Consider the following 72,089-nt stretch of genomic DNA (forward strand, 5'->3'; position numbering starts at 1 on the left):
TGCCACACCAGACTGGTCAATAAGAAACTGAATGGGAGCCTTAGACTCACTTAACGATTTTATATTAGCCCAGAATTTCCTCGGTTTCTCTGCCAGATCTTTTGTTAAGGTGTGCGGTAGTAGCTCTTGTATGCTTCCCACAGATCTTTTCACAGACGCCCAAATCTCTACTAACCTTCGCTTGTCGTCATTTGTGCGTTTCCTTTTGAACCGAGCGTGCAAGAGCCTCTCCTTCCTCAGTATCCTCCAAATTTCGTTATTAAACGATGGTGGGTCTTTTCCATTCTTTATCCACTTACCAGGCACATAAGTCTCCAGACCTTGATTTACCATCCGCTTAAACTTTGCCCATAATTCCTCTACATCCATCTTACTGGAACTAAGTGATGCCAATTCACTGTCTAAGTGAGATGCTAATAACTGATTATCTGCTCTATCTAGCAGAAACACTTACCTAGCCTTCCTGATCGATTTATTAACTTTTGTAATCATAGTTGCTATAATGACGTCATGAACGCTAATCCCCGTTTCTATACTGACATTGTCGATAAGGTCCAGCCTATTTGTAGCTACAACGTCTAAGGTGCTTCCATTGTGTGTGGGCTGCCGAGCTAGCTGCTCAAGACATTTGTCCGAAAACGTGTTCAAAAGTATTTCGCATGACTGTCTGTCTTTACCCCCTGCAGTGAATCCAAAGACATTCGAGTCTACACTCGGTAGGTTAAAGTCACCTCCTAATTGTATAGCATGATCTTGATATTTACGCGCTATCGAACTTAGACTTTGTTTGAATGGCCCTACAACTGTCACAGAAGAATTGGGTGGGCAGTGAAAACATCAACAATTAATTTGCTTTCACCTACACATGTTATACTCGACCAGGTAACTCTAATGTCACACTCAGCTTCGTCGTCACTAGAGACAAAATTTGTGTCAACTACAATGAACAGTCCCCCTCCTATGGCATCTCATCTGTGTTTCCAATAAACGTTCCACGACTCGCTAAATATCACATTTCCACATTGGGCTTCAGCCAGCTCTTGGTCCCAAGAATAATTTGAGCGCGAGAAATTTCCTAGTGGGCAGTAAATTCGTGAACTTTGTTGCGAATACTTCGACAGTTTACTCACAAAATTTTTACAGTCGAAGTGCCTTTATTATGAACGCTGTTTGACTTCCCTTGCTGCATATCGACTGGCAAGTGTTCATCAGAGCACCTCAGACTGCTGCCTAACCTAACCTAAAAAAAAAAAAAACTCATGTGCATTCGACAAGTACTCTGCTTCCTTTGTGCAGCGTGTCCCTGACCAATCAAGGGGAGTCCTAAAAGTCCCCACCAATTACGCAGGTCTAGAAGTCTGCAGCCAAGACTGTCTGGAGGCGACGAAGCCTTTGGCTGAGGCTCTCCTCTCAGCTCCAAACCAAAGGATCCGATCAACTCCAGGAACAATGCTGCAAATTGCGAGCTCCGCTTGCACCCTGTGCACGGAGCCAGCAGTCTTCACCTCCTCCGCCAGCCACCAGTAGGAATTGAGGATTGCCTCAGAACCCAGGCGACAGACGCCATTGGTGCCAACGTAAGCCACAACATGCAGGCGACTGTATCCTGCACGCTCGATAGCCACCGGCAAGCCAGCATGCCAGACATACTGAATGCACATTGGCTTTCTTTCCAGCCATGAACGCTATCTGCCTAAAACGCTCCATAATGCACATGACATTGGAACTCCCAATAACTAGTAAACCCGTCCCCCCCCCCCCCCCCCCCGTGTGCCTGCTCCGACCCTGCTGAAGGAAGGGCCACCTGTCCACTCACAGTGTGAATGGGCGAGGCCAGGTGGCCAGTCTACACATTGGCCCTAAGGTTCGAACGATGGAAATGCATTAGCAACTGTCACTCACCCTGCTGTGGGGGTGGATCCACTGCGTCGGGTGCACTAGGAGGTACCTTGATAGCAGAGCCCATCGGCAAAACAAGTGACACCTGAGGAGCCCCCTGTGATGTGCCAGATTCTCTGCCACCGCTACACCCCGAGGCAGCAGCCTGGAGATGACTGATGACCTAGCCAAAAGCACATTCAGCTATTCATATACTGTGGCCAGCACCTCCTTCATCCACACACAGCGTGCACACATCCTAGCAAGACTAACTGAAGAAGTAAACTATAAAAGGAGACAGAATTATAGATATGCAACTTGCTACCCTCCTGATGTGTCACTATTCTAGATCACAAGGTACTTTTATCTTTGCTCATAATAGCATTTTTTTTTAAATTTAATTATTGATACTTTACTTTACTTTACTTTTCCGTGTCCAGATCAAATTTCATTTTTCCAATAATTAGCCACCGCTACGGTTTTGTCGTTGGCTTGTAGCAGGTCACTAAAACTGCAGGGCTCCGGCAGTAGTCGGCACATGAGCAGATGTGCCTCATCTTGTACCTCTCTGCATCCGCAAAGAACGTCGTCATCGTTAGTCAGCAGTCCCCACTTGCACAGATTAGTTTTGCATCTGGGTACACCAGCCCTCAGCCTATTTAGTGTTCTCCACACTGTATAAGGAAGTTTGTTTCCAGGTGCCATTTGCTCTTTTGGTATTATCTGCAGTGCGGTTTGTTCATTCTACCATTTACGGACTCTATTATCTTCCTGTGAACCGTCAAGGATCTTGGTTCTTGCAATAAAGCTATTTCTAGACTTAAGCCTCCAAGCCTGAGTGACGTGCCCATTCAGTGGGTGTCGAGAATCTGTTTCCTTCTTTGTTCTCTCAGCGTCTGCTGCCACCTGCTTTCTGATCTTGGATGGGGCAAGTCCAGCAAGTAGGTACAAATTACCCGTTGGTGTGGGTCTGAGACAGCCTGTAACAATTCGCATTGTCTCATTTACTCTTACATTTACCTGTTTAGCATGTGCTGATGCTTCCCATACTGGTACTGCATTGTCTGCTGCAGAAACACACAGAGCAAGTGCTGATGTTCTCAGTACTGATGGTTGAGCTCCTCAATCATAGTTTGTCAGCCTGCGGATGATGTTATTCCTGGAGCAGACTTTAGCCTTGGTGTTTTGGCAATGCTGCTTGAAGGAAATCGTTCTGTCAAGTACAACCCCAAGGTATTTAGGTGTTGGACAGTGCTTTAGCTTCTTACCTTGCCATGTAATGTCGAGCTCAACTCCAGCATCTCTATTGCACAGATGGAAAGCACATACTTGGGTTTTGTCAGGGTTTGGCTTGAGGTGATTGGCGTCATAGTATTGAGCCAGTTCTTCAAGCGCTCTAGATGTTGCATCAAAATTGGACCCCTGGACCACCACAGCTGTGTCATCAGCATATACGAACAGTCTTGCATTTTGAGGTATAGGTTGGTCATTAGTGTACACATTATAAAGGATGGGATAAAGTACACTTCCTTGTGGTAAGCCATTCTTCTGCAGTCGCCATCTACTGTTCTTACCCTTTAGGGAGACATAAAATCTTCGATTCTGCAGAAGACTACCAATAACCATCGTCAACCTACAGTCCCCTGTGAGGTGATATAATTTGCGCAATAGCTTTCTGTGGTTTACCGTGTCGTATGCAGCAGTAAGATCTATGAAAGCTGCTCCAGTTATTAATTTTTTTTCAAACCCATCTTCTATATGTTGTGTCAGATTAAGTATTTGCCCACAGCAAGATCTTCCTGGTCTGAAACCGACTTGTTCCTTTATGAGCTTTCCATCTATAGTTTCTGCCACCCGGTTGAGAATCATCCGCTCCAGTATCTTATAGAGATGGCATAGAAGTGACACTGGTCTGTAACTTTTGGGGTCCTTTATCTCCTTGCCAGGTTTTAGTAAAGCCACCATTACTGATGTGTGCATGTTAATGGTGCGCAGTCATAACTCAGCAGAACAGCAATGCACGAGTGGAATCGGTAACAGCTGCTAACGGTATGACGTATTTTAAGACTGGTAATGCTGGTTTCACACTAACTCTATCGTTGCTCATTGGCTGTCGTTTGTGGCCTCAGGTCTACAACGATGCATTTTCGACCGATGGTTATCTGGAAAATTCTGTCCTGTTCGACACCCACTATTCTGCTCTCACCTTATTATCAGGTTGTTCTTCCCCACCACTAATAATGACTTCGATATCCACAGTATGATAGACATAATCCCGATCCACTTTCTCTTTGTGTTGAATAATATATTTTCGTTTCTTTCTTTTTACGCTTGTAAACTACATGTAAACTGAATGGGTTATAGATCCTGACAAAGATAAATTAACGAGTTGATTTGTGGCAAGCATAATGTTTTGGAACATCTGTATAAAACCAAAGAAGAAATACGTTCTTCAGTTTATTAATTCCTGTATCTTCACCTGTTTGTTTCGAAAAGTGGTAGGGTATGGACATATGCTCGGATCAGTCGTACCAGTATTGTTAAAAAAAATGTGTATCTCAACCGTACATTAAAAGTGTTATAAAAAGTTATTAGAGAGGTAAAATTAATTCGGACATTTGGGACGTCCATCCCTCTCTGTTCATCATTTCGCCCGCTGTTGAGATCCTGTATCTACATCTACGTGGTTACTCCGCTATTCACAATAAAGTGCCTAGCAGAGGGTTCAATGGACCACCTTCAAGCTGTCACTCTATCATTCCACTCTCGAACAGCGCGCGGGAAAAGTGAGCACTCAAATTTTTCTGTGCGAGACCTGATTTCTCTTATTTTATCATGATGATCATTTCTTTCTATGTAGGTGGGTGCCTACAGAATTTTTTCGTCGCAATCGGAAGAGAAAACTCGTGATTGAAATTTCATGAGGAGATCTCGTCGCAACGAAAAACGCCTTTGTTTTAATGAGTGCCACTCCAATTCATGTATCATGTCTGTGGAGGTTCGGAGCAGACAAGAGAATTGCGCGAGCAGCGGAGGAGTGATCCCGCATCGGCACTGTTACAATGGAATTAATGTGAAGCAGTACGTAATGCAAATTATGAATATTTTCCTCAGTTGTATTGATAGTGAAGGTCTGTTGATATTGGTATCAGTTAAAGTCGCCCAGGATTGTGTACAGATTTCTTTCCACTGTTTTTTCCAGTCACGTTTTTCTATTATTCAAGCAATTATTAGACAGTTTCCACCATTATCACCCCCCCCCCACACTTATATATCACTATTCATCTTCCATCACACCTCCCAGCCGGCCGCGGTGGCCTTGCGGTTCTGGCGCTGCAGTCCGGAACCGCGGGACTGCTACGGTCGCAGGTTCGAATCCTGCCTCGGGCATGGGTGTGTGTGATGTCCTTAGGTTAGTTAGGTTTAAGTAGTTCTAAGTTCTAGGGGACTTATGACCTAAGATGTTGAGTCCCATAGTGCTCAGAGCCATTTGAACCATTTGAGCCACACCTCCCAGTTCCCCCTAATTCAAACACTGTTGATGAAAGGTAACAGAATGTTTGCGAGATTTATAGATTAGTAAATGAACACATATGACTTAAGTATCTTGAAAGACCCACTTTCTGTGTAATGTTTTTTTTGTTACAAACTTGGAACCAGTATGATCATTATCTGAATCTCGTATGCCCAGTTAATGTTAAGCATTTTGCGTGCCAGTCTCCACCTCAGGGATCAACCGTGGCGTTGTAAAAACGTCAGCTGGTCAGGAATATCGTGATAAGAGAGTCGTGCTGTTAAAAATATGCACGATGCAGGGATCGACAGGCCGATCACACAGCTGCAGAGTACACGCGATTCATAACCGTCGCAATTCCCGTGACGGCGCTCGAACAGCCTCTGAGACCTATCAGTTGTCACAAATACTATTCTTCTTCCTACACGTCAACGCTCTTGTACCATGGTTTTTTTCTCACTTCTCTCTTGGCAGAAACTTTTTCCGTGGCTGGTCTTGCTTTCGCACGAATGTTACTTTAACCGATAACGTTGTCAGTCACAATAAAGGTCGATTCACACCTGTCGGAAAGGAACGGGGCGGAATGGAATGTCAAAACATTCCAAAACACATTTTAAATGTCGGCAGTCACACAGGTCGTGGGATCGGACGTCAGCGTCAAGGTTTGTAATTGGAGGGGTGCGGGCGGTGGTGTCGGTTGCTGAAACTGGAAGTAAACCTGTTTCTTATGGACTCGTGTATATTATGGAAGTGGATTTTGTGCTTTTGTATCTTCTCAGTCTTTACCTTTTTTTTATTGTGAGCTTCGTTTTCATGATAGATTGAAAATTTTCCATGCTGACACACATATGTTTTCCCTGAGTGTTCTTCCACAAAAGAAGCCCGATGACTAAAATCAAAAAAAGGTTATGGTTTTACAATACCTGAACAAAGATAAAACCTACACTGAGGATAAATAAGAACATAAACTGATGAAACAATTTTTAGCAAACGACATTTTTAACAGCTAATACTGAGTCCTATTAATGGGGCAAAATGTACACTGCGCAACAGAATTTCAGAATCACTTTTTCGGAACCCCATAATTACCACCCATTGCGACACTCAAATTTGCAATTTGACTCAAAGATGCGTACAGCCTTCTTCTGCAGTGGTGCAAAAGCGTGGCGCCCTGCGACGTCATCCTCGGGCTCGACATTGCTTCAAACAGCAAGGAGTCGACACTTGCCAAAAAAGGGCCATAGCTAAGAAATTCATGTGACGTGTAAGGTGGGCTAATGATGTCACATTGGCACCAAATTTCACCAAAATATTTGGCCAATGCCACCGTGGACGTATCATACGATGTGAACGTTATCACACCCCCTCTTACCCCTATTACCTACATTTGATCCCCTCGTTTGACATCTCTGCGATAGAGGTCAGAACCACAACGTCCAACGTTCAAATCACGTGGTTTTCTTATGACTGGCCAGTGAAAGCATTCTAGATACACGGCCGCTCAGAATTGGCATGAAAACGCAAAATGTGATGGCATAAAAGGGCGTCAATAAACCACCCCTTTTCTTGGAGCGTCGATTCGCACACATTTAACGGTTAAAAACGACAGTTCGCAGTGCAATGAGTAACAGGACGACGTTCTTGACAACTTTTGATACTGCTGAAATTCCAGAAGTTTTCAGCCTTTCTCTAAGGACACTATGGGGTTTCATCTCCACTGAATGTGATCACACCTCTTTGGAGTGCTGCCTGACCACAATTTTTGCTGCAATATACAGGAAGGAACAACCAGGGACTGTTCCCAAAGATTCGACGAAATCTGAACGTGATCCGAAACAGTAAAAGGTGCTTAGGTGCTTATACAATTTCAGCCCACCTGTTTTACCCCCTCTTGGCTTCTATTTTGAGTCCCGCTATGACGTGATAATTGGGACGCGCGACATTGACACATTCGTGAATAAAGCGGCAACTGTTCTCTCTAAGGTCCACCAGTTCGGCAACACCATTGGTGGCAGCTGCCCACCTTTACTGAGAGTTTTAAAAATATACTGCGTGAAGAGTTTGACAGAGCACTGAGAGACCTGAGTCGAAACAAGGCCCCGGGAGTAGACAAAGTTCCATTCGAACTACTGACACCCTTGGGAGAGCCAGTCCTGACAAAACTCTACCATATGGTCAGCAAGATGTATGAGACAGGCGAAATCCCCTCGGACTTCAAGAAGAATATAATAATTCCAATCCCAAAGAAAGCAGGTGTTGACATATGTGAAAATTACCGAACTATCAGTTTGATAAGTAACAGCTGCAAAATACTAACGCGAATTCTTTACAGACGAAAGTAAAACAGGTAGAAGCCGACCTCGGGGAAGATCAGTTTGGATTCCGTAGAAATGTTGGAACACGTGAGGCAATACTGACCCTACTACTTATATTAGAAGAAAGATTAAGGAAAGGCAAACCTACGTTTCTAGCATTTGTAGACTTAGAGAAAGCTTTTGACAATGTTGATTGGAATACTCTCTTAAAAATTCTGAAGGTGTCAGGGGTAAAATACAGGGAGCGATAGGCTATTTACAATTTGTACAGAAACCAGATGGCAGTTATAAGAGTCGAGGGACATGAAAGGGAAGCAGTGGTTGGGAAGGGAGTGAGACAGGGTTGTAGCCTCTCCCCGATGCTATTCAATCTGTATATTGAGCAAGGAGTAAAGGAAACAAAAGAAAAGTTCGGAGTAGGTATTAAAATCCATGGAGAAGAAATAAAAACTTTGAGGTTCGCCGATGACATTGTAATTATGTCAGAGACAGCAAAGGACTTGGAAGAGCAGTTGAACGGAATGGACAGAGTCTTGAAAGGAGGATATAAGATGAAAATCAACAAAAGCAAAACGACAATCATGGAATGTAGTCGAATTAAGTCGGGTGATGCTGAGGGAATTAGATTAGGAAATGAGACGTTTAAAGTAGTAAAGGAGTTTTGCTATTTGGGGAGCAAAATAACTGCTGATTGTCGAAGTAGAGAGGATATAAAATGTAGACTGGCAATGGCAAGGAAAGCATTTCTGAAGAAGAGAAATTTGTTAACATCGAGTATAGATTTAAGTGTCAGGAAGTCGTTTCTGAAAGTATTTGTATGGATTGTAGCCATGTATGGAAGTGAAACATGGACGATAAATAGTTTGGACAATAAGAGAATAGAAGCTTTCGAAATGTGGTGCTACAGAAGAATGCTGAAGATTAGATGGGTAAATCATATAACTAATGAGGAGGTATTGAACAGAATTGGGGAGAAGAGGAGTTTGTGGCACAACTTGACTAGAAGAAGGGATCGGTTGGTAGGACATGTTCTGAGGCATCAAGGGATCACCAATTTAGTACTGGAGGGCATCGTGGAGGGTAAAAATCGTAGAGGGAGACCAAGAGATGAATACACTAAGCAGATTCAGAAGGATGTAGACTGCAGTAGGTACTGGGAGATGAAGAAGCTTGCACAGGATAGAGTAGCATGGAGAGCTGCATCAAACCAGTCTCAGGACTGAAGACCACAACAACAACAACAACAACAACAACAACAACCTGCACAGACAGAACCCGTGACATAAGTACCAGGCACCTGCAGGCAGCCTATGCCGCTGCTCTTTCGCCGTTACACTGCTGCTCTTGCGACTGATTCTAGGCCATCAGCAGTAGGAGAGTATCAAAGGGATTACTGGTATACAAGCGTCTAGGACGTCGTCACAGGTTCTGCCCGTACGTTTTTAAAATTCTCAGTAAAGAAGGACGCGTGCTACCGAGGGTTTAGTCCAACTGGGGGGTTTCAGAGGGACCATTTGCTGTTTTATTCACACCTGTGTCAATTCCGCACCTCCCCATGATCGCTATGTTTTGAACACTCCCTAATGGTTCCAACCTGTACTTGAGAGCAGATATTAAAGTCGCATTGCACCCCAAAAGGTTGCGATCACGTTCGATGGGGATGTTCTTAGAGAAGGTTTGAAACGCCTGAGGGTGTCAGCAGTATCAAAAGTTGTCAAGAACGTCTTCTTGTTGCTCATCGCACTGCTGACATTTTCGACTGAGAAATGTGTGGGAAACAACGCCCAAGGGAAGGGGGTGGTTTCATTGACGCCCTTCCAGCGGTGTATCTGGAATGTTTTGCGCGGCCATTCGTGAGAAAACAGCGTGATCTCAACACTACGCACGACGGTTCTGACCTCCATCGCATAGGCATCAAAGAAAGGGGTTATATGTGGGTGTGATGCCCTTCGATCGTGTGACACGTCCACTGTGGCACTGGCCACAAATTAAGGTGAGATCATTAACCTATCTTCCAGCTCACATGGATTTAAAGAGTTGTGGTCTTTCTTTCACAAGTGTCGGTAGCTTGCTGTATGAAGCGACACCGACCAGAGGGCGACGTCGCAGGGTGCCACGGTTTGGCACCATCAGGGAGGAAGGCTGTAGGCACCTTCGAGCCAAATTTCAAACTTGAGCGTTGCAGCGGGTGGGAATTATGGGGATTCGAAATGGTAATCCTTTAATTTTGTCGTGCAGTGTAGTTGATTATTTGGTACCTAGAAAGAAAAAATACGATGGGTAAGGTAAAAACTTTCTATGCTCTGTGTTCTAGGTATTTGCTGACGTGTTTCTGTGTATGTATTTCTCTAGCAAGTAAATATCAGTGTTTTAAAATGTTTAGACTACTGGTTCACTTTTAATATGGCTTCACTTCTTGCCAGGTTTGCATACAAATTTTTTCGAGAGCACCTGTTAAGAATGTTCTTTGATAAATTTTTATGATTGCTTGTTGCTCCATTCTGATAATATATTCCGATTTTTTATATTGCAGATAGTATTTCTTAAGTTCAGTACTGGCGTTGCCTGAAATTCTGTCTAGTGAGAATACGATGTTTCAGTGTCCGTGTTGCTGAAGAACTATGCAATGCTCCTTTGGACATTAATGCATGTCCGGAGGAATAAGCACTGTGGCGACTACACCCGTTATGAAATACATGAAATATATTCACAGTTATGAATACCAACAACCATCATCTGTCTAAGGGAATGACAAAAATGAAAATTTGAGCCCTACCGGAACTCGAACCAGATAGTGTCGGAAGTTCCATGCGGCTTTTCGCTGTAGTATACAGAGAAGTTGCAGCATTAAAAGATTGCAGCGAAATGCAGGAAGATCTGCAGCAGAGAGGCACTTGGTGCAGGGAGTGGCAACTGACCCTTAACATACACAAATGTAATGTGTTGCGAATACATAGAAAGAAGGATCCTTTATTGTATGATTGTATGATAGCGGAACAAACACTGGTAGCAGTTACTTCTGTAAAATATCTGCGAGTATGCGTACGGAACGATTTGAAGTGGAATGATCATATAAAATTAATTGTTGGTAAGGCGGGTGCCAGGTTGAGATTCATTGGGAGTATCCTTAGAAAATGTAGTCCATCAACAAAGGAGGTGGCTTACAAAACACCGTTTCGACCTATACTTGAGTATTGCTCATCAGTGTGGGATCTGTACCAGGTCGGCTTGACAGAGGAGATAAAGAAGATCCAAAGAAGAGCGGCGCGTTTCGTCACAGGGTTATTTGGTAAGCGTGATAGCGTTACGGAGATGTTTAGCAAACTCAAGTGGCAGACTCCGCAAGAGAGGCGCTCTGCATCGCGGTGTAGCTTGCTGACCAGGTTTCGAGAGGGTGCGTTTCTGGATGAGGTATCGAATATATTGCTTCCCCCTACTTATACCTCCCGAGGAAATCACGAATGTAAAATTAGAGAGGTTTGAGCGCGCACGGAGGCTTTCCGGCAGTCGTTCTTCCCGCGAACCATACGCGACTGGAACAGGAAAGGGAGGTAATGACAGTGGCACGTAAAGTGCCCTCCGCCACACACCGTTGGGTAGCTTGCGGAGTATAAATGTAGATGGAGATTTTCCGTTTTACAGAAAAACAGTCAGCTTAACTGCTTTGGAGATCCATGCAGACTCATGGACAGACCCAAACTTCCATATGACGATATTCCTGCGTCATAACCTGTACTCGTCCACATATTATGTAATTTCTGTACATGGGAGGACATTTTAATTGAAAGTCGCCTCCTAGTATCGGTGGATAAATACGATATTGCGGTGCCTGCGTTGTTAAGAAGAACGATGCAATAATTATATTGTGAGTACAGACTGTGCTGCAGGAATGACGACATATGGAAGGGTCTGGGCGTGAGTCGTGCACTGATAGCCATAGTGGTTACGGCGACCACTGGCGTAAAGCGTGAAATCTTGGTTCAAGTTCCGGTGCGGCACAAATTTACATTGCCGCCATTCCCTTCTGCAGCTGATGGATGTTCGTATTTGCAACTGCGAATAGATATACAGGATGGTCCATTGATCGTGACCGGGCCAAATATCTCACGAAATAAGCGTCAAACGAAAAAACTACAAAGAACGAAACTCGTCTAGCTTGAAAGGGGAAACCAGATGGCACTATGGTTGGCCCGCTAGATGGCGCTACCATAGGTCAAACGGATATCAACTGCGTTTTTTAAAAAGGAACCCCCATTTTTTATTACATATTCGTGTAGTACGTAAAGAAATATGAATGTTTTAGTTGGACCATTTTTTTCGCTTTGTGATAGATGGCGCTGTAATAGTCACAAACATATGGCTCACAATTTTAGACGAACAGTTGGTAACAGGTAGGTTTTTTAAATTAAAATACAGAACATAGGTACGTTTGAACATTTTATTTCGGTTGTTCCAATGTGATACATGTATCTTTGTGAATTTATCATTTCTGAGAACGCATGCTGTTACAGCGTGATTACCTGTAAATACCACATTAATACAATAAATGTTCAAAATGATGTCCGTCAACCTCAATGCATTTGGCAATACGTGTAACGACATTACTCCCAAAAGCGAGTAGTTCGCCTTACGCACATGCATTGGCAATGCGCTGACGCATGTTGTCAGACGTTGTCGGTGGATTACGATAGCAAATATTCTTCAAATTCCCCACAGAAAGAAATCCGGGGACATCAGATCCGGTGAGCGTACGGGCCATGCTTCGACGACCAATCCACCTGTCATGAAATATGCTATTCAATACCGCTTCAACCGCACGCGAACTATGTGCCGGAAATCCATCTTGTTGGAGCTACATCGCCATTCTGTCATGCAGTGAAACATCTTGTAGTAACATCGGTAGAACATTACGTAGGAAATCAGCATACATTGCACCATTTAGATTGCCATCGATAAAATGGGGGCCAATTATCCTTCCTCCCATAATGACGCACCATACATTAACCCGGCAAGGTCGCTGATGTTCCACTTGTAGCAGCCGTCGTGGATTTTCCGTTGCCCAGTAGTGCATATTATGCCGTTTTACGTCACCGCTGTTGGTGAATGACGCTTCGTCGCTAAATGGACGTATGCAAAAAATCTGTCATCGTCCCGTAATTTCTCTTGTGCCCGGTGGCAGAACTGTACACGACGTTCAAAGTCGTCACCATGCAATTCCTGGTGCATAGAAGTATGGTACGGGCGCAATCGATGTTGATGTAGCATTCTCAACACCGACGTTTTTGAGATTCCCGATTCTCGCGCAATTTGTCTGCTACTGATGTGCGGATTAGCCACGACAGTAGCTAAAACACTTGGGCATCATCATTTGTTGCAGGTCGTGGTTGACGTTTCACATGTGGCTGAACACTTCCTGTTTTCTTAAATAACGTAACTATCCGGTCCGGACACTTGGATGATGTCGTCTGGGATACCGAGCAGCATACATCAACAGGATATCGACCTTTGGTAAACGGTCCATTTCAACACGGGTAATCTATCACGAAGCAAATATCGTCCGCACTGGCGGAATGTTACATGATACCACTTACTTATACGTTTGTGACTATTACAGCGCCATCTATCACGAAGCGAAAAAAGTGGTCCAACTAAAACATTAATATTTCTTTACGTACTACACGAATATGTAATAAAAAATGGGGGTTCCTATTTAAAAAAAAATCGCAGTTGATATCCGTTTGACCGATGGCAGCGCCATCTAGCGGGCCAACTATAGCGCCATCTGGTTTCCCCCTTCAAGCTAGACAAGTTTCGTTCTTTGTAGTTTTTTCGTTTGACGCTTATTTCGTGAGATATTTGGCCCGGTCAGGATCAATCGACCACCCTGTACAGTGAGAATACACCACGATTTCGTGGTGGTGTTGGCTTACGTTATGTTCCATTCCAATCACGTCTGATGCGAATCGGCCTTAAATGTTTAAAAGGTCTAATGCAGTAAAACCTTTGGAAAAAGTTTGTGAATATTATTGTAAGCTTTATATTTGCATCTTTTCTAGTCGAGGGCACTTTACAATTACAATGGGTCAGGTAGAGTTTTACAATTGCCGTTAGGAGAGCTTAAAATTTTTCGACATTTTCATATTCGGTGCGAGGTGTAATTTGTCAGTGTCTATTTGTCATCACTGAGGGGCGGAGCGTACATGATGCGCACTTTGTTGGTGTTCCCCGGACCCGGCCGCCAGCCGGAGACGAGCACGACGGCGTCCCCCTTGCCGACGATGCCCTGGCTGAGGCCGAACGAGAGGGCGTACTGGATGCGCAGGTCGGTGTCGCGCGGCCAGTCCTCGAGCGGCGGCGCCATGTACAGCAGCGGCAGGACGGCGCGCAGCACGTGCAGGCGGCGCGCCACGCCCGAGTTGCGCGTGACCGCGATGAGCGCGCACTGCGGCCGGAAGCGCGCGATGCAGCGCGCCGACCACCCCGTCACGGTGAGCACGACGATGGCGGTGGCGCGGCTGAGCAGGGCAGCCACGACGGCGGCCGCCGCGGCGGCCGTGGCGGGGTCTGCGGGCGGCGACGAGGCGGCGGCGCGCAGCAGGTCGTGCGTCAGCTGGCGCTCCCACAGCGCCGCCTCGGCCGCGCGGCACAGCGCCGCCACCTCGCGCAGGCTCTCCGCCGTCGCCTCCTCCAGCAGCAGCACGCAGTCCGCCCCGTCCTGCACGGCCGCCTCCACTTCGGCCCCCGTGCGCGCCGCGCACACCGCCGGCTTGCCCGCGATGTTGCACTTGGCGGCGATTAGCTTCTGCGCCAGCAGCGCCTTGTCCGGCGACAGTTCCACGTGTGCCGCGCCGCACCCTATCGCGATGCCGTCCGCTTCGCTGAGAATTTCGTCGACGTTCTCTACCGCCTCCTCGCTCTCCACTTTGGCCACGATGAGTATCTCGTAGCCTTTCTCTCCGAGCTCCGCCCGCAGTTTCCGAACGGTCTCCGCATTGCGTACGGAGCCCGCAAATATTATGTCGACGCCCTGTTCGACGCCGAACTGCAGGTTGCGGCGGTCCCTTTCCGTTACGGCGGGTAAGTCGAGGGTCACGCCGGGCAGATTTACACTCTTGAAACTTGCCAATGCGCCGCCCTTCTTTACTTCGCATATTACACTTTTCCTCTTCACCTGATAAATTATGAAACAAAAGCCATTCGTAAGTGAAGGAAGGCTAGTAATGTCGGTTTTAAACGAGCGACTTTCTCGCCGCAAAAGACTATTGGTGGTGGTTGCGTGTAGGACGGCCAACGTGTGTTCGTGGTTTTAAGGGACACGACCAAAATGAGGTTTACCCATCTTAGTCGAGGGCTGTGTCGAAGGCTGTTTTTGTGTGTGAGGTTGGTGACGGAGGGCTACCCCTCTGATAGCTCCCGCTGCACGAGGAGCTAGGTAATCGGGAAAAAGAAAGGGGTACTCTTCGGTGAACACTTCGTGAGTACGAATCGTAGCTCTTAGGGGGGTTTCAGGTTGAGTTAGGACTTCGTTATGTTTAACTGGTGAAATACTTAAGAACTTTAGCTTATCTGAAGCGTGTGAAGCGAGCTATGTTTTTTTAATGATTTTTAATCTTATATTTTGTTGAAATTGCTTTTGTCTTTGTGTGTCGATTTTCTGCCACGTGTTTGGTAATCAATGACCCTTCTGGTTCACCACGGCACCGCAATAGGCTTTATTTTAACAGTTTGCTTCATTAATGAGCTACAATTTCTGCAAGAATATCTGTTCTTTCGTGCGCTTTCTACAAAGCAGCACAACAGTTTGAGTCAGAATGCACCACATGCTCTAGTTCGGCCGTTTGCAAGCAGCAGACGCAGTTAGTAGGTTAAATAATTATCGCACAGCCTTGTGTATTGGTTAAACCTCTGTCCAGAATAGAGCATGGGTAGAGTCTTAATGCAAATCTCACTTAGATATTGTTATGAGATGATAGTATAATTGTCTCCCACCCCCCTCTTCTGTGTTTCTTCTTGCTGTAGTTAAATTCTGCTCTGTTTCATTCTCACGTAATTCTTACTTAAATATTTCGAGTCAGGCACCAGTTATCTGTAGTTAGGATGTGCTACCAAATATTTAGTTACAATAAATAATTTACGTGAAAGATAAATTATTTGGTGTCGATCTTACCCACTTACTCTGATTTCCATTCCTGAATTAATCAATTTGCTTCATACGCGACGTGGAGTGCTATTTATCTGGCTGCTTAAAGAAATTTGCGTACTTGTAATTAAATTATTAAAGTAATTAAACTAATAATTTTCCAGCTCCGTTTTTCTAAATAGTTAGGAATGGCTTTGGCTGGTGGCGACCCTGAATTGCTGAATTTTTATCATTATTTGTCTGAGAGAAGCAGCTAGAAATGCGAGATAACGTATATGGCTCGATGAGCAACGTCATAAACATAGTAATACGTTACAAGGTTTAAGGAAGATATGATCGCAACAAATATCAGTTGCACACCACACGACAAGGCTTCAAATTAAGACTTCTCGTTATCCTCTGGCCACTCCTCCTACTTAAAGCGTCTATTCGGCTAGTTTACATGTAGACTTCTCTGCGCTCTGAATAATTCTTCGGCGAATGTCTGCAGTAACTTCTGGTGCACAAACTGAAGGAATTCTTTGTCGTTTTACATTTTGTACAGATCTGTAGATGAACCAATTTTTATACAGGCTGTGTATTGTTCCCTTTGCTGGTTGTCCTCTTATCTGGTTGCTTGAATCCGAAAATTTCTCGAGTTTCCTTAATAGAACCTGTTTTCAAGTATGTTTCCACACTTTCAATGTTTTCTTCTGTCGAGAATCATTTTGCAGACCACAAAGAGAAACGTCCAACTTCACTGATGAAATAAACTCAAATGCTAACTATCGATTATTGCATAAAACTGTCAATTGTTGTAGCTATTTACTTTATTCCAGAAGTCGAAATATTGCATTTGCATTCAAAAGGGAGGCGGGGTACTTTTAACTGTGCCACCCTCTATAAAGATATTGACATCTTTTGCTTACTTTTACTATGTCATGTCATACGGTATCAAATTATGGGTAACACCGCAGACCAAAAAAGACATTAGAATGGAAAAGTGTTTAATAAGACTCATTTGTGGTGTAAATTCAGAAATGAGTATTACACTCAAGCATTTTAAATAAGTTTATTGTATGGTGTTATGTTTTCATATGAGACTCCCATAATTTTTAGTCCATGGAAGGAGAAATAAATCTAACTCAATCAAAACAATTTATTTGTTCATCGCATGTAATACACAAATATAATCATAATACAACTTAACAAATTTGTACATGTATATTTTGTAGGTCCTGCAAGTACTTATTTATAGATGCAGCAGGACTTTGCAATTTTATATTTTCCTGTACAAGTTTAAAATACTCTTTTCATTTATAACCAAAATTGATTTCAATGATAAGCTCTGAAGTAATTAGTCCCAAGATGCTGTTACTGTTTCTTTGGACATTGTTAACAAGATGAGAAACTCTTCGAAGCGTTGTGAAATGTTGTGGTGTTGTGTGTCAGTTGAGAAATAAATGACGTAACGAGCGTCTCTATAATCCTCTTTCGCGAGTACTTGACCTACTTCCGTGCATTGTTTGTACCATAGTTGCTGACTGGTACGAGGTCATGCACATCCGTGTTGTAGTATTGTCCGAGAATTAGTAAATAGTCCCCCCTCAGATGCATAAGCTATGTAATTCTTTCCACACTCCTCACATTCACTTGAGCACAATAACCTTCTTTCCTTAGAAGCATGAACAGAAAACAGACAAGTCGACAACAGTATCGATTATTGTACGAAAACGTTCGATATCTGGCGGTCATGAAGCTTCAACTGTCGTCAATGCTTAGCGGGATTAATATTTATGAAAGTGATCTCTGAAGAATTATACGGGAGGAACAGGTGATTAAATAGGGATGCGGGATATTACTATAATACAGGAGATCCCCGGGAAATATGGGAGAGGTGGTCACCGCAGGTGTATGTCACGTGGCTGCTTGTAAAGCAACCGTCAATCATGTATCGAACGGGTCAGGAACGTTAATGATCAACTGATTGTGTCGAGTGTAGAGCTTCAGACTTTAACATGCACAGAAGCAAGAGATTGTGGCGTCGTCTGTCAGTGGCGACATCGGAAGTCAACCTAATCTCGCCACCATCTCTTTTTCCAGTAATGGATTTTGTGTTTTTGCGTCTTCGCAGTCATCGTTTTCTTGTTTGCGCAACACATTGTAGATGTTGTACTAGGACCTAGTATTTTTGTTACTGGTGTTTTCCCACAAGAGAGATCAAATATCTGAAAGGAGAAAGTTCTACAATACCTGAATAACTGTACATAAATAGCATTGTTTTTCAATGAAAATAGCTTCAGTGGTGAAAATGTGAGATCTGTTGAACGAGAAAAATGATTTACACTATCACTCGGCACTTACAAAGAAACAAGATACAAAGCATAAGTAAAATGTCGTAATTCCCTGCCTTCAAAATACTAATTCATGAGTATGTAGGTTATACAAAGACGTGTCCTCTGAATTTGTAATATGAAAATTCTTAAAATTTTTTGGATGAAACAAATGTTATTAACATGTTACATATTTATTCTGCTTGTCTACGTATTTGCAGCCCTCTGCCGCTAGAGGGCTCTGAATTGTAGAGTGTAACATGATGGTGCGTAATGTAACTATGTCAGTGTATGACAAAGAGCATGCTGTAATCGAGTTTCGAATTCTAAGAGTTCGTACACACGTAGAGCACCCTCTCCTTCAGCATGACAACGCCAGACCACAGACGAGCAATTCGACGTCTGCAGCAATCAGACGCCTCGAGTCCACTATCATTGATCATCCTCCATACAGTACTGACTTGGCCCCATCCGATTTCCGTCTGTTTCCAAAACTTAAGAACACCAATTTGTGTGAAACAGAGAACGGGGAAATAAAGGGGATTGATGGTTTTGAATTTGTGACTTTGAGCCCCACAACATACTGTGATAATGAAATGGTAAAATTTAAAAATTCTTGGTGGACCAGGACTGGAACTTTAATTTACTGCTTCTCATGAGCACTTTTCTAGCCACTTCCGCTATATGGGCACAACCCCTGGTTGACTCAAATTACCAACTTATTGCATACTGTAATGGAGCATCCCTCGTCCATTAATCACCAACTAGTAATCTATTGATTCCTGTAGCATATCATATGATATTAATGGATTCACACTGAAACAAACATCAAGGAACCATCACATTCATATAGAAATGCATATACTTGGGTGGGTCTGTTCTGTTGGACATGTCCAACAGAACAAACACCACTCAAATATATATATTAAAGAACACCTATGAGGACTTCATTTTAATAGTGATGAAGTGGTGCAAGCAGAGGTGAGGTTAGGGCTTCTTCAACAAAGTTAGGCATTCTACAGTGATGATATCAACAAACTGGTATCTTGGGAGGAATGTGTTTGTGGCCAGGATGACTATGTTCAAAAATAAATATGTAGACATGAAGGATAAAGATGCAGAATGTTAATCACTTGTGTTTTATTTGAAAATCTTTACGATTTTTAACACAAAATATTAAGAGGCATTACTTTTCAGAACATCCTTGAATTTTGTCAAGAAAAGAAATGTCGAGTATTGAAATGCTTGGACGACACTTTTCCTTCTCTTTCAGTTCTCAGCCAATTACAATAAGACATTTGTCAAGAACATCTACTATAAATTTTACTTTGGTTATTAATAAAAAATTATGACAATGCTAAACCTTTAATTCTATTACTACATTCGACTTTTTTTTGTAAATTGTGGCCTCTTTTCACTTGCATGTTTCAGTACCAAACTGCACAGCAGACAGTCTAATAACACGCGAAATTTTGCCGCCAATATGCAAACATAGTTGTGATAGGGGCGAAACAATAGACATGAGTAGTCGATTGAGATAAGAAAGCCGCTCATGTAAAATACGATATCATATCAACATTGAGGCCATGAATAGACCTAGACATTTTAAACGTACAAATACGACAAAAAATATTTTACATAAGAGGCAGTAGATTGGGGGGAATAGTGGGCTTTATTGCAGGTAGAAAGGTCTGAAGCTGTGCCAGTTCAATATGGAAAAAATTCTTATAAATAATACACATTAAAAGTACAATACAAAAAGCAAATTAACCTAACAAAGCCATGTAATAAATTTCAGTACTGAATCAAAAAAACCTTAAGGATCACATCACAGAACAAAATGATCTAATTCTTCTATATATAGGTTCTAAGTTTCAATGGTTTTGTCCCTTCTGAAGTGAACGCGACCTGTGACCACATGTTTGTCAGTAGAAAAGTAACTTTTCACATCAGTCTAAGCTGTCGTTCACTGTGACACTATCCACATCAGGGTTTTTGGCTAAGACTCGCTCATATTTTCGTTTTCTAATAACTACCAGTGCTTAAAAGACTCATCCTAAAATTTTGTTATGGTTGGTATTAAAGAAAAAAGTCATTGTATGACATAAAATTCATCTGCCCACTTTCCTTTTGTAATTTGTTATATTTTTTCAGTTTTCACAGCTGAAAAAGAAACTAGAATCCCGTAAAACACTTTAAAATTTTTACTAACACATCATAATTTAACAAGTAATGTTATCCAAAGATATAAGGAAGCTCTAAGAGCTTTGGTAATTTCTACACAGTTTGAAATTCTAGAAGGAACTGTTGTCAGTTCTTTGTCAGTTCAAGATATATATTCACTCACATACAGGTAATCGCCCTTTAATGGTTTAGAAACTAAAAACAAAATTGTAACAAGTTACTTGTTTCAAATTACATTATGTAGACTTTAGATTGAAAAATCCAAGTAACAGATAAGAAGCTTGGAACACATGTGTTTATTTTATCCCAACATGTCATATTTCAAGACATCCCTTATTGAAGTGTAGCATCATCCTAACATTTGTCTATCTTAGTTAAAAAGCAAATTAGCAAAAACATAAATTTTACTTTACCTCTCTTCGGGAGCTCCATTGAAATATTCGATACCTGTATGATTTTATGGTTATTAATTGCATATTTCATAAAATACTCTACAAGGGGCCAGCAACTGATGTTCTAAAACTTTCATGTAAGACTTAGGAAAGCACTTTTTTGCAGGAATATGTATTTTACAGATGTGATGACCTATAGTGATAAATGAATAATTTTATGGCATATTCTGTAGTCACTACACACTGAGGTGACAAAAGTCATGGGATACCTCCTAGTATCATGGCAGATCTCCTTTCTCCCAGCATAGTGTAGCAACTCGACCTGACATGATGTCAACAAGTCATCTGAAGTCCCTTGCACAATGAGCCATGATGCATATATAGCTATCATAATGGTGAAAGTGTTGCAGGTGCAGGATTTTGTGCACGAACTGACCTCTCAATTTTGTGCCATAAATGTTCAATGGGATTCATGTTAGGTGATCTGGATGACCAAATCATTTTCTCGAATTGTCCATAATGTTCTTCCAACCAATCGTGAATAATTGTGGCTCGGTGACATGAAACATTGTCATCCTAAAAATTCAGTCGTTGTTTGGGAACATGAAGTCCCAGCAAAATATCTAACATATCACTTCTCAATCTCGTGCCATTAATGTTCAATGGGATTCATGTCTGGTGGCCTGAATGGTTCCAAGTAGCCGAATATATACATTTCCAGCCAACGATCAGTTCAGTTGGATCAGAGGAACTAGTCAGTTCCACATAAACACAGCCCACACCATTATGGATCCACCACCAGCTTGCACAGTACCTTGTCGATAACTTGGGTCCATGGCTTCGTAGAGTCTATGCCACACTCGAACCCTACCATCAGTTCTTACCAACTGAAATCGGGACTAATCTGACCAGACCACGATTTACCAGTCGTCTAGGTTCCAATAGATACGGTCGCGAGCCCAGGAGAGGCGCTGCAGGCGATGTCGTGTTGTTAGCAAAGACACTCACATCGATGTATGAAGGTAGCATCTGTTCCGGGAAAGAACAGATACCATTGATGACAGTGCAGCTTCTCTAGAATGAAATGATAATTAAATCGACACCCTAGCTGCAAACAGGCGTTGATATAGAACATTGGGGACATGTTGAAACGTGTGCCCCGAATGGGACTTGAACCTGGGAACTCCTGCTTATATGGCCGACGCTCTGTCCATCTGAGCCACTGAGGACACAGAGGACGGTGCGCCTGCAGGGACTTATCCCTTGCACGCTCCCCATGAGACCCACATTCCCAATATGTCCAAACTACTACATTCGTAGTGCGCCTAATAGATGTTTGCCCATCACACTCATTACTCGTGGCAGATAAATCTACCAAGTCCCGTACGAGTTGGAAAATAGCATGTGCATTTGCACAAGAAGGTCAATGGCTGGGTAGCCATATTTTAACTATATATGAAGGTAGTACCTATTCCCAAAAGAACAGATACCGTTAGGCGCGCTAGTAGTGTGGACATGTTGGGAATGTGGGTCTCACCGGGAGCGTGCAAGGGATAAATCCCTGCAGGCGCACCATCCTCTGTACCATTGGTGGCTCAGATGGACAGAGTGTCTGTTATGTAAGCAGGAGATCCCGGTTTCGTGTCCCGGTCGGGGCACACATTTTCAACGTGTCCGCAATGATGTATATCAACGCCTGTTTGCAGCTAGGGTGTCGATTTAATTATCATTGCACTCACATCGGTTGGGCCGTAGCCAACTAATGCCAAATTTCACTGCACTGTTCTAACGGATACGTTCGTCGTACGCCCCACAATGATTTCTGCGGTCTGTTAGCATTGACAACTCGATACAGACGCCGTTGGTCTCGGTCGTTAAGGGGAAGCCATCGATCACTACATTGTCTGTAATGAAAGGTAATGCCCGAAATTAGGTATTCTCGGCGCTCTCTTGACACTGTGGATCTCGGAATACTGAATTCGCTAACGATTTCCGAAACGGAATGTCCCACGCGTCTAGTGCCAACTACCACTCTGCGTTCAAAGTTTGTTAACTCCCGTCGTGTGGCCATAATGACGTCGAAACCTTATCACACGAACCACCTGAGTACAAATGACAGCTCCGCCAATGCCCTGCCCTTTTAAACCTTGTGTACTCGATACCACCGCCATCTGTAAATGTGCATATCGCTATCCCACGACTTTTGTCACCTTCGTGTATAGTTAACGTGTTTATACTTGGGTATTGTTATTATTGTTAGAGAAGTTAATCCAGTGCTGACCGAGTTGCTGGGTCAGGACGCGCAGGTATTCTGCATCGTACTCAGCAGCAGTAGCAGCAGTTACTTTCCACAGAGGGTGTGCCTGGTGTCTCATCTACTCAATCCCACATTGCATTAGCAACAGTCACTTCCGCAACTGCCGCATACTTCCCGAGCCGCAGGAAAGCCCAAGAGTGATGCTTCTCACTAACACGTGTAACATGACAAGGAGTGCGTCTACATGCGTTAATGTGGGCCTTATCACCTTACTGTGACATTGACGTGGTAACAGAAGTGGAAAACACACAACGCGTTGACGCTGAAGTTCAATACTCATAGTAACAGTGGGACTGCATTTGTGATATGGTGGAATCTATAGAGAAGAAGATGATGGACGAGTATGAGTCATCTCATACACCGATTGTCATTCACATGCTTGGTCTTAAGGTGTCTATAGTTGACATGTGTGGTGAGACAATGCTGGAATTAACTACATGGAACACGAAGATATATCTAAAATATTCGAGTGTTGTTAAACTTAAAAACCTGTATTATACATTTTCAATTGCCACAGATACATTCTGCCACTGGCTCCCATATGTAAGAAGGGCATGTTACGAATTTGTTGCGTATCTGCACAACAGCAGCGTAAATATGGAACAAGTAGAGAAATGTATCGATGTTTGTATTCCTTCTGTAGCAAAGTGTGGAAGTGTCGAACCAGGCAAGTGTGTAGAGGCTGAGTTTACAAACGGTATTCCAGTGTATGTATTTGCGCCTGTCGGACTCAGTGCAATACGGACTGAATTTAAGGATTATACACTGATGTGCGAGCGTAGATTTAAGTGACAGGAAGACATTCCTGAAAGTATTTTTGTAGAGTGTAGCCATGTATGGAAATGAAACATGGACGATAAATAGTTTGGACAAGAAGAGAATAGAAGCTTTCGAAATGTGGTGCTACAGAAGAATGCTGAAGATTAGATGGGTAGATCACATAACTAACGAGGAGGTATTGAATAGAATTGGGGAGAAGAGAAATTAGTGGCAAAACTTAATTGGAAGAAGGGATCGGTTGGTGGGGCATATTCTGAGGCATCAAGGGATCACCAATTTAGTATTGGAGTGCAGCACGGAGGGTAAAAATCGTAGAGGGAGACCAAGAGATGAATACACTAAGCAGATTCAGAAGGATGTAGGTTGCAGTAGGCACTGGGAGATGAAGAATCTTGCACAGGGTAGTGTAGCATGGAGAGCTGCATCAAACCAGTCTCTGGACTGAAGACCACAACAACAACAATAACAACACTGATGTGATGAAAGTCATGGGATAGCGATGTGCAGAAAGATGCATTCGGGGGGGGGGGGGGGTAGCACGGGGCACGTACTCTCCCCCCGGACAGGCTGAAAAAAAGAAAGAGAGAAAAAGAGAGGGAGAGTTTTTATTTTTAAATTGAAGACTAGAAATTCAAAAGAGGCTAAGTACCAAAATGAATGTTCCGAGATATTGAAAGAAAACCAATTTATTCCGTATAGAATGCTTTGCTACAAATAATAACATTCGTAAGTCACAATGTAAGCCGCTGTGACATGGTATGTAACTCAGAGACTTAACAACTAGTACGCCCTTAGCATCACAAAGAAAATGACGATTTGGAAAAGGTCTGAGTCAATTGTCCTTGTGTTGTTTTTGCAATGATTACAACAGCACTACGACGCGGAATAAGAGAACCAAATACCATCTTGTGACATTTTACATGAATTTAACCACAAACGTCCTAGTAAAACTTCCTGTGTTCTTCGGGTAAATATGGCGGTTGTCATCTTGTTTAGTTCCATATTTTGGAAATCAGAGACTGATTTGCCCTCCTTCAGGACATCGAACACTACCCACCCTTGGAGCCTGTTAAAGATTCTTTGTATTTTGACCCCCCCCCCCCCAGGGCTATTTTTAGAATCCACTATGCAGTTGATCACAAGAGTTTGTTAGTGCTCAATTTTCTGCTGCTGTGTAAAAGTCAAGAAAGTGCGACTGCCGTATTTCTATAACTTTGAATGGCTTTGCATGACGTGATGAGGTCACTAACTTCATTAGATCGCACAGAACAAAATATTTGAGTGTCTTTTTTTTCTCTTTTCGTTTGTTGCAAAATATCGATCGCATGCCAGAAAAGCTATGTCGCGGGACTGATGACATCGTCGTTTGTCCCCATACTCTCTCAATCAACCAATCAAAGCTATGTCAAGAAATGAGATAGTTATGGTCAACACATTCAAACATCCCACAAAGCCCTAGAAACCTGTACACGAATAGAAGAATTTATTTTTATTTTTTGTGCAGCAGTCGTCACTCCATGCACACAGTTTTTTCTTCATTATGAAGCTAGGTACATGACTGAGAAGTGCAAATAAACAGGATGCGTTTTCATTAGCTACCCTGACACCTTCCGTCTCATTCCACATACACATTGTTGCATCATCAGTGTCACGCATATGTACACCGAAATTGTAACATTAGAATTGTCTCAGCTAGGAACTATCTGGATGTGTAAGGAAAGGTACGAACATAATCTGCTGGAGATCTATGAATAGCGTGCAAGTATCACTGTTTGGTAATGTTGCAGCAAGTGCACCAATTCTTAACTGTGATGCGCCCTTTCGGCTTTGCGATGGTGCAGTTCAAGTTCTCGCTTAGCTTTGTCAGCATCCTGGTGATTTACCTTATCTTCTAGAACTAATCGGTCACATGTTCGGCAAGTATCTGATCATGGCTTTCCGAAGAGTACTTGCGGAAAACCCGCAGGGAAAACTTATCTGTAAAATTTTTGCGTCGCAGTACTATCTGGATATTTTACTTTGAAAGCAGTTAAGATCCTGTTCATATTGAGATCGGGGCTTAAGTACTACTTTTAAGTGCTTTCTACTGTAGTGACTCTTATCTCTAGGTAACACGTGAATGTGAACATGAACAATCTGCCAATCTTCATCTGTGTATTTTCTATTAAATGATCCTCTTCTTTTCTCTTTTTGTTCTATGCCATGATCTCTATTTTTTTCTTTGAAATACCGAAAACATCCACAAAGGTCTTTTTACATACCTGTTTTTGTGCACCCTCACCAGCAGTAGTCATAAAAATCAATGTACACTGGCGGCGACTCCACTGGATCGGTGTACTTTGCATTTCGCCGACGTTCTAATGGAATAAGGTCCACGAGCCCCATTAAGAATGTTCGTTATGTCTACTCATCTTGCTGATAAAAGCGTAGTAAACAAGATGATCATATGTTCGGCTGAAGAGTGACGTTGACAACACATTATAATAGTACAATATTTTATTATTTGTTTTCAACCATTAGACTCTGACGTAGATACTCTTATTGTGGAGCGTTAACGTTTGATGTACTGATCCCATACCAGCGTGTTTGGCTGTTGCTTGGGAGGTCTTTCTTTTCCTTTTCCTGTCTTTCATGATAAAATACACACTCTTCTTTTTTTCTCCATCACTCTCTTACTTCCATTTTCACATTGTCTCTTTATTGCTTTTGAACCACCACAGTATTCTGGCTCACAACGCGTCGTAACCTCACCCATCTTCATTAACAAACGTCAACTGATGGGCAGCAGAGTACCAGTCGTACAACGTCGACTTAGAGCATACCAACACTCCTCAAGGGTTGAACGCCATCTACGAGCAGACATAGAAAACTAAAGGGAGAACGTGCGGACATAACACCTATCGGCAGGTAATGGCCTTGACACGTACCACCTATCGACAGCAAATCTCGTTTTACACATAAATGGAACTTAGCCCCTTTTTGAATTTCTAGTCTTCAATTAGTTTCACAAAGCCTATAAGGACCTATTCGCCGTCCTAATCCTTGAGCCCCCCCCCCCCTCTCCCAGAAAAAAATTATGTCTGCCCTTGGATATGTCCGTATATAAACGGCGGTAGTATCGCGTACACAGGATATAAACGGGCAGTGTATTGGCAGAACTGACATTTGCACTTAGGTGTTTCATGTGAAAAGGTTCCCGACATGATTATGGCCGTACGACGGGAATTAACAGACTCTGAAAGCGGAATGACAGATGGAGCTAGACGCACGGGACATTCCACTTAGGAATGCTGAGAATACGGTATTTCAGGTATTACCTCTCACCACGCACTACTCAGTGAGCGACAGCCTTGCGTAGAGTTGCCAGTGCTCACCGGACAGCTCGGCGGAATTTGGTTTTAATGGGCTATGGAAGCAGACGAACGACGCGATAGCCTTTGCTAACAGCACGACATCGCCTGCAGCGCCCCTCCTGGGTCCGTGACCATATCGGTTGGACCCTAGAACACTGGAAGACTGTAGCTGGTGAAACGAGTACAGATTTCAGTAAGAGCTGTTGGCAGGATTCGAATGTGGCGCAGATCCCCCTCTGATCCAATGAAACCGACCGTTGACTGGAAATGGTTACGTTCAGCTACTTGGAGGCCATCTGCACCATGCATGTTGTTCCCAAACAACGATGTCATGTCACCAGGCCAAAATTGTTCTCGATTAGTTTGAAAAACATTCTAGACAATTCAAGCGAACGATATGGCCATCCAGATCATCCGACGTGAATCCCTTCGAACATTTACAGGACATAAAATCCTGCACTGACAACACTTTCGCAATTATGAACGGCTGTAGTGACAACATAGCTCAATATTTCTACAGGGGACTTGCAACGACTTGTTGAGTCCACGTCACCGACCACTATGCACACAGCACACTATGCCGGACAAAATGAGATCCGACACGATATTAAATGTTCAAATGTGTGTGAAATCTTATGGGACTTAACTGCTAAGGTCATCAGTCCCTAAGCTTACACACTACTTAACCTAAATTATCCTAAGGACAAACACACACACACCCATGCCCGAGGGAGCACTCGAACCTCCGCCGGTACCAGCCGCACAGTCCGTGACTGCACCGCCGTACACCGCTCGGATAATTCCGCATGGCGACACGATATTAAAAAGGTATCCCATGACTTTGTCACCTCAGTGTGGAAGACAAATTTTTTGCAGAACACTGTGCTACAATGCAACAATTTTAAGTTAGTAAAGCAAACTATACATCCCCAATAAAAAATATTGTTGTTATTGCCCCCCATGCCCTAGCCAGCTACCTATACTTCTTTTTCAAAAAGAAATACATCGACGCTTACCGGTTAATCTGTGTGCCAGCAACTGGACTCTAACTTAACAAATTAAGTTCTGAGTTATTAGTAGTAAATTACGCACTTGCAGTTTATAAAATCCTTTTTAACATACAATATGCGTAGTTTCACAACCCAGTAGTTTCAGTACTATTACTATTGAGGCCATGGTATGACGGCTGCCTGTACTCATACCTATCGTTGTATCACACACCGCCATAGGTTTGAACTTTGCAAGGTACATGGACAGAATGCACACACAGCTGTTACCGCTTTAATGAAACCAACAAGGAAACTGTCCAATTCGACACGTCGAAACCTGTCTTGATTTTTTTTTATACAGTAAGAATATACCGAAAGAAACACAATGTCAAATTTATTTCTGCTAAGGCGTATTGCAAGTATTTGTTTTTTTATTTAGAAATTTACCAAATTCCTAGGTCACCAGGAAGCTGGCGACATGTACATCCCTGCGTAGTTGTAGCAGACCACATTCACAACACGGCGGGCACATTTCCTTCATTGACGGCACATCGTTAAACAGGTAAACGGCGCTACACGATCGTAATTTGTAAAGAGAATTTAAGTTTCTGCTGATCGTTCCCCTGACATTATTGTTCGCAGTTACTATTGGCTTGAATTTGCAACTCATTTAATGTCCATAATAATTAGCAGTTGCCTTTGGAGTATCGCTAAGTCTTAACAACGGAGATAAAATTAATTTTCTTTGAGATTTGTTGGTATATGCTTCTTAACAGCATCTGTCTTTGTGAAAGTTCCAAAATTTCACACTAACGTTGAATCCAATTAATGTTTTCAACCTTGCAAAGAAAAATGTGAAGAGATTAGATTAGATTACTACTTTTTCCATAGTTCATGAATACGATACTTCGTAATGATGTGGAACGTGTCAGGTTAATAAAAGGTGTCTATACAAGATATTACATTACACAAAATATTAAATGACACTTAATTTTTTTGTGGGGGGGAATTACCCACTCATTATAACCAAAATTTCATCTAATGAGTAGAAGGAGTTGCCATTCAGAAATTCTTTTAATTTCCTTTTAAAAGCTATATGGCTATCTGTCAGATTTTTGATGCTATTAGGTAAGTGACCAAAGACTTTTGTGGCAGCATAATTTACCCCCCTTCTCAGCCAAAGCTAGATTTAACTTTGAGTAGTGAAGATCATCATATTGTGAGGCTACAGTGAAGTTCCCTAGCTCTTTAAATAAGTGTCTGCAGGATGATGTTGGATGAGCTCCAGCAATTATTCTGATTACACGCTTTTGTGCGATGAACACTCTTTTACTCAGTGATGAGTTACCCCAGAATATGATGCCATAATAAAGCAGAGAATGAAAGTAGGCGTGGTAAGCTAATTTACTGAGATGTATATCGCCAAAATTTGCAATGACCCTAATAGCATAAGTAGCTGAACTCAAACGTTTCAGCAGATCTTCAGTGTGTTTTTTCCAGTTCAACCCCTCAACAATGCATACACATCGCAAATTTTGAATATTCTACCTTAGCTACCGATTTCTGATCGAAGTCTGTTTTATTAATGGTGTCATTCCATTTACTGTGTGGAACTGTATATACTGTGTTTTGTTAAAGTTTAATGAGAGCCCATTTGCAGAGAACCACTTAGCGATTTTCTGAAAAACATCGGTTACAATTTCATCAGTTAATTCTTTTCGGTTGGGTGCGATAGCATCATCGGCAAGAATGTGGTATGCAACTGAATTCAGCTATTTCTCCTGAAGACCTACGTGGACGTCATTTATTAATTAATTTCTTTGACATTTTTTCAATGATGACATCTCGTTAGAAATTGTGGTAATGTTAGAAGAGACAGGAAATAACTCTTGACAATTCCATGAACTGTGCTTGGAAAGATCATTGTTGTGCTAAATAAAGTCCAGAACAAAAATACAGTACCTTCCAAGCCCAAAGAAAACTTAGTAACAGCTTTCGGTGACAATTATGAAAAAAAGACGGTAAATTTTTTGGTAAAACAATGGAAAGAGAAAATGCTTAAACTTAAGCAGTGTGCAAAGCTGGTCTTGTTTCGTAAAATCTGAAAGTGAATTTATATAATTATGAAAGAAAGATTTACACGAAGTACGAAACATGCTCCAAAATGAAACTGCAGAAGTGTGAAAAAAACTGTTCGAAAGATTTGGAACTGATCATATGAGTCAGTGCACCATTTCCAAGGGAGATCTACGAGACATGACACTCTGAATTGCAAATAAGATGAACATTAATGATGTCCAGGCTTCTTCAACCAGGTTAAACAGATTCAGGAAATTACAGAGAAACGGAAGTTACAAAATTACCATGTTTACCTCAAGCAAACGTGTAGAGGACTTTCATTAGTAGGAAATACTATAGGGAAATTAGTAGCTGAGGTGAAGACGAAGCTTCTCGTTATCCCCTAAAGGCTGTGTGTAAATCCAGTCAGGTTTCGTGCAAACCGCACAGCGTCATTTCGAGAGAAAAAAAAGATATAGTAGTTTGTGCAGTCAGTGAATGCTATGACACATCGTATTGAGCAGAGGTTCCCAAACTATTTTTTCTCATAGAACACTGAAAGTTTTACTGTTTTCGGTAGACCCCCTGATGCTACATTTCTAATATATTCCCAAAACTCCTAAAAAATGTCACGGTCGATTCCAAACCCTAAATTCGGTGTGGTAAAAATAAAAATAGCACATTTTCTCGAGTCTTATTTATTAAAATAATACTTATGATTATATACTTAATATGATTAAAAATAAACATTGATAATGTACTAATCAACAATCGACAAAGCATCAACAATCAACTCTAAAATGCAAATAAACGATTTTAAAAATAGCTATAATTTTAATGAGACGGATGCACTAAATGAATTGAAAGCAAATTATCAATATTTGGCTCCAGTTTGGTAAGGAATAACCTCAGATCTCCCTGTTCTGTGATGTTCAATCTACTCCTTTTTTTGTTTATAGGTTGACGACGACACTAAAACTTTTTCCGACAAGATATGACGAGGGGAACGCTATCAAAAATTTCTCGCAATTTCCCACAACCCAGGATATTTTCGGGTATTTCTGCCTGCAGTCAAAATGTTTGATGGCCTTTTTTAAATTTCACATTCAGTTCCTCAATGGTGCTAAGCTCAAGTAGCTACTCTTGTAATACCACATTCGCCACTTCGGTTTCATCAAATGGATTTATGATCCGTGGTGGTATTCCCATCGTCAGAATATCTTCAAATCTATTTTTGAAGTCGTCATGCAGGGTAATTAAATGTTGAGCATATGTCTGAATATCCTCATCAAGAAATTCTGCTGGTGACAAGTATGGAAATTGGGAGAATTCGCGCCGACTTATATTTTGCTTCATAAATTTCAATTTGCCAAGAAAAGCCGAAACTATACTCTTTGTTTTAATTAAATTTAGGCTGCCCCTTGTAATATTGCAAGTTAACGTCATTAAATTTGTTGAAAAAATCTGACAAGTACGTAATGTCTGCTTTAAATTTGATCAGATTTTCTTTTAAATCTGGATCATTAGTTTCCAGGAATTCTATAACCGATTCGAAAAGTGAGTAAAATCTTGATAAATATGCACCTTTCGACAACCAGCGCACTTCATTTTGTAAGAGCAATCGTTGGAAATCTTTATCATAAGCATAGATTCTCTTTATTAGTGGACTGTATTATTATTTAGTTGTACTGCTCTCAATGAGAACAACGCCTTATTGATCAGTACTGATTCTTATTGTTAATACAAACAATAACACTGAGAAGCTTGAAAAGCGATTTATTATAAATTTAATACATCGCTAACAAATGGGCAGGTACTGCCTTTTTTCGGCACTAGCAAACACTGACATCGATTCACTCACACTTTTATTCTCAAAATTCCGGAAACAAATGTGTAACTTTTTGACCTTGACACTCATGTTTATATTAGTGAAGCTTGCAAGCACAGCACAAGTGGTATTTCGTCCCTTGCACGTCTAAGCAAGCATTCGGGGCGAGCAGGCGCCTCTTTGCAAGTCTCTACATGCGTTGTACTGAGTATCGAATATGCTTGTTTTTATAAGTAGCAGTCGCTGACCTTAAAACACACTGGGTACTCAAAAAAATTAAGGTGGTTAAAAATTTTCGTGGACCCCCACTTACAACTTTTTATTTTTTAATTTATTTTTATTTTTTATTTTTATTTATTTATTTTTTTTTTTTTTCGCGCCAACGTGAGCCCCCGTCTGGTCTCCCGGACCACTTTGGAAACCACGTATATAGAGCAATGCCTGTGATAAGTATCAGAGGATTACTGTTTCCACAAGTTATATATCTCTCTTCAGAAACATCGAGCAAATTAGGACCAAAAGTTAAAAAAAAAGGACTGTTTATCTGCAAAAGTCTTGTAATCGATGTAGATAAATCTGGAAAAATTGGGAGAAATTAATTTGCAGTGTAGCATGCGAAACGTCTTCTCATCATTTGCACAGAATAGGAGTCTAATTGATTGTTTTTGTTGGACTCTTGGCTTGGACATAATGACACCCTTGTCTTTAACAGGACGCCAAAAAGACTGTTAACGCACTTCGGATTCCACCCGGAATCAGTCTCTCGATAAAAAAACAATTCAGCAGTGTAAAGCATTTTTCAAATAACTGCAGGACAATGTAATTTCCGGTAGCTCTTTGTCATTTCAGGTTTATCAGCGGAACAGTGTTATTAACCTTCAGAAATTTCTGCATTGTCAATTAGCATCATCACATTTTTAGAATTGGATCAAGTATGCTTGGTACGCAGCACAATGTGCTGAATTTACTCTGTTCAGGAGAAGTGCCTCAATGCATTAATTTTTCTTTTATCAGCTGCGCCTAATGTAAGGAAAACGTTTGTTTTAGTCAATCAATTGGGAGAGAATTTTCGCATTTTTGTGCTGACAACAGGGAATAGACGAGGAACTGTTCCACCACTGGTAGCAAAATATACATTATTCAAAAATTATCATAAGAACTGTGCAACAGGAATTGCTATAAAACATGTCAACAATTAAAATTCCCGAATGATGTAAATAGTCTGTAATGTAACATCATACACTGTCTTGATTTTCTGTCCTCTGTTAGTTACGTCTGTAACAATTACTTCTGCAACAGTTAAGATGTCGTTAGGAACTGCAAGTTATTCAAAAAATTAATGAAGTGAGACATTTTTGGTAAGGATTAAGAGCTTAAAATTCACGTGTGTGCACTTTGAGCTTCGCGCTACGCAGCACTACGTCCTTTCGTCACGGCCATGTCTGCTTACACTCCTGGAAATGGAAAAAAGAACACATTGACACCGGTGTGTCAGACCCACCATACTTGCTCCGGACACTGCGAGAGGGCTGTACAAGCAATGATCCCACGCACGGCACAGCGGACACACCAGGAACCGCGGTGTTGGCCGTCGAATGGCGCTAGCTGCGCAGCATTTGTGCACCGCCGCCGTCAGTGTCAGCCAGTTTGCCGTGGCATACGGAGCTCCATCGCAGTCTTTAACACTGGTAGCATGCCGCGACAGCGTGGACGTGAACCGTATGTGCAGTTGACGGACTTTGAGCGAGGGCGTATAGTGGGCATGCGGGAGGCCGGGTGGACGTACCGCCGAATTGCTCAACACGTGGGGCGTGAGGTCTCCACAGTACATCGATGTTGTCGCCAGTGGTCGGCGGAAGGTGCACGTGCCCGTCGACCTGGAACCGGACCGCAGCGACGCACGGATGCACGCCAAGACCGTAGGATCCTACGCAGTGCCGTAGGGGACCGCACCGCCACTTCCCAGCAAATTAGGGACACTGTTGCTCCTGGGGTATCGGCGAGGACCATTCGCAACCGTCTCCATGACGCTGGGATACGGTCCCGCACACCGTTAGGCCGTCTTCCGCTCACGCCCCAACATCGTGCAGCCCACCTCCAGTGGTGTCGCGACAGGCGTGAATGGAGGGACGAATGGAGACGTGTCGTCTTGAGCGATGAGAGTCGCTTCTGCCTTAGTGCCAATGATGGTCGTATGCGTGTTTGGCGCCGTGCAGGTGAGCGCCACAATCAGGACTGCATACGACCGAGGCACACAGGGCCAACACCCGGCATCATGGTGTGGGGAGCGATCTCCTACACTGGCCGTACACCACTGGTGATCGTCGAGGGGACACTGAATAGTGCACGGTACATCCAAACCGTCATCGAACCCATCGTTCTACCATTCCTAGACCGGCAAGGGAACTTGCTGTTCCAACAGGACAATGCACGTCCGCATGTATCCCGTGCCACCCAACGTGCTCTAGAAGGTGTAAGTCAATTACCCTGGCCAGCAAGATCTCCGGATCTGTCCCCCATTGAGCATGTTTGGGACTGGATGAAGCGTCGTCTCACGCGGTCTGCACGTCCAGCACGAACGCTGGTCCAACTGAGGCGCCAGGTGGAAATGGCATGGCAAGCCGTTCCACAGGACTACATCCAGCATCTCTACGATCGTCTCCATGGGAGAATAGCAGCCTGCATTGCTGCGAAAGGTGGATATACACTGTACTAGTGCCGACATTGTGCATGCTCTGTTGCCTGTGTCTATGTGCCTGTGGTTCTGTCAGTGTGATCATGTGATGTATCTGACCCCAGGAATGTGTCAATAAAGTTTCCCCTTCCTGGGACAATGAATTCACGGTGTTCTTATTTCAATTTCCAGGAGTGTATTTCCCGATTCGAGCACTAGACAGGAAAAGCTGTACAAACCGCTGTTATAAGCTGCTCTTCGTGTTGCAAAAACGAGTAACTTCAACTCTTTTTTAAATATTTGCAGTGGGCCTTAGCTTATAAAATTTTAACAGCGCATTTCTTTCAGTGTATTCCACCTGCGTAAAAACATTTCAGGATAGTTCCGACATGTCGGATTGGAACATTCTCTCGTAAGATATGAAAATTGAGAGGATTGTATTGTTGGTATTTCTTGTAACCATTTTTTTATTATTCGAATTACATGACACTGTATTGAGAAGCAGAGTTAAAAATGGTGAGGTGGCCTGGCATACTTTGATGGCATAAAATAGTGTTTTAGCATAATCTGCAATATATTAGTCGAGTGGCACCAAATCCGGAAACTGCTAGTATTGGCTGTACAATGGCAGACTGGTAGGGACACAATATCCAGAAGTTAGTAAAACTGGCAGAAAATTTGTAATTTGGCAGAGTGTCAAATCCGGAAATTGGTAAAACTGGCTGTACAATTGGCAAACTGATGGATTACCAAATCCAGAAATTCGTAAATTGGCTGTAAAATTGGTGATTTGGTAGACTAACAAACCCAAAAATTTTCAAATTGTTTGTAAAATTGGCAATTTGGTACGACGCCAATGCTGAAAATTGGTAAAAGTTGTGGGTCAAAATGCAGATGTACCAGACAAAAGAATTATCTAATGTGTAAATACGTTCATTCTTGTAGATATGAATTTACATTAATAATATTCGAATGCTATGCATTAATGATTCCTACAGACAGATTGAACCTCTGGCGTTCATGTTAGAGTATTTGTTCGTCATGCGTAGTGATAAGGCAGCTCCCATTTGTGCTTCCCTATACACATGCATTTCTACTGACTCGGTGGTTGCTAAATGTATTGCCTAAACACTTTTGTAAGCCCCATCTTGCTGCAGACGAACATTCTGTCTGCCGCCGTTAGTAAACCAGTGCCTAAGCCACTGCGCAATTGTTACATTAAAACAACAGGAGAAACGTATTTCTTCACCACAATACCGTCAAGCAATATCATAGATCTTAAGAAAAAGAGTCATTGTATCTAATACAAATTATTATCTACCTGTCTATAGTTTTCATTATTTAACGAGGAAATCGGGACACTGTTGTATCATGTCTTGCAGCATATGATCGATCTATTTTCGGTGTTAAGCTTCGATTTATAACTACAGTCCTTGCTCTACACATACGAAGTAGACGTTAAATTGGATAACGGCCTTTTTTTATTAGATATTGTAATATTGAAGGGCAGGTTCAGCGAAAAACAACGCTAGCATGTCCACATGCCGTCCTTGTAAAGTGTGACCAGCCGTACCAAGTGAACACAGTCTAGAGGCATTGGTACCAGGAAGTATAGCAGACTTTCACTCCTTTCCAAAAGAGGTAGTGTAATGTACCTGCCCGATGAAAGACAACCACCGTACTAGTATTGAGAATGCGGGAGTGTGTGTAAGAAAACTGAGATATGACCGCTCCTTTAGCCATTGTTCGCTATACATGACGATTAAACAAAACAACAAAAACAAAGTATAGCAGCACATAAAAACCAATGAAACATTTTCCCCACAACTAAAATCTTCACTTAAAAAAATAAATGAAAAAAATTAAAAAAGCATGTCGTGTAAATCACAAACCAAGGCCATCCTCCTCCCATCCGGCACAACTCCCTTAAAATCCGTAACTAACCTCCCCTGTCCTATATATTTTACAAACTGATCTCACAAAAGCTTGGAAAGGACAGAAATTTTCAGACATACTTCTCCTCCATTATTACTCATCTAGGGGAGATTGTAACGTAGAAATGCATCTTTCCCCCCCCCCCCCCTACCAACAACGGCTCTAATAGCGTGTCAATAACTCTCTATTGTTTCCAGAATGAGATTTTCACTCTGTAGCGGAGTGTGCGCTGATATGAAACTTCCTGGCAGATTAAAACTGTGCGCTGGACCGAGACTCGAACTCGGGAACTTTGCCTTTCGCGGGCAAGTGCTCTACCAACTGAGCTACCCAAGCACGACTCACGACCATCCTCACAGTTCTGCAAGGTTCGCAGAAGAACTTCTGTAAAGTTTTGAATGGAGGAGACGAGGTACTGGCAGAAGTAAAGCTGTGAGGACGGGTCGTGCGTTGCGCTTGGGTAGCTCAGTTGGTAGAGCACTTGCCTGCGAAAGGCAAAGGTCCCGAGTTCGAGTCTCGGTCCGGCACACAGTTTTAATCTGCCAGGAAGTTTCAACTCTCTATTGTGTTCGTACAAGCCTCTATTTCTTCATCTTTGAATTACAAAGTATGGTTGACGATGAGATGGTCGTAAGTTCGACGCCCCAAGAGAATAAACAATGTAAGAGAAGAAACAAACAGAAATAATGGTAGACCCAAGCTCGACAAATTTTTCGATTTAACTTACCAAACATGATTTTGTGCATCGATCAACAACACCCACCCCATGAACAACAACCTCCCACCCTCAAATTCCCACAAGCCTATTCTCCTTTCCATATTTTCTCTTAGCAAACTGATTCTCTTCAATTTCGACATACACAGTCAGCCCCCACCAAAAAGTCCCTATACTTAGTACAGTCAGTACAAACTTCCCTACAGAAAGAATACTAATCAACAACACAACTTAGATTCACTCCTGTTTCACGGACATGCGACCATATAGGATACCCATACGACCAACAATATGTCACTCGCACAATTCACACAATGGCAACATAGATTTCTCGAACCACGAACCTCGACAAATGGATCTTCAGGTGTCACCGCGCTGACTTTTTACATGTGGAGGGCCCTGGTCCGAGACGGAAGGAATCGAGACATCTTCATAACTTCGCCACACTGCTGACAGCTAACGTGTTCAGCTATAACATGAACAGACTAAAAATCTTATGTTACTATAGACGACTTCACCCACAGCAATGTCAAGAGCTCTCGAACTCATTTTTACAGGTGGTTCCATACATACGAACACACGGTAAAATACCCAATATTCAATCTTAATAATCAATAAATCTGAAACTGAAACCAGCAGCTTCGAGAATAAAAATAAATAAAAAAGAAAAACTACCGAATGAAAAATACTGTCCAAAATTAAAACAAAAATTTCCAAAATGAAACCGGTCTGCACGCAAATCAACAGAGAAGTGCAAGTCCAAGGGAAAAAATGCACACAAACAAACGGTAAACACTGACGATTCTATTTCAGAGAAACAGACTCTGTCGACAAAAAAAGGTAAAATAAAAAATGGCGAACAACGTCCCAACACAAACGGTACTTGATACTGCGACACACTCTTAAGAGAAATCAAAGGGAAAAATTATATGAAAACGAACAAGAAGCAAATAACCGACAATCTAAAGAACGAAGAAACCGAAAACTAGAGCTTACAAGTCAAAAGGAAAAAATACATAATTACATACTACTGCGAGAGACTAGACACAACTTCTACAGACGAAATCACAAACATAATAGTTAGTCCCCACTTACTCCAGAAAGTAAATTTGAAATACATCGAGCGTGCACGACTTCATACAACAAATCGGGGCTCACGAGAAAGTGAGGCCTCGCAATGAACTTGTGACATCACGCTAGTCGGCTTGTCTGCCACACTCCACGAACGCCCGGCTCCGTGCAGGGCTCACGAGGAATTAATATGCAGTCGAAAACGTAACCCCTAAAGGACTTAACTTTGTGGTGTGGTATCGAGAGCTGGCATGCATTTAAACGCGCAGTCGAGAATTATTAAACTCGTCTGAAATAATTACTCGCCCCCCCACCCCATCTACATCCCTACTCTGCAAACCACCACGAAGTGCATTGCAGAGGGTACGTCCCAATGCACCAGTTATTAGGGTTTGCTTCCCGATCCATCCACGTATGGAGCGCATGAAAAATGATCCTTTGAATGCCTCTGTCCCTGCAGTAATTATTGTCTCTTCACCATCACTATGTGAGCGAAACGTAAGGGGTTGTGCACTACTGGCCATTAAAATTGCTACACCACGAAGATGACGTGCTACAGACGCGAAATTTAACCGACAGGAAGAAGATGCTGTGATATGCAAATGATTAGCTTTTCAGAGCATTCACACAACGTTGGCGCCGGTGGCGACACCTACAACGTGCTGACATGAGGAAAGTTTCCAACCGATTTCTCACACACGAACAGGAGATGACCGGCGTTGCCTGGTGAAACGTTGTTGTGATGCCTCGTGTAAGGAGGAGAAATGCGTACCATCACGTTCCCGACTTTGATAAAGGTCGGATTGTAGCCTATCGCGATTGCGGTTTATCGTATCGCAACATTGCTGCTCGCGTTGGTCGAGATCCAATGACTGTTAGCAGAATATGGAATCGGTGGGTTCAGGAGGGTAATACGGAACGCCGTGCTGGATCCCAACGACCTCGTATCACTAGCAGTCGAGATGACAGGCATGTTATCCGCATGGCTGTAATGGATCGTGCAGCCACGTCTCGATCCCTGAGTCAACAGATTGGGACGTATGCAAGACGACAACCATCTGCACGAACAATTCGACGCCGTTTGCAGCAGCATGGACTATCAGCTCGCAGACCATGGCTGCGGTTACCCTTGACGCTGCATCACAGACAGGAGCGCCTGCGATATTGTACTCAACGACGAACCTGGGTGCACGAATGGCAAAACGTCAATTTTTCTAGATTAATCCAGGTTCTGTTTACAGCATCATGGTGGTCGCATCCGTATTTGGCGACATCGCGGTGAACGCACATTGGAAGCGTGTATTCGTCATCGCCATACTGGCGTATCACCGGCGTGATGGTATGGGGTGCCATTGGTTACACGTCTCGGTCACCTCTTGTTTGCATTGATGGCACTTTGAACAGTGGACGTTACATTTCAGATGCGTTACAATCCGTGGCTCTACCCTTCATTCGATCCCTGCGAAACCCTACATTTCAGCAGGATAATGCACGACCGCATGTTGCAGGTTCTGTACGAGCCTTTCTGGATATAGCAAATGTTCGACAGCTGCCCTGGGCCAGCACATTCTCCAGACCTCTCACAAATTGAAAACGTCTGGTCAATGGTGGCCGAGCAACTGGCTCGTCACAATACGCCAGTTACTACTCTCGTTGAACTGTGGTATCGTGTTGAAGCTGCATGGGCAGCTGTACCTGTACACGCCATCCAAGCTCTGTTTGACCCCATGGCCAGGCGTATGAAGGCCGTTATTACGGCCAGAGGTGGTTGTTCTGGGTACTGATTTCTCAGAATCTATGCACCCAAATTGCGTGAAAATGTAATCACATGTCAGTTCCAGTATAAGATATTTGTCCAATGAATACCCGTTTATCATCTGCATTTCTTCTTGGTGTAGCAATTTTAATGGCCAGTAGTGTAGTATATTCCTAGAGGCATCATTTAAAGCCGGTTCTTGAAACTTTGTTAGTGTACTTTCTCGGGATAGTTTACGTCTATCTTCAAGAGTCTTCCAGTTAAGTTCCTTCAGCATCGCCGTAACACTCTCTCACGAGTCAAACTAACCTGTGACCGTTCGTACAATCCTTCTCTGTATATGTTCAATCTCCCCTGTAGCCCTATGTGGTACGGCTCCCACACCCTTGAGCAATGTTCTAAAATGGGTCGCACAAGTGATATGTAAGCAGTCTCCTTTGAAGACTGATTACTCTTACCCAGTATTCCACCAATAAATCGAAGACTATCACCTGCTTTACACACAACTAAGCCTATATTATCATTTCATTTCATACTCTTTCAAAGTGTTTCGCCCAGGTATTTATGATAGTCATAAGATACTACGTTTTTTCGTTTGTTGAAGTGTACAGTTTTACATTTCTGAATATTTAAAGTAAGTTGCCAAGCTTTGTACCACGTTGAAATCTGATCAAGATCTGACTAAATATTTATGCAGCTTCAGCTTCTTTCTGACAGTAGTTCATTATACAAAACTACATCATCTGCAAAATGTCTGAGGTACTGTTAATATTCTCCACAGGGTCATTAACATAAAACATGAGCAGCAAGCGGCCCAAGACACTTTCCTGGGGAACAACTGAAGTTACTTCTACATCTGACAATGACTCTCCATCCAAGATAACATTCCATGTCCTGCCAACCAAATAGTCCTCAGTCCAGTCACAAATTTCATTTGATACCCCATAAGATGGTACTTTTGTCAATAAGCGTAGGTGTGGTACTAAGTCAAATGCTTTTAGAAAATCAAGAAATACTGCATCTTCTTGACTGCCTAGCCCAAAACCTGCATTTTGTCCTTTGAGAAAAGTGCGAGCTAGGTTTCACATGACGATGTTCTCGGAATCCATGCTGGTTGGCGTGGAGAAGGTTATTCTGTTCAAGATACCTCATTAAGTTCGAGCTTAGAATATGTTCTACGAATCTACAACAAATCGATGTCAAGGATATTGGACGGTAGTTTCGTGGACCACTTCTATCACCCTTCATGTTGGCGTTTGTTCTTCCAACTACTGGACACTGTGTTTTGATCGATGGATCTACAGTAGATTATAGTTAGAAGACGGGCTAACTCAGCCGCATATTCAATATAGAATCTGTTAGGGGTGTCATCGGACCCTGGAGTTTTGCTCAGTTTTATCGATTTCAGCTGTTTTTCAACTCGACTGACAATAAAAACTGTTTTCACTTAGCTTTTCAGTTGTAAGAGGATGAAATTGGGGCAATTTTCCTGGGTTTTCCTTTGTAAAGGAACTCTTGAAAACATAGTTAAGCATCTCAGCTTTTACATTGCTATCCTCTGTTCCAGTACTTATCTCATTCGCTAGACACTTGACACTAACTTTGGTGGCACTAACATCTTTTACATACGACCAGAATTTCTTTGGGTTTTGTTAAATATCGTTTGACAATATTCTGCTGTGATAGTCACTGAAGGTATCACGCATTGTTCTCTTGAAAGCCAAACGCGTTTCATTCAACATCTCTCCATCCATAGTCCTATGCTTTGTTTTACATCTATTATGAGGTGCTGTGACGTACGCGCCACCGCTGGTCTTTCCCGTGGGCCTCGCAAAATAACGCACTTACGTCACGAGTCGAAGCAAACAAATGGCATCGCATCTTAAGGAGACCTATACAGCTCAAAGGAATACAGCGATACCAACCACAGAGCCACAAAAGCAACACGACATATTCGACGAATAACAAAAACAAATTCCCCCACACGGAAGCGAACAAAAATGTACAAAAACCATTCAAGTGGAATCTCAATATACGCTGGGGTTATATAACTCAAACGAAGGTAACAATAGCAGACATCCACGTTGCAAGGAAATCACATAATCGAAAAGTAACATACACTGATTCTTCCAGAATAAACCGAAAAAATGCAGTGAACACTGATCGTTTCACTCGCAGCAATTTAACTTCTGCTCTAAGGTTCCTGTGTAACCTTAACGCTCAGAAATCGTGCTCAATCCAGAAATAAACAGCCCCGTATTTGTGTAAAAATAAAAATATAATCACTATTTAATTCTCTACCGTCAATTAAAGCTATGCTTCCTGTTTACAAACACCATAGACAGCACAGGAATCTAATACAGGTGCAGATAATATTTAATAACAGTTCGCTTACATCCTTTGCAACGTAAACTAATGACGTCATACGAGACGTGAAAGCAAACGGCTGGAATCGGACCTTGCTCTTGACCCGATTTCTTTACGATACACATTTCATTTTCATTTCGTACTGCGTATCGAGGTTTCCCTTACAGATAGAGAACTTTTTTTGCAACACTCGATTAGCGTTCTTTCCGGTAAATAGTTAAAGATTGTTCTTCTTATAACTATTTCGATTTTGCTACTGGCAAGTAAACGCATTGAAACTGCGTATCAGAGTCTCCATTTGAGCTGTATAGCTAAAGCACATTTCCCGATAGTAGCTACGATTCATTTACTTTTATTTTTAGTCCTTACTGTGTGTCATGATACCCTTTATATCTGTAGAATATGTTTTTACAATATCGATTCGATTTATTTCCACGTATTGTTTCTGGTGTTTTACGCGACTGAGCATAATAGTTGGAGTTAGAACTATTTTTTCCTACTTGAGGTAATACTCGTAGTCAAAACTGTCTGCATTTTACCTTTCAAAATGACGTCATGGTCACCGTGTTGTTTATTAAGTTTTTCACACGTTCACTACGTCACCGTCTAATATGAAGCGCTCCGTAAACGGTCAGTAATATTGTAGAATTTTTTTTCCTGAAGAACAACGATATTTAATGTCTAGGGGTGAGACTGAGAGCCTGCGCAATAATATTGAGAACACTAAAAACTTCTGAAATATTTTGCACTGCCTGGAAATATTGTGCTGTGGGCAGTATTGACAAATATCCTTGTCAGTCTCTCGCGTGCTACAGACTCTGGGATATCATTGTATGTTGTTGTTACGGTGCTGAAAATGAGCTCAAAATAAGACGAAAGAGCATTATGTTTATAGAGCATCAAAATGTATAAATAACTACCGGCATCATGGGATGTTAATGCAGAGGAGTACAAAAACGGAAATACTTATAATGAATCGTGTGATTTGCTGCTCAGAAAATACAGGGAAAGGCCACGAAGGACGATGTTAAAAAAATAATTAAAGCAAAATTATTACAAAGCATATATGCATATATACATATTTATGTGAGTGCATACATTACCTATCCTAAAACAGTCATTTAGTGCATGCATTATTGCGTGACAAGTTTCCGTAACTATAAGGTGAATCTGAACTTGTAAATTTAAAGTGTTCGAAAGAACTGTCACATGCAATATATTGTATCATAATACATAATAGGTAAACGAAGACTTCGTGATATTACGTTTCTCACTGTACTGTTTTAGTTTTTGATCATAGGGATTTGAACGTCCGCAAAAATCTAAGGTCTTAGGGAGAGGGAGTGGGTAGGGGGGGGGGAGGTGAGTGCAAGACTCTAAAATTTCTATTTCTGGTGTAAATGAATTGGTCGGTTTAGGGACCTGTTATTCCTCAAGAACTAAATTTTATAGGTAACACATAAAACATATCCCAGGGACAAGGCGGTTATCCACTCAATATTTACTACACGTACATTAATTCAATATCGGAGTTAAAAGAAAAAACAATTTATAGCAACTGCTAAAGCTATAATACTATTGTCTCAGACTCAGTCACGTGGTGCTACATTTGGCTAAGCGAGAATTTTAGCGGAATCATGGGAAATCACTTATAGTAGTATACAAAAATTTTGCAATGGATAAAAATAGGTCGTACTGCAGATTCTAAGGGGAGGAGAAGGGGGGGGGGGGGTGCCTATGTATGGGGCGCCTACGTACGTTGACAATTATTTTCAGTAATGTATCAGATGGTGGACCGCCAACACACAAAAAGTTGCGATTTCTTTTTTAAGCCTCAAATCGCTCAGTAAGTTGAGTAATCTTCGACTGCCCCTTCTCCAAATTTTTCATCCACATATTTTTCGGCTAGCAATGAAGTAGAGCAATTATCACAGCAGCAATGTCTTTATCGTCAACATTTTCGAACCAATATATTATTACACAATTTTATTGAGTTGTATAGAGAGAACGTCAGTAACATTGCACAATGTTATTTACCGTCTAGGGCCCGGTTTACAGTCGTGACATTGAGTCTCGTTTTTGTTAGCCACTGCGATAGCGTGCCAAGCGGCCAGGAAGCGACGCTTCTGAATATGACATCGGATGAGTGCGAATATTATCGTCTATACTGATTTGTAAAGTAGCGTATGTAGTGCCATAACTAAAAATAACGCCACATTTGTCATTCTTGAGTTTCATAAGGAACCTAGAAAAACGGCACATTACAGAACAACTTACTTACGTTTCTCTTGGAACATACAGATATTCCCTGAAGTATGTCGTTTTCCGTTAATAACCGAAAAATGATAGTAAAACACGATAAGACCAGACCTATAGCAGAAAGACGTCGTATATCCACCCAACAACGTGAAGTTTTGGTCGCTGCAGTTCCAGCCAAATCAGTGACTGTGAGACGCAGGAAACCTGGATGGTATATAACACATACATTACTGACCTATCAAATGTGCCAAAACACCTGTAGCCGGAGGGAAAACCGCATAGATGTGACAATAAAACATCAAAAGCAATAAAACTGTTTCCCAAGACAGATGAAACTTAATTCCACAACTGTCGCTACATCTTAAAACAAACAAAAGGAATTTTCGCTTTTGAAGCGAAGGTTATTACATTTACAAAAATTTTCGTGTATTTTAGAGCGTCGGGAGATGAATCATTAAAGTCCGCAATTTTAAGTATCAAGAAACGTGCGTATTGTAATAAGAACAGACAAAAACAGTGAGAAATGCTTCCCACGCATGAAATATATGTTTATATTCTCTTGTTTTTTGCGGGGTAAGCTGCAGTCACACTCATATTCGAAAATGTTTCATGAATAAGTTGTGGCTTATGTCATTGAATCAGTGAGATTCGGCTGTTTTTTGCATTTATTTGACGATAATTCATGTCTCCTGTTAATTTACTAATGCATGGAACGTAAAAAACGTAAGTATTTCGTTAATTAAGCAGAAAAATAGTTAAAACGTAACATTAGTCTTACGGCACATGTATCTATTTCTCAACGCTTGGAGAGCTAGTGTAGCCACAGGTGTCAAACGGTAACAACTTTCGCAGCAGAGGGTGTCGCGACTGTGTGTATTAGACTGTGACTACGTCACTGGTCTAAACCGACGGCTAGTATTGCAATTTCCTCTTCATCCGCAAAACAGTGTATAATACCACAGTCTAATACATACAGTCGTGGCATTCTCTAGCGCGAAAGTTTAGCGTTTGACAGCTGGAGCGAACCTAGCGCACCAAGCGGTGAGAAAGCAGAGACATGGGTCGTAAGAATAAAGTTACATTTTAATTATATTTCTACTTAATTAACGAACTAGTTATATTTTACGTTCCATGCATTAGTAAATTAGCAAGAGACCTGAATTATCGTCAAATAAATGTAAAATCAGCCAAAACTCACTGATTTAGTGACACAAGCTACAATTTATTGACGAAGAAACATTTTCGAATATGTGAGTATAATTGCAGCTTGCTCCGCCGAAAACAAGAGAATATAAACACATATTTCATGCGTGAGAAGCTTGTTTATGTCTGGCACTTCCATTGACACCTAAAAATTGTTTTCGGACTTCAATGATGCGTCCATTCTTACACATCACTCGACTTTCTAAACAGAGACATTTTTGTAAATGCAATTACTTTTGGTTCAAAAGCGAATGCGTTGAAGATTCCTTCCTTGCTCAGATGTATCGACAGTTGTGGAATTAGTTTCATCTGTGTTGGGAAACAAGTTTTGTTGCTTTTCACTTTTTAGTATCATAGTCACTGATTCGGCTGGTACTCTAGCGACCAAAACTTCACGTTGTCGAGTAGATGTACGGTGTGTTTGTGCCGACGGTCTGGTCTTCTGGTGTTTAATAGCAATTTATGGTTATTATCCGAAAACAATATACTTCAGCAAATATCTGCACGTTCAAAGAGAGCCGGCCGGGGTGGCCGAGCGGTTCTAGGCGCTACAGTCTGGAATCGCGCGACCGCTACGGTCGCAGGTTCGAATCCTGCCTCGGGCATGGATGTGTGTGATGTCCTTAGGCTAGTTAGGTTTAAGTTCTAAGTTCTAGGGGACTGATGACCTCAGCAGTTAGGTCCCATAGTGCTCAGTGCCATTTGAACCATTTGTTCCAAGAGAAACATAAATAAACTGTACTGTAATGTACTGCTTTATACATTCCACGGTCCTTAGAAAACTCAGTAATGACAAATGTGGTGTCATTTTTTAGTTATTGTCGATTTTTATGGTACCACATATGCTCTTATTGTAAAAACTATTGAAAGACGTGCACTTCATTCACCATTCAGTGCTCGTGCGAGTATTTCATATTTCTAATCCCAGCATTCTGGTACTCGGTAAAGAAATAATTCAGGTAATATTAATAATTTCTATGGGTTGCCTGATTTATTTGACGATTTTTACAGTTTGTCTCACGCTAATCTGTGAAAGGAGCTTAGCGCCAGGAATTTTCTTTATTTATGGGCGAGGGCAGCAGTCTCCCTAGTAGCCATGATGGCTCCCCGTTTCCCATCCTTTTTCCGATCGCCAGGGTAGAACGTGGTGTCGTTTAAATGTTCAGTAGTGGCCAAAGTTTCTCCTGTTCTCAGTTCCCCAACCTGCCATACCAACTTTGTAAACGCTATTTCTGCTCAATTTTAACGTCGCGAGGTCGCCTCCCTGTGAAATTCCGGCCCTATGATTGGCCAGTTCAGGTGTGCGCCCGTTTTTCGCGGGCAGGCGCCAACCGCCCCTCCGCGGAAGGGTTGTGGACAAAGGGGCAGTAGGGCAGTTCTAGTGTGACCGTGCCGGAGACCGGAGGTGCCGCATCCAGGAGATGAAGTTCGCCAAGCATGAACGCCGATGTGCACTGTAGATTCGCGTCCTGCGGCCCAGCGGGAACCTGATAGGTCATTGTGAATAGTTTCGCGTCTTGCGGGTTTTATTGCTTTAGTACGGGAGGCTACCGAGCGATTCACGCACAGTAGCATCTTCTTAGTCTTTGGCTAATTCCTGGTGGTGGTCGTTGCACGCCTGCAACCCCTTCCTTTACTAAATGGGATTCTATTTGATAATACTGCGACCGTTACTAAAATTCCCTTCCTCCTGCTATCGTGGCGTGTTATGAACGTACGTTAGGGCAGGCTGCTGAACTCGAATCTTTCTTCCCCCCATCCCCAATTTGGTTGTATTATTGTTCGATTTTCAACTGTTTAATAAATGAGTCCGTAAATCTTACGTTCTCCCTCTTTCCTTACGTGAACTCATCCCTAGTGTAACAGAATAATGCGGAACTATAACGGTTGCTATAAGGTCGTGCAGGTCTCGCGCCACTAACGATAGTATAAAGATTCGATATACGCGCCTGGCACGACCATTGCACGCATGGCACCGATAGCAGTAGTAATCATATTCAACTATTCCCCATTGATAAACTGGGAAGTATTCACGGCTCCGTGTGAGTACGTGAGCACTAAATCCACTTGATGTGGTGGAAGTAGCGGCCTCTGTTTTGCCTTGCTGGTTTGTTTTGTTGTTGTTGTTGTGGTCTTCAGTCCCGAGACTGGTTTGATGCAGCTCTCCATGCTACTCTATCCTGTGCAAGATTCTTCATCTCCCAGTACCAACTGCAACCTACATCCTTCTGAATCTGCTTAGTGTATTCATCTCTTGGTCTCCCTCCACGATTTTTACCCTCCACGCTGCCCTCCAGTACTAAATTGGTGATCCCTTGATGCCTCAGAACATGTCCTACCAACCGATCCCTTCTTCTAGTCAACTTGTGCCACAAACTCCTCTTCTCCCCAATTCTATTCAATACCTCCACATTACTTATGTGATCTACCCATCTAATCTTCAGCATTCTTCTGTAGCACCACATTTCGAAAGCTTCTATTCTCTTCTTGTCTAAACTATTTATCGTCCACGTTTCACTTTTCACTTCCATACATGGCTACACTCCATACAAATACTTTCAGAAACGACTACCTGACAGTTAAATAAATACTCGATGTTAACAAATTCCTCTTTTTCAGAAACACTTTCCTTGCCATTGCCAGTCTACATTTTATATCCTCTCTACTTCGACCATCATCAGTTGTTTTGCTCCCCAACTCATTTACTACTTTAAGCGTCTCATTTCCCAATCTAATTCCCTCAGCATCACCCGACCTAATTCGACTACATTCCATGACTGTCGTTTTGCTTTAGTTGATGTTCATCTTACGTCCCCCTTTCAAGACACTGGCCATTCCGTTCAACTGCTCTTCCAAGTCTTTTGCTGTCTCTGACAGAATTACAATGTCATCGGCGAACCTCAAAGTTTTTTATTTCTACTCCATGGACTTTAATGCTTACTCCGAACTTTTCTTTTGTTTCCTTTACTGCTTGCTCAATTATACAGATTGAATAGCATCGGGGAGAGGCTACAATCTGTCTCACTCCCTTCCCAACCACTGCTTTCCTTTTATGTCCTGCCATCTGGTTTAGACAAAAATATCAAAAACCACAGCCCTCACAGCAAGGAATAGTAGCCTGTAAAATAAAAACGAGCCACCGCTTTTACACTATGTTACAAAACCATTATAGAAGATAGCATTCGCACTCATCCGATATCGTTTTGAGAAGTTTCGATTGCCGGCCACTTGGCACGCTGCTGTCGCCGTGGTAACAAAAACGAAACGGAGTGTCACGATCATAGTCACGACTGTTCCGCTAGACTGTGTACGATACCTACCTCTTTCACAGTCATCGAAATGCGCCCTTCGTCGAGCAACACCGTGTCTCCGACGTTGACGACACTGGCAATCTTCTCGTAGTCGACGTAAAGGTTGTCGGCAGAGCAGGATTCGGAGTACTGGCTGTCCGTGGTGAGCGTGACGACGTCTCCCGGGTCGAGGTGTATGGCGGCGGAGAAGCCGCCGGACAGGTGGCCCGTGCGGATGGCGGGCCCGCTCGTGACGAGCGCGGCCGAGATGGGCCAGTGCAGGCCGAGGCGCGCTCCGCGGCGCGCCGCCGCCTCGCGCAGCGCCTGCAGCACGGCGGCCAGCTGCTCATGGCTGCCGCGGCTCGGGTCCAGCCGGCACGTCGTCAGCCCCGCCTCCACCAGCAGGTCCATCTCCTCCTCGTTGACGCACTCCGGCGACACGGTGCACACCGTGGCCGTGAGGCGCCGCGCGCGCTCCAGGCAGCCCAGCCGCAAGCTCGCGTTGTGCTCCAGCTGCGTCGCCGCGTCCTTCCAGCCGGGGGCGCCCGCGTCGCCCGACGACAACCACGGCGGCTGCAGCGGCTCGTCCCCCATCGCCACTCACTCACTTTTATTTTCGGAGAACCTCAATTTCGGATAGTGGCAATTCATTTGCTCAGATCCACTGGGATGTTTCTATTGCCTAAACAAACACGAGACGTTGTTTGCAAGTTCCGTACTTCTCAGATCTTACATATCCGAGCGTGAGATTATGCTACAAACTGTCCCCACTTGTGAACTAATTTTACAAAATATGAAAGAAAGAATTGAAAAAACGAACTGTTTTCTTAGAAACCTAACTTAAAATTCACATTCTTCGTCGAAAACTGTCAACTGTGGCACAAAGAATATTTATGATAGTATTGGATGAGGAGAATATAATTATTCTGTCGATCGATATCACCGTAGACCACAGATAGCATAGACTGCGCGTGACGTCATGACAATGAAAACAACATTTAAGTCACGTGACAGGACATCGAGTTTCCGTTATTACGCACTGTATGGGGTGGAGCTGACACAGTTTTTGGTAATTTCTAAGAATGATTGCCTATCGAAGTCGCTGGGTCCAAACGAAACATATCGAACGTGCGATGGTAAATCGATCGTGCGACTCTGGCGGGCGTTGTGAGTATGTTTACGTTGGTCACTACAGCAACGACAAAAGAAGAGCGTTACAAGGAGACGACTTACCTTACTTGACGCCGGTGTTATCGTCATGTGAAAGTCCATTACGGTGATCTGGATGGATAATTTGGAAGAGTCGAACTATGTATTCTTCCTGATACTCGTTCTTTTTCCGCACTGTCAGCAATGAAATTGTAACGGTATTTCAGCATCGAAACTGTTCTTACGGAGTTTTACACACCTCGCACCACCACAGTCTACACAGTCCCTTCTTTCCTTGTCTGGTAGTACTCCGTATTTGCTACAAAATGTCGAACAATTTTCTACGCTGCATAAACATGGAATTAGATTCTTCCATGTGAGAGAATCCACCGAAGAAACGTCAAGAACACCAGACATTACACTCAGTAACGACATAAATCGTCTGGGTCTCGCTGGCAACTCACAAATAATTCGCGGAGGTATGTAATTTAGAGCAAGTAAGGGAACGACGGAAAACAGATAAAAATGACCATCACAAATAATTGATCACAACGCCCGTCACCGGGGTCGCATGATCGATTTACCATAGCACATTCGATATGTTTCGTTTGGATTGGTTGGTTGGTTTGGGGAAGGAGACCAGACAGCGTGGTCATCGGTCTCATCAGATTAGGGAAGGATTGGGAAGGAAGTCGGCCGTGCCCTTTCAGAAGAACCATCCCGACATTTGCCAGGAGTGATTTAGGGAAATCACGGAAAACCTAAATCAGGATGGCCGGACGCGGGACTGAACCGTCGTCCTCCCGAATGCGAGTCCAGTGTCTAACCACTGCGCCACCCCGCTCGGTTTTCGTTTGGACCCAGCGACTTCGATAGGCAATCATTCTTGGAAATTATCCAGTTTTTCTCATTTTAGCTGAAATGAAGCATTAGTTTTAACAAGAAAATAATTTGTCCTACTGCTATTACACATGTAGTGCAGTTTGTCTGATTTCTCCGAAAATTAATGCGAAGGCTATCGTTTTTAGTGTGGCCAGATGAAACGTACTTGACTGTTCAGTTCTTCGGTGAATATATGCCCAGAGAAGTCTTGTTTTGACCCTACACTCTCCACGAACTGATGAAAATCTCAATTGTGAAAGGGAACTATTTCAAAATATTTGCAGAGATATTTCCATGAATTGAAAGTTAGGATGGATGTTGGTCCTTGGATGCAAAACTTGATTTTAAGACGACATATTGTTAACATCTAGCTCACTACACAAGTATAATCAACGTTTTGTAATATATTACACTTCCTATCGTGATAACGTGTCGGTAACTGTAATGGATTGAGAAAAAGTCAGAAAATATGTGTCATTATTGTATGTAAATACCTGACATTATGCACATAAACGTATTTCCTTTCTTACAAAAGCCTGTATTATTTCACACACATTCTTGTGGAATCGTTAGAAAACTAATGCTGCGCGCGGAATTAATATTTTGTCTTCCACTCCCGTGGAAGTGGTGAATTACAAGAATTCACAGTATCAAAAAAGAGTATTCACTAAACAACAATTATTCTGTCGCTTGTTAAAAAGAACTGTCAATATGTTTCAAACAGACCACTTGTAAAAACGGTTCAAATGGTTCAAATGGCTCTGAGCACTATGGGACTCAACTGCTGAGGTCATTAGTCCCCTAGAACTTAGAACTACTTAAACCTAACTAACCTAAGGACATCACAAACATCCATGCCCGAGGCAGGATTCGAACCTGCGACCGTAGTGGTCTTGCGGTTCCAGACTGCAGCGCCTTTAACCGCACGGCCACTTCGGCCGGCCGTAAAAACGGTAACGATTGCTTTATTATCAGGAATTTCGGAGAAAGTACGTTAACTGCACTACTACATGTGTAACAGTTGTACTACAGGTCACTGAATTGTCAAAATCAATGCTTGATTTCAGTTATAAATAGGAGAAACTGTAACTGTCTGCTCCACTTCATACAGCGCGTACAGACACGACGAACTCGGCTTTCTACCCTGAGTCATGTGACTTAGATGTTGGTTTCAAACCTTAACACGCCAGAGATGGGAGCATGCCCGGTCTTGTTATATATGGTCTATGGGTATCACCGCGGAAAAGAAACTTGAAGCCGATGTCCAAATCTCAACCAGTCCAAAACATTAGGTTCATCGCGGTGAAACTTTCCCGTGACGTCACTCTGATGTGCCCGTACCCGATTTCGAGTGTTGTGTGGTTTTACTGTATGGAGACGTAATTGTTTCAACAAAAATGCCAGCTAGCGTTGTTTAGAGATGTACTAATCGATCCGATCGTAATGTAAAGTTTAAAGAAATCACATTTCATTCGTAACTAGAGCAATTATAGCAATATTTTCTTTTATATACATGAATTATTGTTGTACTGTTTAGTTTTATTATTTCTGTCATTTGACTTTGGATTTGCCTTACAGTACTCAGTGCCCGTTCTTTCTCCTCTTTCCTGTGTTTGTCATTGCCTTCCAAGTCGCAAACGCTCCGACATCCGAGCCACACTGTATCAACGGTCTCGTCATCGCATAACACAAGGCTACGTAACCGCGCTGATAGTTGGTGCAATATGTGATGTTCTGAATTCCTCTCCGATAGTTATTATTATTCGTTGTCGACATTTCTCCCCTCTAAAAAATATTCTGGCTAGGGCAGTTGGAGACAGTGGTCATGTATGCGTGAGCTTTGTGTGTATGATTGTACGGATGTGTATGTGTGCTGTGCTCCTGTTCTGAAGAAGGCTTTGGTTGAAAATTTATGTACACACTCTTTTCGTCGTGCCTACCTTGTAGTAGGCATATGAGCTGCAATCTATCCGTTTCACAGTATAGTTACTCCCTCCTGAAGTTCGTTGTAAATAATCCACTGTACTTCAAAGGAACAATGATGTACATAATTACAATACCAGAAGAACAAATTGACATTCATTGCGCCACATTAAAGTTGTCAGTAATGCAAACAGGGGTTCACTATGCTGCAATCAAAAATTTTGATCACTTGAGTAAATGGTGATGGGTAGGAATTACTTACTAACACTCTCTGTCTTTAATTAAAAAACGTAAAAACTAATAAATGTTCAGCATGTAGGCATATTGACAACAAAAAAAATGATGTCAGTATACACTACTGGCCATTAAAATTGCTACACCAAGAAGAAATGCAGATGATAAACGGGTATTCATTGACAAACATATTATACTAGAACTGACATGTGATCACATTTTCACGCAATTTGGGTGCATAGATCCGGAGAAATCAACACCCAGAACAACCACATCTGTCCGCAATAACGGCCTTGATACGCCTGGGCATTGAGTCAAACAGAGCTTGGATGGCGTGTACAGGTACAGCTGCCCATGCAGCTTCAACACGATACCACAGTCCATCAACACTAGTGACTGGCGTATTGTGACGAGCCAGTTGCCCGGCCACCACTGACCAGACGTTTTCAATTGGTGAGAGATCTGGAGAAAGTGCTGGCCAGGGCAGCTGTCGAACATTTTCTGTCTCCAGAAAGGCCCGTACAGGACCTGCAACATGCGGTCGTGCATTATCCAGCTGAAATGTAGGGTTTCTCAGGGATCGAATGAAGGGTAGAGCCATGGGTCGTAACGCATCTGAAATGTAACGTCCACTGTTCAAAGTGCCGTCAATGCGAACAAGAGGTGACCGAGACGTGTAACCAATGACACCCCATACCACTACGCCGGTGATACGCCAGTATGGCGATGACGAATACACGCTTCCAATGTGCGTTCACCGCGATGTCGCCAAACACGGATGCGACCATCATGATGCTGTAAACAGAACATGGATTCATCAGAAAAAATGACGTTTTGCCATTCGTGCACCCAGGTTGGTCGTTGAGTACACCATCGCAGACGCTCCTGTCTGTGATGCAGCGTCAAGGGTAACCGCAGCCATGGTCTCCGAGCTGATAGGCCATGCTGCTGCAAACGGCGTCGAACTGTTCGTGCAGATGGTTGTTGTCTTGCAAACGTCCCCATCTGTTGACTCAGGGATCGAGACGTGACTGCACGATCCGTTACATCCATGCGGATAAGATGCCTGTCATCTCGAATGCTAGTGATACGAGGCTGTTGGGATCCAGCACAGCGCTCCGTATTACCCTCCTGAATCCACCGATTCCATATTCTGTAAACAGTCACTGGATCTCGACGAACGCTAGCAGCAATGTCGCGATACGATAAACCGCAATCGCGATAGGCTACAATCCGACCTTTATCAAAGTCGGAAACGTGATGGTACGCATTTCTCCTCCTTACACGAGGCATCACAACAACGTTTCACCAGGCAACGCCGGTCAACTGCTGATTGTGTATGAGAAATCGGATGGAAACTTTCCTCACGTCAGCTCGTTGTAGTTGTCGCCACCGGCGCCAACCTTGTGTGAATGCTCTGAAAAGCTAATCATTTGCATATCACAGCATCTTCTTTCTGTCGGTTAAATTTCGCGTCTGTAGCACGTCATCTTCGTGGTGTAGCAATTTTAATGGCCAGTAGTGTATAACGACTCGTTCCATATCATTACATTATATTCTGCGAATGATACATTGAACTTCAAACTAACTATTGGTATGTCACAAAGCATTATATAGACTTACTTACTTTGAAAACCTCACAATGAAATACAAAAGTAAAATCAAGTAGATGATCTAAGTAGGCGTACATTCCAATTGTAGTATATTTGGTTATTCCTGAAAAACTGACACAGTGACTGGCGATAAATATTGTTGGACAGGTGGGGGTACTTCTTACACAGGCTAGACTATCGTTACTAAAAAGTTACTCATATGCGTATTAAAGCAAAATATCCATTTTAAGAGGTCTTAAGCGTTTGAGACTATTCCCTTAATCTCATTCATAGCATTCCATAATGCTGGCAGATGTTTAAAAATTATATCTTTTTTTTTTTTACCCTGTAAGTTGCTATTATTGGCCACACACTGAATGATGCATCACAGGTAAGATTTCAAAGTGAGAAGGTGGGTAAACTACAGCAAAACTAATGCACTGACAATCTAATAAAATAAGAACTCTATTCTGCATGGAGGTATGCCTCCATGCAGTTTTTGTTTCTTTGATATCTCAATAATTATTCATTTTTTTGGCACACAAAAGATACGATAGAATGCCTTGCTTCTTTCCTCGTTGCACATATTTATGGGCCAGCGAAGAACACGTAGGTAAGTTTTTTTGCAAACGTGAACACTAAAAATGTTGTGCATACGAGTTAAAAGCTGAAAATGTAATGAACAAAAAGTAGTACCGATACCAGTAACCAAACAATCATTGGTTTCGGAGTTCCAGTTTCATTTGCTATTGATGCAAATACAGTAAAAGTGGAATTAGGTGGACTACGAAAGCACGCTTTTCACATCACTTCCTTCTGTTTCTGGTTATTCGAAATATAGCAGCAAAAAAACAAGATACGTGAAGGAGGCCGAATGTGTCGTATTACAAGAGCAAATACGCATTCAAGAACAGAAAAACATTCGAAATTGCCTTCTGACACTATGTTGTTCACGTAATCTCTATAATTTTTGGTATTTAAAACCTTTGTTGCTCGCACACGACAGAAATAATGGATAAGCAGCAATCGTAAACAGTAGTCTGGCTTCAAAACAATGTATAGTGTAAGTCTGTGGAGCCACCTCCTTTCTTTTTCTACCTCCATGGACATCATGTACTCTACTCACGTAACGTTAGCGACAGCCCCGGACGGTGCTCAAGTCCCGCCCAATAACCCCCCTCCACACCAATCCATATCCTAAGCTCCGCCCATGGTCTGCCGCATGTTCCAACATCAAAGTTATTCGTATCACAGATATGCCAGTCATAACAAGGGAGAAAATCAGTAGTTAGTACGAAATACAGTTTTTCCGGTACCATTGTGAAAAGAATTAGAAATATGTTCATTGAATATGCGAGTTGAAAAATCATCAATAAGAAAGAAAAATAAAAATGGTATCCACACTGTCTTTATTATTTTATGAGCTTTCATCTGCACTATATCAAAAAATCTGATATTTGTTAACTGCAGTGAGCGCAAATTTCCATCACCTCGTGAAGTGTAAGAAATTCTGTTGGGAAATATTAATTGGTATTATCGCCAAGGATGCTGTCCATTATCTCGATTGTCCAAAGTCAATATTGTGCATAAACAAGGCAAAGTCGATGTCTTGGTTTGTTTCTGATTACCTCATTAAGACTAAAGAATATAAGAGTGGGATAATTTAGAAATGCGTAATGCGAGCAGTCAGATATTTATTCAGTGACATTCTTTATTAATATTTGCCTGTGTAATGGATGAATTTTTACTTGTGAACTGATATGATTGCTTGCTTATAGCAGACACGAGATTACTTTGAGTTCTTCTTCAGTGTTGAGAGCTTTAGAGCTGCCTATTGTTAAACATATGTACATAATTTCGTCAGTGTCATTCCAACACATCTTATCGTACTTTAATGCCTGTTAGATATCAGTTTTGACAGCAGTTGGCCACAACAGTCAAGATTGGGTACCTTGTGTATGATAACTTTATTGAGAGTGCATATCTATGTTTCATTTTGACAGTATTACACAAACTGCTAAGAAGTACAAACAGCACAATACTGCTAGTACGAAAAATCGCGGTGAAACAAAAAACGACGAACAAAAACACGACAGCGAAGCGACGAGACTACCAAAGATCATATTGATGCGCTCTTGGTTGGTGTGGAGGGGGGTAAATGGGCGGGGCTTGTGCAAATGTCCGGGGCTGTTGCTAACGTTTCCTCTCTACTCATAGAGGACGAATATCTGTGGAGGGAATCATAAAAGAGGAATATCTATGGAATGAAAACAGAAAAGGTTACATAGTGTAACTCAGTCTACCACATAACTGCGTCTTTTCATACATGCCCGACGCCGCTGTGTGAGACATTTTACACTTGCCCGGCAGCGGCTAAACGGCACATGGCTGCCATGGGAATCCAGCTGCCGGTGACGGCAAACCAAGGCGCATTGGTCGCCTCGTTCTTCAGTAGTCTCGACCAATGGAACAGGGATTACGGGCCATCGATGGCGGTCACACCTGCGGGTATTTGAAGTCTGTTGTAGCCTGCGACACTTCTGTGTTCTTTTGTGTGAAAAATGAAATGAAATGGCTCTGAGCACTATGGGACTTAACATCTGACGGCATCAGTCCCTTAGAACTTAGAACTACTTAAACCTAACTAACCTAAGTACATCACAAACATCCACGCCCGAGGCAGGATTCGAACCTGCGACCATAGCGGTCGCGCGGTTCCAGACTGAAGCGCCTAGAACTGCTCGGCCACATCGGCCGGCTTTTGCGTGAAATTATATGTCTTGTTGTTAGCTGTTTTCATGATGTTGGATGTTAAAATATTTTAAAAAACGACATCACTAAAAACGAAAGAAAGCAAACCAGAATCAGTTGAACTAGAATTACTTGGAGCCTTGAAGCAAAAGCCAGATCGACATACGTCGTTTTTCAGTGGGATAATTCCGTCCTTGGGAGGGTTCGACGACGATGAATTATTGAAATTCCAGCAGAGAGTGTTACAAATCGGTTACGAAATTAAAAAACGGAAAAAATCAGGAAATGCAAGTATGGCTGCTTATTGTAGCACATCCCATGGACACCATTCAGCACAGGGTAACCACTACTATACTTTACAGTCCCGTTAATCAAGACTTCACAGGGGCACTGTGCACATCTCTTGCTGCCTCAGACCACTCCGAAACCTCACCTCTGAATTCATTCAACTTCTAACCTAAATATTTAAAAAATTTTCTTAGACGTTTAAATTTACGATTTTTGTTTACTACATTATTATTTACCATCCATCTTGGTTGTTAAATATCTCTCATATACATAATGTTGTAAAATATATTAGAGGTCTTTGAAACAGGAGTATAAGTAACAATAAAATTGAAAATGTTTACTTTTCCCTGATTGGGACTGCCAGTAAGTGTATAGGTTGGATACATTCTCTAAAGGATGTGTTGCAGCTTTGGATTTAATCTCTTATTATTACATGCAGATCATCAAACGTTCATACACCTGTCTTAAAATAGCTGAAAATTTTATGACCATTATTTCTCCAAGTCTTCAAAAAGTATAAAGAACGTCCAGAGATCGTGTCTTGATTGGATGAAGACACTGTGTCCTATTTCTTCTTTTGTTCAGGCGAATATAAAATAATATCCAACAACTAATTTATTGCTATCCATATTTTTAGTTCTGCTTTCAACTTTAGGATCTTCTGAACGTCTTGCAGTCGCTACAGTCTCTCAGTGCTGACAGCGCAAGTAACCACACCGTTTACACGGTAGCCGTATTGATGTGAAAAGTTCCAACCCGACAGCCTTGAACCCCGCGCCGTTTACACGGCAACCTATCAAGTTGAAACGACCTGTAAGGCACTCTTGATCGTTTTTGTTGTACACTGTGACAACAGCGCTCCAAGCGAACAGAAAGCTACACTTCTGAATATGATAGCGGATGAGCGCGAACATAGCATCGTTTATATTGATTTGTAACGTAGGTTTTAAAATAGGAACCGTACGTAGAGCCATAAAAATCGGCACTAACTAAAAATGACACCACATTTGTCTTTCTAAGGATCACGGGTGGTGACGCTGAAGGATGTCGTCTTTTAAGAAAACAAAAACAAAACGAAGTGGCTAGTAGATAGCAGAAGACCTGACCTTTTGCAGAAAGACGTTGTACATCTACTCAACAAATTTTCTTTACTACATTTCTAGTCAAATCAGTGGATATGCAACATAGGAAACTTGCATGGAATGCAATACCTACATCATTTAATTTACTATACCAGATTATCTACCACAACTCTAGCTGGAGAGAAAACTACCCAGACTGTTAGGCTTTGGTGTTGTTATGACACTGTTGTTTACACTTATACTGAAACTTTAATATTACACGTAATAATCTCTTTTCACACATTTATTTATTAGTAACAACAATTGCACTGAGTTGTTGCTGCCGCAGATGCAAATCGGAGTACTTCATAGGAGGAAAGGTTACATTCTGTAGCAAAGTAGCGCAAATGCGTAATCACAGTTATCATATTAGCAGGGCGTGAGTTATTGTTTATTAATATTGAGCCACAGCGCAATGAAGGCGTAAAACTGTAGGGCTCTTTGGCCATACGTTTACGAAACGAATCGAGGACATAGCCAAAGGGGGGGAGGGGGAGGGGTACAAGGGGGTCCAGACTCCACCTATCACCTTGATTTTCAATTGTATGACGAAAACGGGATAAGTGTTGTCGAAAGCCATCAAAGCCACTGATAGATTTCAATTATTGACGTATCTTCTTCTTCTTATTCTTCATCTTCTTGCGTTACAGCCTGTGTGGGACCACGGGAAGCTCTTTCGTTGACTGAATTTTCTTCTTGTTCTCCCAGAACCTCTTCAATTTTTCTTTCCCACTCTTTTTCCGAGATCTTTAGTGTCCTTTTCTCCTGACGGCTCCACTGGTGACACTCTAATCTTTTCCTGTATTCTTCTCTGTCATTGATCTCCGGTGCCGCGTGGGGTAGCTGCGCGGTCTGAGGTGTCTTGTCACGGCCCGTGCAACTTCCTCTGTGAGTGTTTCGAGTCCTCCCTCGGGCATATGTGTGTATGTGTGTGTGTGTGTGTGTGTGTGTGTGTGTGTGTGTGTGTGTGTGTGTGTGTGTCGTCCTTAGCATAAGTTAGTTTAAGTTAGATTAAATAGTGTGTAAGCTTAGGGACCGATGACCTCGGCAGTGTGGTCCCATAAGACATTATCACAATTTTCCAAACTGATCTCTGGTATATTTGTTCCTCCAATTTTCCTTTCCTTCGATCTTGATCCCCAATTCCTACAAGTCCTTCCGAAGTTCAACAACGCACTTGGTTCCTGTCTTTCTCCTTGTCCTCCCTGTTGTTTCCCACACTCTCTTCGTCATTCTCTCCATATTCATCCTGACTACACGTCCAGAAAACCTTGCCCTTTTGAGTCTGATTTCCCCATATATTGTTCTCATGTTCTGATACAGTTCTTCCCTATGTCTTCGCATCCATCTCTCTCCACCTCTTGTGGGACCTAGTATTTTTCTCAGTACTTTTCTCTCTTCTTTCTCTAGCTGTTCTGCCCCATTTCTTCCTAGTGTCATCATCTCAGTAGCATATAATACTGCATTCCTCACCACTGCATCGTAGTGGCTTTTCTTTGCCTCTGTGGATATATTCTTTTCATTGTATATCTCTCTCATCATACAGATGGCTGACCTCATATTCTTTATCCTCTCTGTTATTCACTCCTTGCTCCTGTTCCTTCCTGTTATAAATTCTCCCAGGTATTTAAATTTGTCCACCATTTGCACAGTGCCTTTCGGTGTTTCCCAGTCTGAAGTGGTATTTAATGTCTTTGTCTTTCATAGGCGATCCTCAGTCCCACCTTTCTGGCTACCTTACTTAAGTTGTCGAGTTGTGTCTTTGCCTCTTCTTCTGTCTCACTTACTACTGATATGTCGTCTGCAAAGGCTAGGCAGTCCACCTGAGCCCTGTTGTCGTCCATTTGGTCCCCCACATCGGGTTTTGGTATTCCCATTTCCTCATTTATTGCTCTACAGTGCCTGATCACTCCACCTAGTGCTATATTGAACAATAATGGTGACACTCCATCTCCCTGTTTAACACCAGTCTTGATCTCAAATTCTGGTGACGGAGCTCCTCTGAATCTCACCCTTGCTTTTGTGTCTGTCAGAATTTCTTTTATTAGTTCTTGTGTAGTTCCATCTAGTCCTCTGTTCTTCAGGATCCTAACAATAGTCTGTCTGTCAATGGAGTCATATGCCTTTGTGAAGTCCATGAAAGTTATTACTGTCTTATTGTTTTTTAAGGCCCTGTGTTCTATCAGTTGCTTCAGGGTAAATATCTGTTCTATACATCCTCTTCCCTTCCTGAATCCTTCCTGGTAATCTTCAACTGTACTTTCTACCTGTTCTTCTACTCTCTTGAGCAAGAGTTTTGACAGCACCTTGTATCTGACTTCTAGTAGCGATATTCCTCTGTAGTTATTTGCCTCTCTCTTGTACCCCTTCTCATGTGTTGGTATTCTTCCATCCTTCTGGCAACTTCTTTGTTCTCCAAATCTGATGGATTATGTTAGTCATGTTGTCTATTGCTTTGTTGCCTCCCCACTTAATCATCTCGTCTGTTGTACCATCTTCACCAGTTTTAGATCACTTATGGCATGTGTGACTTCAACCCCGGTTGAAGGGCGTGGCCCTCCCTCTTCTGTGTCAGTCCCCAATCCCAGCTCGTCTTCAGGTGGTTCACAGTTCAGCAGGTCGTGAAAGTTCTCTGCAAAAATCCTACAGTTCTCCATTGCACTAACAGCCAGCTCCCCTTTCTTATCTCTTATAAAAAGATCTCTATCCTTGTATCCAATCAGACTCCTTTTGAATTTCTCGAAAAAGTGTCTGCTGTTGTTTTTCCTGAAGTTGGTCTCAATCTCATCCAGTTCTTGCTTCGTCATTTGTCTTCTGGTCCATCTTATTGGTCAGGCCACTTCCTTTCTTGCTCCTAAGAAAACTTCCCATCTTTCCGGGTCCTTCTTGCTGCTCCAGTCTCTCCAGGCTTTCCCGCGAGTCTCTACTGCTTCCTCACTTTCCTTGTTCCACCACCAGTGCTTCCATTTCTTTTCTTCCTTTCCCCATAGTGCAGCCTGTTTCGCCATATTTCACTTCATGTCCTCCCATTCACTGAATGATTCAATTCCTTCTTCATATCTAGATCGACTGTGTCATAACTTTTCTATGTCTCTCTTCATGTTTCCAGTTCTTCTATTCGTCTGTGGCAATTTGTCCCTGTTTGGAATCCAAAGGCACTTAACTTCTGTAAGATAATGATCCGAGTAAGATAATGATCCGATTCTATTCTTGTGTTCTTCCTGACCTTTGTGTTCATGATCTCTTTAGTGTTTATCCAGCTGATTGCTATGTGGTCAATTTGGAATTCCTCAAGGTGGGTGCATGAGTTTGCCCATGTCTTTTTCTTACTCGGTTTGGCCCTGAAGTGTGTTGTCATCTATCTCATTTTGTGCTCTCAACACAGTTCAATTAGTCTTTCTCCATTTTTGTTCTTCCATTGATGTACAGGGTACCCACCCACTACTCATTTACCTTGCTTCTCTCTTCCAATTTGTGCATTATAATCTCCTATGAGCATCTTTTCATGTCTATATGGTATGTTTTTCAGTGTATCATCTAGCTCCTCCCAGAAACTGTCTGCAACTTTCTTGTCTTTCCTGTTCTTGTCATTTGTATGTGCATATCCATTTACTATTGTACCGTATACATTTTGCTTCGTGCTTGAAATGGCAGTTTTGATATCCTTTCTGACCTGCTCTTCATTTCAGTTATGCCATCCTCGTATCTCTTGTCTACTATGAATCCCATACCAAAGCAGCTAGGTACATGTCTTTCCTTTCCCGATCGAACTCCTCATTTCCCATTCAGTATTATGAAGCCTTCTGACTCCAGTGTAACTTTGTCAGTGTATCTTGTTTCTTGCATTGCTGGTATTCCAATGCTTCTCTCTTTCATCTCATCTATTACCTGTTTAAGTTTACCAGTCTTAATCATTGTCTGTACATTTATGGTTCCAATTCTGAAAGTCTTTTTAGTTTTAATCTTCTTTGAGATTTTTGGGAGCTCCGACACTTCCCTTATGCACTTTCTGGCAGGTCCCTCAGAATCCGAATGCCTGCTTGTGTCGACCATGGTCAATGGAGGATTATCCCCCTGGGGTAATCTTAATTCAATAGTCCGATTAATTCCATGGGCTAAAACAACTTTTTTGATGGAACGACTAGTGTCCGTCCAGTTATACGATTGAAGTTGTTAGCCCCAGAAGATGAGTTCAGGCTGCCCCTGACATAGGGACACAGACGGCTTTGGTAGCAGCCCCTAACATGGTGTACAGCCACTACCTCATGTGTTTCAGTGGCTCTTCCACTCTCTCTGCCATTGGGAAGTAACGTTCCTCTTCCGCCTTCAACACTTTTGGCTGGGCTTCCCCTGTAACCCTAGGTAGGGGCCCTAATTGGGTGCTACCATCTGGAGCCAGATGGACCCAGGTTTTTTTGTAAGGTTGTTACCCCTCCCCTTCCTCCTTCCCCATCCCATGGGTTTGGGAATGGCAATAGCAGGGTTAATTATTAATATATCGATAGCACTATCAGCTGCTGCCCATCCGTTCTTTAGCCAAGACCAACTACTGTACTTTGTTGGCCTTACCTGATTTCACTTGGTTTGTTAATCAGTTCAGTTCTTGCTTGCAGCTAAATTTGATGTAAGTGCTGCCGTTTATTGATTTTATTCTGTGTGCTGTTGCAATAGTTTCTAATTAGTAAGTTAGTAACAAGAAAGGAAAGGAAAGGAAAACCAATTTTGGTGTGTCCATTAGCATTATGGTAAGTTAAAAATATGTATGCACTAGTAGCAGGGCAAAGTTCATATCATCAAACTCTACATTGTTACCAGATTTATTGAAAATGGCGGATCCTAGATGGCAGCCATAGATTTGCTACTTTGCACTGATGTCTTGGTCGAAAATTGAAGTCCTGAGGCAGGGAAATATGTCAATTAGGCTACCTCCACTAATCTAACTCCACCACTCTTCCCACTTTGCCATCTGGAAATTGACGGGAGAAGGACTCGGTCTGTACTGAGCTGCCAAACAGGACAGACGTACCGTAAAACTGAGCTACTTTGCTCCAGTACTTAGACACTTTGTTCTGATGCTTGAAAACACCTAAGTTAAAGTTAACAAATACATTTGAGAATTTCCAAGCAGTTAATTAAAGCACAAACGAATAATGTCTGAGTGAAGAGGTCTTTGGGTTTTCATTTTATAATGAGTTACACAATTTTTCAAAGTGGGTCAAAGTTTCCCATACAGCATGTTACTTCACTCCGCTTTCAAAATTTTAATTCTAATGGAAAACTTGTACAGAGCGAATTTTGACACATAGTAAAGTTCAATTTTAACATTTATTAAATAGAAAAAAATCCACATGCTAAAATACATTATTTACATTTCAAAAGTGCAAAATTATTCTTATGGAAATGTAAATATTAGATTTTCTTAGATATACTATATTCACCACAAATGCTACATGTTTATATAATCTAGATACCATAACCTAATTAGCACAGAATTCAGCATTGTCAGTCAACACTACTCAGTTCAGGAATTTGGAAGAAGTCCCTTTTTTTCACCATGTTTGGTGGATCTATGCCTTTGACAATATCTTTCCATTCATACAAGAGTTCTCTGGCTTTGATGGCCATTTCCATGATTTTTTTTTTATTTAGTCATAGCACTTATTTTTGCCCCAATCTCATTAAAGTTTTGAATAACACCTGGATACAGATTATCCTTATAATTAAAGATCACAAAAGCACCGACTTCTCTCTTTACTGGTTTAATTTGTGGTCCTTGAGAGATCTGTAAGTTTTTCTCTTCTTCTTCATGCTCTACTTCCAGAAGACATCTCTTTCTGTAAGACTCCCAGAATTTTCCGTAGAAGAGTTTTGTGTATAGTGATCTTCACTTCACTTAGAATGCCAGATTTGCTTTCTTTTATGTTTTCCTGGTTGGCCCTAGGTGTTTGTGAAGTGGTTTATACTGTAACACCCACATATGTCTCCACCATTCTACTACCGGTACTAGTTGCATGAGAGACACTTTTTTCAGGTGAGACTGCAATCTTTCTTCTTTTCATGTGACCTTTATCCCTGGGAATGTTGATAATTTCCTTTCTTTGAAGAAAGAGCAGAAATGAATTACTCAGATCATCTTGTTGGACGTCTCTGTGTCCGATACATTCAAGCAAAGCACTTCCTAAAGCCACTTTCAAGGCTACATTTTACATTTGGCTGCATCACATCAAGAGCCCTTTTCAACAGAGCAGGTAACTGGTGTTTAGGAAGAACGGCACACTTCATTCCTTCGAGTGCTTGCTTCCATTCACACGATACCTGCCACCATGCTACTTTCATGGAATGAAAGAAGGCAACATCTAAAGGTTGAGTGAGATGAGTTGAGTTTGGTGGAAGACACATGAAAGAATGTCATTTTCTCTACACATCTGGAAAATTTGGATGTTCAAATGTGTGAAGAAATTGTCAGCAATCAAAACCTTTCTTTCTTCCAGTTTTTTCAGCTTTGGCAGCAGTATGCTCTCAAACCACCCTGAACTAGAATTATTGTACCTGCATCCCTTTGAATCTCCCTTCGTCAATGTGTTCCACAACTGCCCAGACTTGTAGATAACATGTATCAATGTGATTCTGGTTTTATTTTATATTCACAAACCATATCTATGGGAAATAATGCAGAAATATAACTAAAATACATTTTGTAGAAATGAGTGGGGTTACTTTGCTCCATTTTATGTGTGGCACAAAGTAACCCCACAAATGTTGAAAATGTAGCCTCACTTATTTATTTTTGAATAAGAGAAAAACAAATGCAACCACATTATCAGGTGAAGTAAATGTTAATTCAGCACTAAATTCTACAACACATGGTTGTGTACTTACCCTTTCAGTAATAAAATTCTGTTCTGTAGAGACAACTTTTCAAATGCAAATTTCAGTTTAATAAATGACACTACAGCTCAATGGCTTCCACTTGTGAAGAAAACAGTTTCTGGAGATTTACTATGACACAGTCATAGTAAACATAGTCACACACATTTCATGTTCTACAATATATATAACCAAATGAAAATTATTCTATGTCATCAGATACATATCTATGGAGTACAAAGTAGTAAAAGAAAGGAAAAAAGAAAGTTATATCTTGTTATTAGCCATGGCATCATACACTCAACAACTAAACACAAACTGGCAGATTGGGAAAGTACTGGATAGAAGACTGTGATACCATCAATGATTTAAAGCTGCAAGCTTTTGATTTTATTTGAAGATTTCCCTTTCAGAGGAGCAATGAAGCACCAATTTATGGTAAATCTTTATCTTGTATACAGCGCGGTATATTGTTTATTTGAACAATTTGAATTGCCATTGACTGAGCACTAGATAGTAGCTTCATTCAGTGTGTTCACCTTGAGTTCCAGAGACCAAGTGACCTATTTCATAAAACCACCACCACAGAGCGCTGTTAACTCTCCCCTTTCACTCCCCCACCCCTCCCATAATGTAATCCGAGATTGTGCCCTATGAATAAAAATAGTGGGAAATTCGCTTGGTCTGGAGCTGATGGACTGGGAGGACTTTATGACAGTAGGGTAATATAGTGTGCATAAAACATTGTTTAGAGAATTTGTTTAAGAATATTTTTTATTTACTTCTGAAATTGCAATACACCTAGAAACTGATGCTAGTGTTTAAACAATTTAGATGATGTAAACAACTGTGGTACATTTTTTTAACACAATGAACCACAGGTGTTCACCTTGAGATTTGGAGACCAACTGATCTAGTCAACAACACCACCCCCAGGGAGCCTTGTTGGCCCTCACCCCTCCCATTGCCTCTCCCATTCCTTCCCCATCCTCTCCTCCTCTCCTTGTGTGATGTAATCCAAGATGGCGGTCCAGAAAAAGAAGGGCTGGAACCAATAGGAATGCTGAATCTAGTCATGTGATAGGATTCGGCTGTTACGATTGCAGTACCTGGTAATGTCATCATAGGAGGTGTAGGGTGGTCTCAGCAGGTCAACAGCCTCAATCTCCCTCAGCCAGCCAGCAGCCAGCAGAAGAAGAACCATGAGGCTTGAGCAGCAGAAGTTGAGATCTGGCACAGCCCTGCAAAACAGGAAGTGGAAAAGTAATTATTGCATATTACATCCTTGTCTGTAGTTAGCATTATTATTGGTTGTTTCGTGTCTTGGTATCTATGTGATGCTTCCTCCTCCTTATTTAGGAGCACCCTTTGATATGTTGAAGCCTGCAGGAGTGAGCACCAATTGTCAACTTCCATTGCATATTTTCAATGTCAATAAACTTCATGAACAGTCATATTTTTTATGATATTTTATTATATTCTGAAAGCAACCAGTTTTGGCAATTCATTTTGCCATCTTCAGGTACCATATGCTTTTATCCAAATAAATGAACATATTGTATAGTGCCATAAAACACCGGATGTCGTGAATTCCAATTGTTATATAAATGTTTCATATGAAGATGTCACATCTGGACCCTTTTTTTAAATTTTTTGGTTATGGTTTTAGGGCGCAAAACTGCTACAGTCATAAGCGCTCATTCTGTGGTTTAGGGAAGGGTACAAAACCGAATGTTAAATCAACAGCAATGGGAGCGAAACACAAGAAGGAGAGAAACTAAAAACGGAAGGAAATCTCAGAAAACTACTATTGAAGTGGGGGTTTTATTCCACAAAAGAGAGCTTCAAATGACCAATGTCAACTTACTGTCACTGAAACTCAAGGATGTGATCTGCTGAGCGCATGTCATCTGCTAAAAGAGAAGATATATCAGGCGACAATTGTAAATGGTGGATTAAATAGGTCCACTGAAGTAAAAGGTGTCTCACTGTCCATGGCTGAGAGCAGTGGGGACAAAGTTGGGGAGGATCGAGACTTAAAAAATGTCAATGGCTAAAAAGACAATGCCCTATCCGAAGTATAGTTAAAATTACGTCCTCTCGTCAACGAGGCTGGGAGGAAGAGGTCCAAGCACAGGGAATAGGTTTTATGTCCCATAATTTATTATTGGGAAGAGAAGACCAATGTGTGTGCCATAAAAGAGCAACACAATGACATAAAACGCTCTGTAGATCAGCAAAGGGAACCATGCGAACAGCAGGCCAAGGAAGAGAGACTGCAGCCTTGGCCACTATAACAGCTGCCTTGTTTCCGCAGAAACCAACGTGCTGTGGGATCCTGAGGAATGCCACAGAGACACCCCCCCAAGTCGAGCAAGTGGAGGCTGTCCTGAATCTGGTGGACCAGAGAGTGGACGGGATGAAGAGCTTGGAGGTTGAGAAGAGAGCTGAGTGAGTCCGAGCATATAATATACTGTAGCTATTTATGGCGACAGATGTATTGGACAGCCTGGAGAACAGCGTAAAGCTCCACAGTAAAAACCGAGCACTGGTGGGGAACCCGAAATCTATTAGGGGTGTCACCAACAATATAGGCACTCACAACACCAAATGTGGTCTTTGAGCCTTCAGTATTGTGGCATCCTCCTGGGTGTATAGAGCAGCAAATGCTTGACGATAAACTATAGGGGGAGTACTATCGTTGGGAACCTGACAAAGGTCACAGAGAAGGCAGGTCTGGGAACAAAGCTAAGGTGGCGCCGTACCCCCCATTTGTCAAGAAACTTTTAGGAAAGTGGAAGGAAAGAGAACATAACAGTTGACAGAAGCAGACTCCCGGTAGTAGTAACTCCCAATAGTAGTACAGAGGAAGGGTGGCCTGCATACCCTAAATCCAAGGAGGCATAAAAAAAAGGGCATGGGTCGGATGGGGAGGCTTGAAAGACAGGTGGCTAGCGTAACGACTCAGGAGGACAGCTCGCCGATTGGACAGCAGAGGTTCAGCAGTCTCAGCGTACAGGCTCTCCTTGGGGCTGCTGTAAAAAGCTCCAGATGCCAAACGTAATCCATGGTGGTGGACAGAGTCGAGACGCCAAAGAAAAGATGGCCGTACAGAGGAGTAAACTATGCTTCCATAGTCCAATTTTGAGTGCACTAAGGCGCAATATAGGCAGAGGACCACTCGGTCTGATCCCCAGGAGGTACCACTCAGAACACGGAGGGTGTTGAGGGATCACAGACAGCGAGCCAAAAGATATGAAACTTGGGAAGATCAGCACAGTTGTCAAACATAAGTCCCAAGAATTTGGTGACGTCCGCAAATGGAAGGTCGACAGAGCCTACGTGTAGGGAAGGTGGAGGAATCTCAATACGATGCAGAAAATTTACACAGATGCTCTTACTATGAGAAAAGCAGAAGCCAGTTTCGATGCTCCATGAGTGGAGGCGATCGAGACAGCCTTGAAGACATTGTAGTAGACGAAGACGGGGAAGGAGACAATCTATAATTGGATTTATGGGGCGGGCAAACAGTAAAACACTTAGCATGGAGCCCTGGGGCACCCCGTTTTCTTGGGAGAAAGTACAGGAGAGAGCAGTGTTCACCCGCACCTTAAAGATGCGCTCTGTCATAAATTCACAAATAAAAAGGCTTAGCCGACCTCGAAAGCCCAAGAGAATAGTGTGCGGAGGATACTTGTCCTCCAACAGGTATCGTATGCTCTCTCCAGATCAAAAAATATTGCTACCGTTTGGCATTTCCTGAGGAAATTATTCATGATATAAGTGGAGAGAGCAACAAGATGGTCAACTGCAGAACGATGCTTTCAGAAACCGCATTCTGCAGGTGTTAAAAGATTTCGGGATTCTACCCAACAGCCTAAATGGCAATTCACCATACGCTCCAAAACCTTGCACACACTACTCGTGAGAGATATGGGGCGATAGCTAGAGGGGAGATGTTTGTCCTTTCCAGGTTTTGGAACAGGAATGACGATAGCTTCCCGCCATCTCCTGGAAAAGGTATTATCGGTCCAAATTCGATTATAAAGGTGAAGGAGGTAATGCAGACATCGGTGTGATAAATGCAGCAACATTTGGACGTGGATGCCATCTGGTCCTGGGCTGGAAGAGCGAGAGGAAGAGAGTGCAGGTTGGAGTTCCCGCATAGAGAAAACAGTGTTATAGCTTTCGTGATTTTGAGGAGAGAAAGCAAGAGGTCACACTTCTGCTGCTCGTTTCTTCGGGAGAAAGGCTGGCAGGTAATTTGAAGAGCTCAGAATCTCGGCAAAGTGTTGACCCAATGAGTTAGAAATTACGACTGGGTCTACTAAGGTATCATGTGCGACAGTGACCCCTGAGATTGGGGAGAAACCAGGCATGCCGGATAACCGTCGAATTCGGCTCCAAACTATAGAAGAGGGAGAGAAGGCGTTAAAGGAGCTGGTAAATAAGTCCCAGCTTGCCTTCTTGCTATCACAGATGATGCAATGGCATCACACACGTAATTGCTTATAACGGATACAGTTGACCAACATCGAGTGGTGGCAAAAAACGTGAAGTGTATCTCTCCTTTCGTGTATTGCATCACGGCACATCTCGTCCCAACAAGGAATTGGGGGGAGCAGGGGCAAAAGGGAGGTATGAGGTGTTGAACGTTCTGCGGCTGTATGAATAACTTCTGTAACATGAGTGATCTGATTATTGATGCCAGGAAATTGATGGTCATCGAATGTTGCTAGAGAGGAGAAAGCTGTCCAATTGGCTTGGGAAAACTTCCAGTGTCTTGAGTGCATAAATGACAGTTGTGGCTGTTAATGGAGGAAATATGGAAAATGGTCATTTGAGTGTGTATCAGCAAGAGCGAACCATTCAAAGCGCCGAGCTAGCTGAACAGTGCCAACCAAAAGGTCCAAATGACGGAAGTTTGACGTTGAGGCAAACAAAAATGTAGGTTCCCTAGGGTTAAGGCAAACAAGATCTGCTTGGTGGTGGGTGAGGTCAATCAATAGGGAGCCTTGCAGACAAGGACGCAGAGATCCCCAAAGCGGATAGTGAGCATTGAAGTCCCCAATCAGCAAATTGAGAGGGGGGGGGGGGGGGAGCTGACCAAGGGGAGGGAGGAGATCGGCTGTTGCCATTGGTGTGGACGGTTGAATGTATACAGTACAAAGAGAGAATGTGTATCTAGAAAGGGAAAGACGTACAATGAAAGCTTGGAAGGGACTGTTTAAGGGGGCTGGGTGATAATGGACAGTATCATGGACAAGAATCATAAGTCCCCCATGTGCCGGGGTGCCATCAGCAGAGGGGAGATCGAACCACACCGATTGGAAACGAGGGAAGGCCAAGCAATCATGGGGATGTAGCTTTGTTTCTTGAAGACAGAAGATGACTGGGGAGAAGATCGTAAGAGGATCATAAGAGGATCGACAATTCATCCCAATTGGAGCAAATTCCGCAGATATTCCAATGGATAATTGACGTAGGGTGGATAGAAAAAGGAAAAAATCTCACCACAGTTGCTGTCAACTCAACGACCGCTGAGAGCTGGCAGCCAATGGTGTGGAATGGCATTCAGCCAAAGGTAGAAGATCCTGATCCATAGGTTGCTCGGGGGCAGCTCGTGCCATCAGTGATTGGCTGGTTGATCAGCCACCAGTGGTGTGTCTTGGTGACACAGAAGACGGCCGAGGGAGGCTACTGCTGGGTGGCAGTGTAGATGAGATTCGCCATGGCGGAGAAGGAGAGGAACTTTGTTTCTTCTGAGACTTCTTGGAAGCAGGACGTTGAGAGGAGGGAGGAATCGATGGTTGGGAGGTCGGGCTATGTAAAAAATCTTCATGAGTAGGCTCTTTTTTGGAAGTCTGGGTGTCCTATTTTGGGGCCCGTAATTTAGCAGGAGCCGATGAAGGGTGACCCTTAGAGTGAGCAGGTGATAGTGGGGAGGTTGAA

The 72,089-nt window shown here is 42.4% G+C and overlaps 1 protein-coding gene across 1 annotated transcript; it reads right to left on the reverse strand.

The window, feature by feature from the left end:
- Positions 1-13,876: 13,876 nt before the first annotated feature.
- Positions 13,877-49,924, reverse strand: LOC126260521 (pyruvate kinase-like). Its single transcript, XM_049957853.1, has 3 exons — positions 49,361-49,924; positions 14,301-14,878; positions 13,877-14,222 (listed from the first exon to the last, which is right to left on the reverse strand). Exons 1-3 carry the CDS (start codon positions 49,922-49,924, stop codon positions 13,877-13,879), a joined length of 1,488 nt encoding a protein of 495 aa, XP_049813810.1.
- Between the last annotated feature and the right edge of the window lie 22,165 nt (positions 49,925-72,089).

This window comes from Schistocerca nitens, chromosome 5 (genome assembly GCF_023898315.1).
Source record: "Schistocerca nitens isolate TAMUIC-IGC-003100 chromosome 5, iqSchNite1.1, whole genome shotgun sequence".
In the NCBI taxonomy this organism is placed as follows: Eukaryota; Metazoa; Arthropoda; class Insecta; order Orthoptera; family Acrididae; genus Schistocerca; species Schistocerca nitens.

Excerpts from the sequence above, each read along its gene's own strand:
- LOC126260521 (XM_049957853.1), bottom strand. The coding sequence starts at position 49,924 with ATGGGGGACGAGCCGCTGCAGCCGCCGTGGTTGTCGTCGGGCGACGCG. Across the intron at positions 14,879-49,360 it reads TTTCGATGACTGTGAAAGAG|GTGAAGAGGAAAAGTGTAAT; the intron begins GTAGGTATCGTA and ends ATAATTTATCAG. Across the intron at positions 14,223-14,300 it reads CAGCTGACGCACGACCTGCT|CCGCGCCACCGCCATCGTCG; the intron begins GCGCGCCGCCGC and ends TGCCCTGCTCAG.